Here is a 69,135-nt window from a genome sequence, read left to right as displayed (position 1 = left end):
TGTGGTTGCTGTGACATTTAGTTCAAGTGATTGGTGATTGGTGATTAACTAAAGGAAATATGCCTTGCCATGGAAATTGAAATATTAAGCTCGATTTGGTATGCAAATGCTACCGACTTTAGCCTTCAACTGTAGCATTTTTAATTTCCATTATTCAGCGTTGGAATGGAACCCATTTAAAAGATCATTTGGCAAATGCCAAAAGCTAAACTCTGATCACTGAGATCGGGCACTCTATAAGTATAAGTATAAATGGATATTTATAAAGAAGCATGGCCAATCGGCGGCCCAACACGCCTGGCAAGACATGTCATAACAAATTTATTGCTAAATAATGAACTTTATATTGTATTGGCAATGAGTTACGCGTAGCAAAAGGGAACTATATACATATATACTGTCTATATCCACAAGTGAGAGCGCAGCAGTGATTGGCAATTGTTGAAAACGGCATTCAGCAAAGAGTCTGAAACGAAATCAGAGGAAAGACATAGTCGCACTCGTCGTGGGTAATTTATGAGTTTATTTTTTTTCTCTTCAATATCTGCAGCCAACACAGAAGGTCTTTTGTGATCGAGATCGAAGTCATTCAGAGGCATTAATCAATAAATTTGTTTGCCTGCCAAGCGATGACATACCGCACAGTCAACCCTCGATGTCGGGGTCGCTCGAGCATTGTCAGCAGTTCAACAAAGGGACAATGTTTCCCTATAAACACTATAAATATTGTTGCTCAACGGCAGATATCTGTAGTTTTGGCAGATCGTGCTCATTTTAGCGCCCTCATTGTTGTGACAACATCACGGGCGAGTCAATGGAGCGGGTGTTCACTTGGATATCCTTACAGGACAGCTGCTCAAGTGTCCTTTGTTACGGATATTCCCCGATGTTAATAGGTGTTGCCGTTAGCTGTTTAGAGCATCTAAAGCAGTCAGTTACTCCCCAATTTATGCCCCATTGAACAGCATCCGAAATTGTTCATTGATTTGATAGCTAACCGCCGTGTTAATGACTGCAAATCAAGCATCATCCCATTAATATTCGGCAACACCTACTTTTAGTTTTAGATATATCATAGGAAGCAGTTTGCTTTGTAGCTTTATAAATGGTGGATGGTTATTATTTGGCATTAGAATTATAGTTTTTACATATTTTTATGAAAATATTTCATACTTTGAATTATATTTAAAATGTTTATAAATATTAAATAGTTTTAATTCTGAAAACTCTGAAAAGAAATAAGCTCTTCTTTTAAACTATTTGATTTGTTATTATTTTATTAATTTAGTTAATGTTATGATACCTTATCCCCATTAAAAATTTTAAATATATTCTTATTCTATTATTTTCTTAACTGCATTTTGTTCAAAAACATATTTTAAATGGATACAGTTTGTAGTAAATGTTTAAGAAAAGTATCCCCTAGTAACCCAGTTTATTTCGTATAAGAAAAGAGATTTATTTCCAATTTTCAATACTCCGATTTTGTTAAAATTTTTACCTGGAACCACTGGAACTACCCCTGACACCCCCGTCGGCAATCAACAATTGCTGCCTGAATCGAAACGAAGTAAACAAGAGCTAAAGAAAAACAAAGAGAAATCAAGAAAAAAAGGAAATTCCCGTGGCCATGCCGCATCCAACGCAGGCGCATGCCACGGATACCTCGGATGCCGGACAACCATGGTGCAATGAGGGGCAGTAGGGGGACCTGGACTTGGACTCCGACTCCAACTCCGACGCCGACTTCGATTCCGACTTGGACTAAGTGTGAAGCGCATGCGCAAATGCGCGATAAGAGAGTGTGGCCATGGTGGCTGCTCTTGGCCAAAGACAAAAGCCAATTGAGTGGCAGTCCAGTTCAGTTTTCAGAAATGGTAACAAACGATTACATCAATTTATGCGCGCCAACACTATAAAGTAATTTTCAGCTGAATATAGCCATGGAGCGGAGGTATTGGGGGAGGAGAGGACACCTCGACAACATATGGAGCTGCCAATGCCAGGTCGATGAGCGAGTTTTTTCCACTTGGAATAATGCTCGAGTTGTCTTTAACAAAAAAAGATGGGGAAATAAGATATAAAAAGCTATTCTAGCTTATAAAATTGTACTCTCAAGACTTAAAATTATTATTATTTACAATGTATTTCTAAGTAAGCTTCTTGACTTTTGATAGGCGGCAATGGTAATGCGGTTGCATGTATTAATTAAGTGGCCGCTTGGCTTTTGGGCAATAACTCAGCTTGTTTGGCGGTAAAATACAAAAACATGCACAGCATCGGCCACGTTCACCTTTGGCAACATGTTGCCAATATATATATTTATGTTGAAATATATATCTGTATCTGTATCCGTACGCGATGTAGCGGCTACCTGAACATGCAACTTGCTACTTGGCAACCAGCAACTGCTGCAACTTGCAACCAAATCAGATAAACAAGCTGCGCAATTGCAACAAGCGTAGTTTGCACTAATAACAACTCAATAAATAATAAAAGAAACATTCTCAATCGGCGGAAAAAAGTCGGCGGCCAGCAACAACAATAAACATGCGCATCTTTATTTTTATTTACTTTTTACGCCTTATTTGCCTGAGCAAATTTTCATTATTTCCATCTTTCCATCCAGCACAGCAGCTTCCCACAGCCGCCAGTTGTGGCATCAGGAGCTGGAAAAAGCACCGATCCCGTTTCCATTCCCACCAGCCCGCTCTGATCTACAGTGGTTTATGGTATATTATAGTGGAATATATAAGGATCAGAGAGAATTCTGTATTGAATTTGAATATTTAGTTACTATTTTTGTCAATATTTGTGGTAGAAAAATGTGGAACCATATTATAATAGTAGTCTAAATATATAAATAGATATCTAAATTGGTTTCAATATTTAATTAAATATTTATTAAGAAGTTACTTTTAGAAGGTGTTTCTTAGTAAGTCTGTCCTCATGTTAGATACATTTGAAATATAATATAATTAACTGATTGTCTTCTTTAAAGGGCTTGGCTTTAATTTGTAAGAATACTTTAAATCCCATATTTATAATGAAAATGTTTTAGTTTTAAGCTAAATTTTAGTTGTTTATTAAAGGTATTAACTGGGTAATTAAAGAGGGAACTTATATATCTTATATTTAGTTGGTTGAAACTGAAACATTCTTTATGACAACTATTTAAAATACGAAATATATCTTGACTCTTACATGCAACACTTAATTATTTATAATTTATTTAAAAGGAAATTCCTTTAACTTACCTATTAGTTATTTCATTAAATATTTTAAATCTTAACAATTAAAATTTTATCTTGTTTAGAACTAAATTCCTCTAAATATAACCAAACCCACTGTGACACCGCCTTACGAACTTCTGCCTGCCACATTTTCTGGGTTTGGGCAATCAAGGCAGCGGCAGCAACATTTGTGGCCGTGTATTGGCGGCGCAGAATTTATGCTAATATCCATTATGTCGAACATGTTATAGTTTCTTCTCTCGTTTCATATATATACATATATATATATTTACGATTCAGTGGTATTTTTTGGGCCAATGCGGGGCGTTAACTTGAAAATTGCCGGTTGCCATTCGCGCCGGCTGGCAGTAGCGCAAGTGTTGAGCTCTTAATAGAAAAAAATGGGCAACAAACTGTGGATCCCAACTCCAGTCCAACTCAGATCCACATCCAACTGCAGCTCCAGAGTAGTAACTCCATCTATCCGTAGGCGGCGGGGATCTGCATGCGATGCTGGTGTAAATCAGAAGGTGTTATCGTCTGCATAAATATTGATATTGTTGGTGCAAGTGATAGCCGGCGTTGTGCTCGAAGCAGTAATTGCACGGCTCCAGACGACCGAACAGAGTCTGGGAAAATTGGCATTGGCATTGGATCTGACTTGGCCTCGGCTTTTCCTCCTCGTCCCCGGAGTCCACTAATCCCGCCGCTTAGGTGCGCCTAATGGCTCTCCGTGTGCCTTGGCCCGAGTTTGCCTTGGGCCTTCGTCTCGGGGTGACGCCCACTTTGCTGGAATGAGTCTGTGATCGGGATTGGGTCTGGGTCTGGGTCTTGGACTGGTACTGGATCCCTTGCTCTGGGCTCTTCGGCTCGCCTTGCGCCATTCGACAATTTAGTGATTGCGATTAGGAGGTGTAAATGCGCTTCAGAAATTAATTTGTTCGCCACAAATTAAATTTTTATTATTAAAACGTCTTGCGTGTGGCTTAAAAGGCTAAAAATAGGCAATTTTTCATGTGCGGCTTTCCTTTGGTGATTGCTAAATTTTCGAATCTAAGTGGAGGCTAAGTGGGAAATATATTTGCCAGGGTTAACTGGGTTAAGGTGAATTATTATTAAAGATTATAATAAAGAAAAGGATTAGGGATAAATGGGTTGAAGTCAAGCCTATTTCAATTTCATTTACTTATCACAATCTTAGCTGCTTCACACAAAAGTAGACCAGTAGCAAATTCACCATTTTTCGAGCACTCCCTCACATCGAGGAGCCTCCAAAAAGATCTCTACTGGTTTCATTACCCCATTCGGTATGGCCATCTCAGATCCATTAGCATAAACGTAGCATAAATGAAGACATTTTTCGGTCAGCAGCGGCGAAACAAGAACAGTATCATCGCCGTCATGATCATCGGCATGACCAATAATGGGAATCAGAGCACCAGAGGCTGGCTATAGGAAAAACAATTTTCCCAGCTTTTTATTATCGCCGGACGATCTTGTCTCTGGCATTGTAATAGAGTCAGATGCAATTTTTTTTGTTTGCATTCGGCTTGCATTGAATTAAATTAAAATTCAATGACAGTGGCAGTGGCTGTGGGGGTGCCAGGGAAGGCACTTTGGGAGGGAGGAGAGGCACCTACGTTTTGGTTTTGTCGTGCAAATCAAAATGAAATCACGGACAAAAGAACATGCCAGTCCGGATCCCCGAGTCCGAGAGTCAAAGATGAAGTCAAAGTCAAGTCGCTGGTGGAAGCGCATTTCGGGGCAGTTCGTGACTTAAATGAACCGCAGAAAATCATTTGGCAAAAAAACAGCAATCTGCAGTGCTCGCAAAAAAATACAGAAGCTGCAAAAGGCTTCAAAGAGCTGGGAAGATGATGGCGCCACGGCCATGGCTGAAACAAGATCAGTTATGGTAATGTTCATGGCACATTTTCAATTCGCTCCCATCGATGCGATGCGGCGGACATGCCGGGGGCCACTTGTCATATGCCCGGATTTGCCGACATCGAATGACAAATCTTCTGGAGAGAGCCAACATTCAAAACCGATTCTAGTTGAATTGAATTTAAATTTAAAACCCAAAAGGTGCACAGTTGCACTACACAAAACTGTTTTACAGAGCACACATTAAGAATTACTTTAACTTGATATTTTCACCTGTAAATATTTATATCAATACAAAATAACCAAGTCTTAAATGCTTAAACTTTAAGGACTTCATTGCTAAGAAAATGCGGCATGAATATGCAAGAAATTTATTAAATTTATGATAAAGAAAATCGTATTGCGTTATGTATCTTCTTCCTTTATATTGCTTTAAGGACAGGGTTTTTTTTTGGAGAGAATTACTTGTTATGTTATTTATAATATTCCTCTATAGTTTCTTTAATAATACTATAAATTTTGTTCAGTGCTTAGTTCCTCACACATGGCGGCAAAAATTAAAAGCTTTTTTCTAAGGCTCACAAGGGAAAAAGTCGGCGAAAAATTATAAATTTAGGTGGAATGTCAACGTTATCGCCGCGCTCATATCTATCGAGGGGGCATCGAGGGGGCTCACATCCCGAACCTGGAGAACCAGAGATGGCATTTTGCATGGAGCTGACGATCAATGGCCAGCCATTTGGTAGGTGTTTCTTGGCTAGCCAACAAGTCACCCCAACCAAACCGAACCAAAGCAAGTCAAGACGCCGACCAACAATTGCCGTTTGTAGCAGTTGCAAGTAGCTAGTTGCAAGTTGCAAGTTGCTAGTTGCTAGTTGCTAGTTGCTGCTAGCTAGTTGGTATTGGCGTCGCCGCCGTTTGGGAGGCAAATTAAACTGTCGAAACTATTTCATGTCCAATGCGCGATTTGGCAAACAATTTGTGACATTTGAATGGCCGTTCAATGACAATTGTGGCTGCCTCTTAGCCAAGTCTTCCTTCGCTCTGTTATTGATTCCATTCCCCCAGCTTTGCTGCGTCGGCATCGCTCACAAAAAGATTCTGTTTGCTATTGGGTTGGGTCTCCCGATCTCTTCGTTTTTGGTGGGAAATGAAATCAGTGCCATAAAATTACGAGTATTTTTTCCCGGGCTATAATGTGTGAGAATGTCTTGGGATACCGTTGGCCACTGGACAGTGACTGAACAGTGGTCATTGTTAGATGATGGAGGATAATAACTAATGTTTTCTATAAAACAGAATCCTATTTTTAATTGGGGTCTTGGTCTGCGGTCTGCCTGTGCGGCCGTCTTGTAAACAAGTCGCTAATTCCCTCGCTGTTCACGTTGGCTAAGTGTGCAGGCTAAAGTGCGTGCATTTTCACAATGTGCAACATGGGTTTTGCATTTGCCAGGAAACCAGCTCAGTGCCCCTGCGATCCCCGGCCCCATGGGTGAGCTCAGCCACCATTTAAATGAGCGCAGATTAAATGCGGGTCGGCAAAATGTTGCACAAACGAAATTAGCGCACACAAAAATTGCAGAAGGCACTAACAGGAGCGGGCCTTAAAAGGGGGGCTTATAGTTAAGGTAAAATATAAAATTCTTCAATATTTTATAAAGGCTTTATACTCCTATACAATTCCACAATATCCATATTATGTCTAAGAAAGAGAAGTATCGTTTCCAGTGAAATATATATAATATAAAATTAAGATATCACCTTAAAATATATACAATAAAATTTCTTCTAATTTCTATTATATTCTAAATAAAACAAATCCTAATAAAAGTATTGCACCTCATTTAATTCCCCTTCAAAAAAAACTCTCGTAAGCTCCTGCCTAAAAAGCTGTGTGTGAGTAAAGTGAGGGGGAATCCCCACATCGCTTCGTGTGCAGTGGCAAGCAAATTATGCTGGCTGGCGAATTGACACGCCACATAGAGCAAAAGCCAGGCCAAAAGCAGAGGCATCTCCGATGCGAACGTGGCGGCCAATAAAAACGCGCATTAGAAAGGTAGCAATTGCCTTCTGGTCAAGATTAAAAACCAGAACGTGACACACTTTACACTCTGTGGGGTGTCGGGTTCGCTGGAACCAGGACCAGGCGAGGGGTTCTCCTCTTGGCATAGGGGAGCCCTCGTTTTGGCCAGCATAAAAATCTCAGCATTGAATGCGTTCAATCCGATGTAAGTGCCTATTGGCCAAGTGCTTGCATTTCTGGTTATTAGCTGAAAAACAGTTGTAATGCAATGGCTACCTAAACGTTTCGTGGTGGAACTGTTCATAAACGAGGGAATTGCAAATAAAATTAATAAGTTTTTATGAAATTAAAAGAAAGAATTTTAATAAAGCTACAAAGTTTAAAATAAATTGACTGGGTTTTCTTGGTTGTAAAGCTTTAATTATACGTTTTTTAACCTTTTTGTGGCTTTATTTATTAACTTTATTTTTAGCTTTTCTTGACCATATTCGACCATCTTCTAATACTGACCAAGACTCGTACCTATTCAGCTTTAATTTGGCCATAATCGCTTCCCATGCTGATCAAAAGCAATGGCCCAGACGATACTATATATGTGTATTATTCGCTCTTAAAGCTGGCATTAAATGTCAATATGCTTAGGCCATTTATGAGAATTGTAGCAGTCGCATTTGTGCTCCATATTAAGGATTATTATTCATTTCCCCCGAGCAGGCCAAAAGCGGCAGACAATTGGCCCTGATTATGGCCAGCCGATAGGCTAAATTGTCAATCGTTGAAGTAACCGGTAACCGGTAACCAAATTAGTGTATCAATAGTTATAAATTATAAGAATATTCCCGTCGATCATTTGACTTTGCCTTCAAATTAAGTGTATTTGATAAAATTTTTATTCAGTTGGAAATTAAAGCATCTTTTTTGTGAAAGCTTTCAAGTCGTTTAAGTACGTATGTCTTTTAAATGCCAACTTTCCAATACTCGCCGCCTGATCTGGACCAGGCTCCACAACCCGTTCCGCGCTGGAAATTCATTCTACAAATCATTAAGATTGGATTGCTGCTGACGCTATGGAGCTTCTTCACAACAGTAATTATCATATCGCCCGTCCATGAAATTGACATCTCGGTGGTGACCATTTTGCCCAATGAGACCCTGGTCCGAGGTCTAGTTTCATTGAAGGGTATCGCCAGGATCACACTGCAAGGAACTATCACTGCGGTCCAGAAGAATTTACCGGGCAGAGAGGACATCGTACCCGCGGTTAGCATGCACCTGGAGTGGCTGGACTCCATCTCAAATCAAACCACCCAGCGGACGGACATGTGGCATGTGTACCTGAATAAGGACCTTAAAAAGTTTGTTAGGATCTCCCAGCTCTTTTACAAACCGGATATGAGGGGGAATGAAGTTCGGGGGCTATTGATGCTGGAGGGCAAGGGAGACATTCCGTTGGCCCTGATCATGGAAACCGATTCCAGTCCCATGTTAACAAAATTCGGTGTTATATATTGCGTCCTCTTGCTCCTGGGCCTGTACATTATAATCTTCTTCGAGCTGACGGATCCCACGCTTGGCGTCATCCTGATGGCCACCACTGCATTGGCCACTCTGACGGCACTGGGAGAGCGTCGCAGTCTGCCATTGATTACCTCTTGGGTGGACTTTCGAGTTATTATGTTTATGCTCAGCATGATGATCATTTCGGGGATAACGTCTGAGAGCGGCATCCTCGATTGGCTGGCCATCCAAATTTATCGCATCTCGAAGGGCCAAAAGTGGTTAATACTCATTTTCCTGGCCCTAGTCACGAGCCTCCTGTCCAGTTTGATTCCCAATGTGACGCTTGTGTTCCTGATGGGTCCCATTGCCGTTATGCTATGCGAGGCGGCTCTTGTGCAAACACAGTTCGTCCTTTATGTGGTGCTTGTCTACGCAAATATCGGCGGAGCTTTTACCCTTGTAAGCGACCCACTCAATATGATAATAGCCACCAACACGGACGTGGATTGGATCGACTTCACCGTACACATGTTCCCGGGCGTGGTGTGTGCGCTAATTGTGGGATTGCCCGTCATTTATCTAACGATGCGAAAGAAATTCAGCCAATTGGAAGACACCCAGATCTTGGTTACGGAGGAACGCAGGACGACAAGTAAAGACCTAATCCGCCAGGTTGCGCAACGGGAGGCTTTGTTAAGGATGCGCGAACCCTTGAGGTCATGCATCAGACCGTCGTCCAACTACTTCAAGACCCTGGCATATCTGGAGATCCACTATGGCATCAGTGACAAGAAGCTGCTGGCGAAGTGCATGATTGTGCTGATCTTAGTCGAGATGGTTTTTGTATTGCACACACACCCCTTAGTGCCGGGTGCCTCACTGCACTCAGTGGCCCTTATGGGAGCCCTTTTATTGGTCATCCTGACCAAGCTGGACGACATGGAGACGGTGCTCCGTTACCTAGATTGGTCGGTTGTGCTCTTCTTGAGCGCCCACTTTGTGTTTATAGCGGTGGTTCATGAGCTGGGCCTTGTACCCTGGCTGGGCGATTTGGTGGTCAAGGTGATTTCCAGCGTGGAGACGCGTCACCAGAAGACGGTGGCCATTCTGTTGATCATCTGGCTAACAGCCTTCCTGGCGGCCATAGTCAATAATATAGCGGTGACCGAAATGTTGCTGGGACTGATCCAAGAATTGACGATGCATCGGAAGATCAATGTACCGCTATCGCCACTCATATGGGCCTTGGCTTATGGCGCCTCCTTTGGCGCCAATGGAACTCTCTTGGGGTCCCATTCCAATTTGATAGGAGTGGTCGTTGCCAGACGATTTGGCTATCATATTACCTTCCTGCAGTTCTTCCGGTACGGCTTTCCCGTAATGCTAGCCACCCTAAGCGTTGCCTCTGCCTACTTGCTGATCGCACACACGTTGTAAGCTTATAGTTTTTAATTTAATAACGTTTATGTAAATAGAAAAATTTGTATTTTTTAATATAATAAATGTTTTCCATTTATTAGTGGCTGTGGAGTGTACTTTATAAACACAATCAAAAAGTGTAAAACTTACCTTAATTAGACTTATACATGTCTCTGTAGACTACAAATATTAATTTACGGCCTCATTTCTAATTTAATTCACCTGGATCACCTTGTAGCACCTGGCCAAACATATAATTCTTTACAAAAATAATTAAATATATATATTTATGAGATATGACCCATCGATCTACATCCGTAACATAAACTATTGGCTCTACTGAATGTCAAAGTGGAAGCCAGGCAAAGTCAGACCCGGAGATCTTCTCTGGCAACAAAGTTAAGGTACTTTTGTGCCCGTGTTGTTGCTTTGTTTTCGTCGGTCTCTTGGTTGGTCGGTTGGTTTTTAATTAACGCTTTCGCAACAAACTTGCCATTAGCCAGATTTTACAGCTTGCGATTCTGTGTTTTTTTTCGCAACGCCCGCATTACAACTAACCAGCGGAAGGAGATGCAAACAGAGCGAGCCTCGTCTTTTGTCAGTCGACAGTCACATTTGTTGTCGGAATTTTTAGTAGTAGTAAAATTTTGTTAAATAGTCTGCGGCGGCAGAGGCTGGGATGACTTCAAAAAAAAAGTAGACAAATACAAAAACCTAATTGGAATGCTTAAAAACTTCCAAACTCGACGGTATCAAACACCTGTAAAGTTATAGTAATTATAAAACTAAAGATGGTATAAAGATCAATCGGAGGGTTTCAATTATATAATTGTTTGCATAATTTAAGGACAGAAACCTACTCTAATTTAAGGTTTATGTCTTTAGATATAATATATTATAATTCCCACTTTTTATTGAGAAAAGCATTGAGAGATACCTTTAGCAATTTACCTTCTAACAAATCTTATAATTCTTAATAATCACACATTTTGTATAAAGTAAATACTAAATAGTTTGGTAGACTTCGTCCATCAAAATATACAGGGTATTCAAACTCCACAGATTATGCTTAAAAGTGAAATCACTTTGGGTATCATTACCACTGGCTTCCTGACTCCCTCTTTTGGCTAACTAGCCAAGACACTACTCTCGCACTTTTTGCCTCCGCCTTCTTGCTATTTGACTCAACTAAATTTCCATGGATTTGGGGTCGTTTCGGGTCCGGCAATGGCATCCAATCATCCCCGGCATGGCCTAACCAGCTGATGAAGTGCCATTTTAGCTTACATTGTCGATGTGTGTGGAAAGCGGAATCTGATCTGTGGGTGAAGTGGCGTCAATATGCTTCTGCAGATGCTGTCGATGCTTCTGAACCCGGTGGGAGGAGTTGAGTTGTCCACGGATTCTGTGAGTGCCAACAGGTTTAGCATCCATCCATCCATCTAGGCACATAGCTGACCCTCTGAAAGTAGCAGTATCCGGTCATCTTGCCTGGCTTATTAGCCAGTTAGTGATTTATGCCTGGCTACCAAAGTAATTGCCAAACGTGGCTTGCATTTGGAGATACTTTCTTTAAGATCTCTAATGAGCGCCGTAAAGCGTAATCTCTATAGAAAGCACTTATTTCTTTTCATCAAGATCAAATCTCTTATTCAAGATTGTTCTGGGGCTTTAGGTATTTTTAGCACTTGGGGATTTTCTATTGGCTAAGCCAATCTGGGAGTCAACTTTGGCACAAATATTTGAAATCACAAAGCCAGCGTCGGCGGCTTCAGAGGTTGACAAAATCGTGTTCAATGGCCCAGAGTGGCACACGGTGGAGTTCCGCATTGAATTTGCGGCCTCTGGACACTCGAACTATGCTGGTTTGGTATGGGAATGGGGCTCCGGTATTGGGATTCAGACTGGGATTCGATTGGGAGACAAATGTGCAAAAACATTTTAATGAATTGAAACGGTGAAGATGGCTGAAAACAGGCAAACATAGTTTCATTTTATTAAAAGCGATTAAAGCCAAGGAGAGAGTCTTGCTATATAATTAAATAATTAAGAATTAATTGGCTTAATTGATTGATTGATTGATTAAATCAAGTTTAAGAGAAATATTTATTTCTACTCAAGAAGAGAATGATTCACCTAGAATTATAAGCAGGAAGATAATTTACAGAATTATTTTATAAGAAATGAAGAATCTATTCATATCATTAATCATTAAAACAGGTGAGGTAACTATTTCTACAGGTTTTAATAAATATAATTATAATTCCCTAATGTATGCCATATATTAATTAATTGTATAATTATAATAATTAATTGATTATTTCTTCTAGAACTTCTATCATTCAAAGTAATTGAATAATTGCTTATATACAGTTAAGACCCCCCTAAGAACCAGTAATATCCATTCCATAAAAGCCTTCAAGCAAGTTCCCAGAGAATTCCCTCCCATCAACTATTGGCCATTTGCTAATAAGCCAATCTGTAGAGCAATCAAATGTCAATACATGGGACATAAAGTTCACTGATCTGAAGATGGAACAATATAAAACCATTTATTACTCCTAATAGTCCGACTCGTACTAATCCGATGCGTTACCCTGTCCTCTCGCCATTTCACTGCCATCGACAAACGGCGATTGGTTCGATAAAATATTTGGTGCCATTCGATGGTCGATGCCCGTGGACATGAACAAAGCCACGTCGTAAACTGACTTGACTTGGCAATCCTCAGCTACACACGTTGCGGTGCGTGGACTAGAGATGATAGCGTGAGGATCAACATGGGATTCAATAATTATAAAATATATTTACAAAATCTATGTATAATACTAAGAAAATAATAAATAAAATATTAAGTATACTTAAAACACTTCGCTTCATTCCAAAAACTTTTTATGTTTAGTTCTTATATAAAGTCATTTCAAGTTCTATCTTTAATTGTCCTACAAAATACAAGCCAGCATCCCAGTCTCCTCACACTGTCATCTCCTTCATTCTGGTTAGAAAAACTCCCAGGAGGAAAGCATACAAAATACAGGAATGGATGGCTCAGCTCCTTTGCATAGCCAAAGTCTAACCATAGTGCGAAGAGCAATGCAAGGGATTCAGAAAATTCCCAGGCGTTCGATGCTGCTGCACAGCAAGATGGCCATCTAATAAATTCAGCTAATTAATGGCGAGTATGAGAGCATGAGATTGAGCCCCAACCGGTGCGGTGTGCGCTGTGGAGCAGTGCGAACCACACATTAGCAAAAATCTACATGATATTGAGATGCCACAAGGTGCCCGAAGATGAGCCCCAGAATCTTGCAGCACACCTGAATGCCAGGCCTCATTATGGAGCCAACCAAGGTGCTTGGCTGCTTTCTGGCGGCGGCAACGGCCTTAGATACAGATTTCTTATCATTAATTAAAGCCAAGCATGTTGGCTACCGTGTCCGGAGATATAAGGCGCTCCCGGTTCCATGGATCCCAATGTGGCAGCATCTTTCAACTGACCGCTGGCCACGGCCTCGGCCTGGGGGCGGCGTCCATCGATCCATCGATCCCATGGCTGCGGCACACGCCTTATCGCCGGCACGCAATCGTTGTGGTTTTTGTGTGGCATGCCCCTGGCACCATCGAGCTCCTCCTCCTCCTCCTCCTGATCTTCCTTCTGACCACTCGAAGGTGTTGGGGTTAACCAAAGAGGGTCTAAGATTGCACATCAGGAGCAACTTCATTTGCTTAAATTGAGCGCCGTTTAAGGTGTTCTCGATAAGAGGGAGATTTTTTAGATTTATTATGAGACTGAGACTGGTAAGAAGACTCTTTTTGCTGGAAATGCTTAAAACTTTAGGGAATATAATGAGTAAATTAGGGATAATATATAGTACGAGATGTATGATTAATGCTTTACTTATAATTTGCTTTTCGGCTCAAAGTAAAAAGCTAATTGTAAAGTTTTCATTCTCCCAGCATATGCTTATGCTTTAATTAATTACATAAAAAATACATTGAAAAATGATAATATTTAGCATTAATCAATATTACACATTATAATCAGATCTTTAATTATACATATTTTAGTAATATTCTCTTTTAAGAAATGCATTTTAAATTCTGAAATCCTTTTAAATAGGAATACCAATTTTATTCTCAAAAGAAAACTACTTACAAACTCCACCCACTTAAATGAAAATGGAAAATATCCCCAGGCTGCTATTAAGTTTCGCCGAATTTCCCATAGCTTCCAATGTCTTCTCTTGGCCCGTCAAAGTGCGATTGCAGTGACACCAAAGATTTTCATTCCATTTCCCGCTTCACCGCTGCCGCCTTGCCAAAAATGATTCCCCCGGGCAAAACTCTCGGCAAGCTCTCCCCATCTCATCTCATCTCGCCTGGCGTTGTCAACAATGTAATTTATCAGGCAAGCGACATAATTACCTGCCACTTATGGCAATAAAAAAAAGAGAAACAAACCCCAACGCAGACGGAGCAAGACAGGAAAGAAAACTCGGCCCAAAGACGAACCAAAAACCAAAGCCCGGTCCCGAGCAGCTCGCTGCATTCAAATGCCGTCCGCAGCGGGCAACTGAAGCTGAAGGATTTATGTTCTTACAAAACGCTCCGAGGCGCTTAACAAGTGAGGCAGCCAACCGGCGAACCGAAGACCAGGCCAATAGATTGATCGTACCTTGTGCTGGGCAGAGGGAGGTGCACTGGAAGAAAATATAAGCTATTTGTCATCGACTAAATAAGAACAATGCATTTTTAAAATGCATCAAGTTTGTCTTATGTAATAATAATATATAATAAAGTAGGACACTTTTGAAGCGTTTTCCCCGATTATTGTCATAAATTCACATTTTCTAAATATATAAAAATTACATATTGTTGGTTATTTCTATTGAAACAATATAATCAATACTTGTAATGAAATTTTAGGATGCACTTTAGGTTTATTAAAGGGCAGGAAAATTATTTATTTATATACATACTGTGTTATTAATACATGTATTTACTTAGAGACAAGGTCCGTATTTTCTATAACCATTATACAACTCTATTAACAAAGGAATAAAACAAAATATAGACCTTTTAAAGGGCTTTTGCTAAATATGTTTATAAATTATCATGTAAAATATATATAAATATTATTTATCATCCAATTTATCCGCATTTTCCATCAACACTTTCAAGAAATAAAATCTATGATCGATATAGTAATTCAGAAATCCCATTCCATTTTTCTCTGTGTATAGGAAGAGGCGTCAGGGCTGGGTGCACGGGGCGTATGGGTAATGAAAATTCCCGCCATTTGGTAGCCGCCGTTTAGCGCCTGCCTGCCTGCAACTTGCAACTGATTCCCACTGAACTGGCGGCGCATCTGCTTTGATCTCGATCCTTTTTTTGCTGCCGCTGATCGTTGTTGGCTGCTTGGCTGCTCTACCTGGTAGCCGTGAAGCAGATTCGTGCCTGCCCCGAGAGCGTTGACAAGTCACATGAGCATTGTGATCCAGCCGAGAGGACTTAACATATTGGCCAACGCCGCCGCCACTGTTGCTGCGGCTTAACTCTCGTGGTGTCCGCACCCAGGCTGCACCTGCGGGGGGTGGTGCCTGATCCTCGTCTGCCTCCACTGGCGTAAATTGGTTGACAAATAGCGGTGGCTTTGGTGGGACAGAACGTGGTTAGAGTTTGATTTGATTGCACAGGATTGATGGTAAGTGAAATGGATTGATTGCTGTCCTAATATGTTTATTTGAGGGTTTGCATTTTAAGTAAAATGTTATGATATTAAACGAAACTATGTTGGTGATTTATAGAATATAGCTAGATCAATTCAGCTTTTGATGGGGATCAAGAATATATGAGTCGGAGTCGGAAATGACTCCTTCACAGTTTTACAAGCCGCTGATTAAAGAGTGTATTATATATCTGATTATATTTGTTATTTTTCTTCTTATATTATTATTAAATTTTTACAAAAAGTAGCAAGAATTAAATTAAGACAAGAAAAATGGATACATTTCTATATGTAAAATACCTTTCAAGAAATTCCACTTAATTCATAATAATGACTACATATTCAATAATGTCAGATGGCATCTGCAAGCCCCATCTTTGGGCCACATTACCATGTCGAATTCCATATGGATTCCAAACGAATCTAACTCATTCCTGGCCATATAAGTGGCTCCTCCCAGTTCCCGCTCCCACTTCCAATCCAATCCCGGAAAGCAATCATAACAGTACAGCAGCCGGGAAAACACGACGGAACAATAACAGGGAGTGAGACTGGAACGACTTCTGTTGACCCCGGCAAGAGGTGAACCCACCTGCTCTGGGGCCTTATCAATTGCCGTTAGACGACGTCTTGGCCGCCTCACTTCCTAAAGCACCGAAATCGCTAGACAAATTCATATTTTATTGCCGCTCGGACCATGGCCCGGGGTCTAGAGGCATTAACAAACAATGGCCAACAAGCGGATCAATGGAGAAGCAAATATTTTCACTCCCATAATCCGCGAGAGCAACAGCTCCTGGTCTCCCCTTGGTCTTGTCTTGGCCATTGTTTTTGCCGTTGCTGCTGCTGTTCCTGCTCGCTGTTGTTGCCGCTTTGGCCAAATTGCATTTTGAACATAATTCTCATATGTCGCTCTGGCAGTTATAATCACGTTCACAGCTCGTTAGCCGAATGCGAATACAAATAAAATTACCAAAAAAAAAACAAAAAATTGCCAGAAAACCCGAATCCAACTGCGAATCGGAGCCACAACCCACCTGTAGCCGGGTCTGCTCCTCCGCACTGCCTGTTTGGCCATAATTGTCGGGAACCAGCATATCGTACCCGAGGATGGCTAACCCGCTGGCTAGCTGACTATCACCATATTGACCATTAGGCGGGCCGAGAGTGCGTTTTGCATTTTGTGCATCTTCATCGATTTCACCATTTGGCGCGCGGTGCATAATTGGCCGGGCCAAGACCGTCCAAGACGGGGCCAAGACCGTCATGGGGAACACGGAGAACATATAATTATTTTTACGTCCTTTCAATACTTAGCATAAATAATATTAAGTGAAAAATTCCCATTTATTACCAGGCTTTAAAATATATTTTCTACTTATCAAATAATTATACATATATTACAGAAAATATAAGTACATATTTAAATAACTTATTTTCAGTGCAATGGAAGCAAGTCGAAGTCACAGCAATGGCACGTTTTTCCTCGCTGATGATTACCGATATAGCAGGCAGTGAAAAATGCGTTGGATGCGTGGAAAAGTTTTCTGTTTTCTTCATACACCCAAAAAATCTGGCGGTGGTGGTGAAAATTCCCTCCATTCCGCTTAATTTCGTGCCAGACAAACTAAAGAAAATGGGCGGTGAACCAAGGCGTTAAAAATATTCGGGAAATTTGAAAAGGAATTCAACAGGAACGATCGTAATTAATTTTAGAGGCTTTAATAAGTTGGGGCATATTTTAAAGGAGGCTTGAAATCAAATATTATTTGAAGTCTATGCCAAATAATTTCTCTGTATAGTTGCTCAAGAAATTGTTATGGTTACTTTAAACTAAAGAACTGTAAAATTTGACTATATTTTTTAAGGGTTAAGGCGGTGCCAGTAAACAAAATTAATACTTCAAATTATTTGGCACAACGTTATTTTAAAATAATAAATATGTTTAATCATTGTTTTCAACTTGATTTCAAGAAATTAAAATTTATTGGCATACTTTATTTTGTATATAATTTTTAAAGTTTGGCGCTCATTTACTGCAGTTTTGCTTCGATCTGGCAGCAACAACGTTACCGTTAATGTTTGATGTGGCAACACCATTACTTTACAACTTGATTTACAAGACACAAATAGGGTCTTAACATATAGATAGATATATTATATATTTTGAAAGAGGAAATATATAATTATAACTTTAAATTAGGTACTCATAGATTATAATTTGAATATTTAAATTCTTAAATTTTACTTTATATTTAATTTGTATTATGTTAAAATATATAATTTAATCATTGGTTAACTCCAAACTTGCATCCCGACATCATGTGGTGTTAAATCAGCTGAGTAAAAAGCTAACTTTTTTCTAAGTCGAAGCAATAATAATATTATTATTTCAGGTACAACATTATTAAAAAGATAGATTTCTTATTTAACTAACTTGTTTTATCAAGCCAAGGCTCAAACCCCGATAAAAATGGCAGCATACTTGGCAGCTGGATTAACAGCAGCTAAAACTAACATTTTGTGAGAGCCAACAACATTATGAGAGAGCGCTTAAGGCGAGCTTTTTTGAGAGCCACGTCTATATAAGCCACCCGCTTGCCGTTATTTTTTGTAAACTTGCAACTCACCCGCGCCGCCTTTGGTTCCGTTGAGAAATAACCCCGGAAAAGTCCAACGCAAAACAACGGTATTCGACCAAATCGCCGGGATAAAATAACAAAAAATTAATATTGCTTAGTGGCTGCTGGAAACAAATAGTTAATAATACATTTTTCGGTATTTACTGCCAACGATAAAAGTTCTCTTTGTTCCCAAACGACTTTCCCACAAGCACAAAGCCGCCGCCGCAGTCGTCGCCGTCGTCGTAGTCGCCGCCGTGCAAACAATAATAATGAAAAGCGCCAGACAAAAACCGAAAAGCCAATTAGCTTTTTGGCCATTTGAATGCCGTTTGTTGAATTGAATTGAAAGAGATAAATTCGCTAAATGCTGGCACATCCGTATCCAGTCAAGTTAATTAAATAAAACATGTTTGTTGAACCAAACCGAGGAGGAGAAGCTGTCCAAAGCTAAAATCAAAATAAATTCAAAGCAAAAAAAATCCTTAGTACACACAGTAGTGTGCGTTCGTGTGTGTGTGTACGTGCGTGTGTGTCTGCTTGCGTGTGTGTGTGCGCATGCGCCAATTGGAGTTTTAAGGCATTAATTGCTTTTTTTTGTGCAGCAATAAGATCGAAAGGTGGGTGATAACCAGTTTTTTCCTTATAAATTTTTGGATTTATATCTATATTTTTTATGCATTATTTATGGGGCTTCTATTGTGATTATTTCAGGTTTTTTTTAGTATTTTTTGTCAACGAATTCAAAAGGCGCCCACTCGTAATGTATCCCCCCTGCTCAACCCCCTTCTTGGCCACCACCCGCACATTTACTACGCGCGCTCTTGGCATAAAAAGCTCTGTTTTGCTCTGCGACGGCGTAAGCTTTTTCTTTCATTCAAGTCGCCGCTTGCCGCTGTCGTCGTCGCTTTGCCGTTATGCTGCGTGAAAGTTAATTCCGTTTACTATCGGCATTCATCAACATCATCATCACCATTACTCCCACAACAACCCCCTTGTCGTGCCCGCCCCCGCCTTAACCCTATTGCGACGCCACCTTTTTGCCGGCTTTTTGTGCCGAGCATTTAAGCAGTAATTGACATGCATTCGCCGATATGTGTTGACAGATAACCATACTCGTTCGCTTGGGCAGGCCTTTTGCCCTTTTCCTTTCGCTTTTCCGAAAAAACAGAGCAGCAGGGGGAGATGCAGAAGGAGGAGGAGGAGGAGATGGAATTCATTTGAAGACGGGGGCGGATTATTATTAAGGTCGGAGGGGATTAGGGGAGACGCCACGAAGCCCAATTTTCATCATCTTGAGTGTGGCTTAAAAGATTACCAGAGGCGAAGGAGTACTATAGATATACCAAAGCATTACGCGGGGGTGGCAACGGAAACTGAAACCAAAACCGAAACAAGTTTTTGGATTTTGCATTTTATTTGCATACCTTTATTCTAGCTAAAAATGAAATTAAGTTAAGTTTTACTTTGCTTGTCTTGTCTGTAATTATTTGTCAGTTTTTCAACCACCATGTGAGAAACCTTAAAAGTCGCATTACCTCATTATGTAATAAGACACTCCGCAAGCACGTTTCCGATAAGAACTTGACATTCCCACGCATTTCCACAGACGTGTAATAAAGATAGTCAACAAATTATAAATTTATACACGACAAAATGCAATTAAATTTAGATTTTTTAAATGATTAAAGATAAGAAATTAAAAATTGTTAGAGTCTTTGTCATTTATTTTTAATTGCCAGCTACTTAAGATAGATATTAATTTGGAGAACTCATAAAAGAATATTGCTATCCTTTTTGTATTAAAAATAGATTCAAATTGTTTTAATGAAATCAAATTAACTCTACCTTTTAATCTTTTTTATCAACGTTTTTAGTACTTGAGCTTTGTAGTTAATTAATTATTATATATATAATAAATAGAAGAATTTGATGATTAACATATATCATCTACGATCTCGCTTTTTTTTTAAATCGGTTGCAATAATAATTAATACAAATACTTGTGGCTAAAGACCTATAGAGCTTACATAATCTATCTTTTAATTTCACAGTCTCTAATATATCATTCTTATTCGTTTGAACAATATCTTAAAGGGTTAGTTTAACTTTAAAATGCTTAAACCTCATTATCTCAATATTTTACCACTTACAAACTGTTCGAAATACTTAAAGCGTTGAAAGAGGATTATACCAAATTTCAAGCAAAACCCATGGCAATATTTTATTTTTCCCGAGATTATGTGTGTTTTTTTGAAGGTTATCCTAGGGAAAATGCAACCTTATTTCGCGCTCCCTCCGAGATCACTTTCGTATTCAACGTATAAATTACGTTTCTGGAAAAGTGTAATCCGCTTTTTGGCTTAGCATTTTGCTGCCAGCTTTGCCGAGAGAAAGAAACCAAATTGCGCTAACTTAATCAGAGCGACGTGCAATTACTTGCATTAGAGCATTTCCACCTCTTCCTCCGCTGCATTTTCTCCACTCTACACCTCCTCGTCAGGTTCCCCTAGGTTTTCCCTCCTAGGTTGCTTTCTTGGCCCCGTCTCTGGTTCCATTTGTGCCCGTTACCTTTTGTCATCCAACGCGCCCTTCAACAGCTCACCGAAGCGACCGAGAGGCACAGACGACGACGTCGGCGAGGAAATATCGCACTTAAATTGCACTTAATGAAGCTGCATCATCACATTTTGCATTTCATGCAACACTGGGGGAAAAAACCTTGAGCAAGTATTAAGGAATGTCAACCTATACGAAATGAAACTGGAACTTGGATGGTTTAGAACCCCTTTGAAATTTTAAGAGGATACTATCTATTGAAAAGCCTCGCTCTGATAAGGAAAGTGTACTTAGTTCCTCCTTAAAGAGAACAGAAAATCTTCTTAATTATAGCATACACATACTGTTTTCTTAGTGCACTTAAAGATGCTTGGGTCTGGATCACTGTCTGGCTCTGTTGGACGGACGAATTCACTCCATTGCCATTTCTTTGCGTACGTGAGGAGTCTCCTGGTATCCTGGCTCGGGGAACAATGGCCGAGCCACTTGCATTCAACAGACAAATGAGTGGAAATTATGCCAAGACACTGGCAATTAATAAGTGGGGGAAAAAGCAAACGTAAGCCGACTCCCTCCTCCGTTTTCCCGATGCCGCCCATTTGACTTTTGTCTCTGGCCACCTGCTGTTATCCGCCTTCAGTGATTACAGACACTCCGCACACCTTTGCACACTCACACACTCACACATACATCACACACTCAAAGGGGAAGTACCACCCCTTTCGCCAGGGGGAATCCCCTTCAAGCCGAACGTCTCATTTACATGCTTGCATTTGGGGGCGTCGAGTGTTTGCCAGCGGCAATACATAATAATCCCAGCTCCGGTGTGCACTGCTCGAAATCAGTGGGTCCTATCGCCACTTATTAGCATGCCTTGGGGCTCTGAAAAATATATAATTGGGTTGCTCAGGTATCTTGATTAGATTTTAATGGGATTTTCGTATAGCGATAGCTGGGATTGATTCTATAATTGGTTCTTGTTAGCTTGATCGTTGGCTTTGAGAAACATTAGCATTTTAAATGTTATATGATATGATAGGTTTTAATTTACTATGTTTAAATCAGAAATTAAATATTTATAAATAAAATATAATTATTTTACCTCCCACAAAAGAAGGGCCAAGCTTTGTAAAAAGTCTTTGAGTAACGAAAGAAACTTTAATTAATTTAAGGCTTCTAGTGCACAATGACTTCATAAGCTGCTTACTATCAACCTTATTGAGTTAATTTTCTGGGAAGCCCTTTTTCCAAGTGCAAAATCAATCATTTGACTAGGACCAACCACACTTGGCAATTGTTTTGGCCAGTTCGCCAATAGATGTCAAGTAATATACATAAGCAGGCACGCAAGAGGTTTTGGGATTGAAATTGGGCAAACTTCAGAACTGTGACCATAACACACACTCCATGCCACACCACACCACACACACACTCAGACTGTGCCCACTCGGTCGAGTGCCAATACTCACGCAACCCGTACAGCAGGTAAAGCCAAATCCCCTTCGAACCCACACACAGCAATCAATATAAACGCATTTTCATAATTAATCAATGCTGAATAATTTGTCAGACAGAGCCAGGTTATAATGGGAAACTCGCAGAGGGGGGGCATTGGGATTGGTGTGTTTTTCCGGCCTAGGGGGATGGTGCGTATGTGTGTGTGTGTGTGGATGGTGTTTGGGTGGTGCTAATAAGCAAATCTCAGAGGTTTGTTTTGGCTTTTATCGGTCACACAGCGGCGGCTTTGTGGTAAATACACGAAATACTCGCCTCTATCTATGCAGATTCCAAATTCCAATCCCAAATCCGATCCCGATACCAATCCCAATCCCACACACATGAGTTGGCATGGCAGCGCGTCAGAGAGTCAATCCAACTGTGAAAAACCGCTTTTACACACTCATGACAGAAATAAGCGATAGTGGTTTTGTATAAATAGAAGTGAGTCGATGGTAAAAAAATAATAATACACATATGCAAACTTTAAACTTTAGATGAAAATAGAAATTCGTTTGAATAATAAAGTTTCTTAAAAAGGTCATTAAAAGGAAATGCCACTCATTAGGACATTTACTACATTGACAGTTTTTAAAAAATGTAAAATAAATATTAAATCAGAGAGAAAATCGTGTAAACTAAATCAAAATTAAATACTGGCGGCTAGTGTATGTAGGGCACTAATAATCTCATTAGTTTATTTGACTTTCAGTCGAGTTCTCGCATTACAAAAATAGCAAATATACAAAACAATGCCCAAAATGTGATGGCTTTACCGTCTCCCCAAACCAACATGGAATCTGGAATCTCTGGTCAGGACTCGCTTCCCTTTTAATACCAACCCACAATTCGAGTGGCTGCTGCTGTGTGTGTGCGGGGGGCATGGCATGCTCTGCGTATTATGTGTATTTAAAGATCATTAGTGCGCAATTTATATGTAGATATTCCGGGATATACGAACAAGTGTGTATCGATTACCACCAGTTGAGCGGGCGGGCTGGGGAAGAAAAAAGAAGGGGGAGTTCTTAATGCCAGTTGGCCCAACGTGTGGCGCATTGTTAGGAATGATTAAGAGGCTTCGATGGCATCAGCGCCCAGGAGGTTGCCAAGGTTGAGAAGCTCGAGTGGGTTCGTTCCGTAGGTGGTTCAAAGGTGGGCGCCATTGTGGGCCATGATGGTGGTGGTGGTGGTGGTGGTGGTGGTGGTGGTGTCAAGGCCAAGCGTCAGGACATGTGGCTCCCCCATGGGGTTTCTTCTACCTTAATCGAAGCTAAGCCGGATGTGGGGGCCAAATGAGAAAAAGAAGACTAAAATGGCGGAAAAATTGGAATTTTGCTTACCACGATGAATTGGCTTAAATCAAGCCTAGGAACCATTAATAAAGGCAGTTCTCTTATGGATTTAACTTTTATTTTAAGAGCTTCTGGTGGAATTTTATATTAAAAACAAGTTATGCAATATAAGAAATGGTTTAAGGAGATTTAAATTTAGGTAGATTTAATAAACATGTTTAATTATTTTCATCGAAGTTTTAAAAATCCTTTTTCCATATGTTAAATTATAGTATACATCATTAAAGGATCCAATTTAAATAGGCTCGTTTAACACAAACAACATCCTTCTAAAAGAACTTTAATAGGTAATGCCTTAGAGTTGCTTAAAAATATACATTTTATTGACCACCCCTGTATTATTTAATTTTATTATCTGGCCCAATCTTTCAACATATTTTCCAAACATTGACAATTTCCCTGGGCCTTTTTTTAAAACATTTTCTCATCGATTTCCCTCTCGATTTCCCCAAGCGCACCAAAGTATGCTATGAAAAATGATTCGATTGGCAGTGCCACAATTTAAACGGAGAATTTTAACCTGTCCTCCTTGGCCCTCTCCTTTCACCGCCAGCCATCCATCGGCCATATATCGTTGTCAATTTCACCCGATAACAATCAAGATTCCATTAAACATATAAGAGACTTGCGGCCCATCAACTGTCGCAGCATTTTTTGCATACATTTCCATATAATAAAAATACACACGATCCCCCTGAACCTGAGCTGGTCCAGATAAAGCGAATTAAATGCAGGTCCCGGGCGGAAAAGAGGTTTACGGATTAAATTAATGTTGGGAAACACAATGTGCGAGTGGGGCGCCAGTTGTTGCCACTCGCTCTAATGAAGCAACATTTGCGCCGCACACCCACACACAGATGCTTCTCTCCCGGCTCCTCACACAGATACACCCGCACACCCGTACACACGCACACACAGCCATCTGCATAGCGAAGCAAATAGCGAAAATTCCATGGAAGCTCTTGTGCGGCAGCAAAAAAGAAACCCAGAGCCAGCCATAAATATTTTTCGAAATAAATTCTCGTTTACAAATTATGATTTTATGACTTTTTGATGGCCCGCCACAAAACCCACACTTACGCAATTCCCACACATATACAAATACATGCACACATACACACACTCACTCAGGACATACGCAGGGTAATATATTTCCGAGGAAGCGAGAGGCAGCGACTCGAAGGAAAAACGCTTTACGTATTTATAGCAATTTCGCATTGGGTTGCCGCCGCTTCAGCTACAGCTTTATATATCGATACAAAGGACCTTCCTCCATTTTTTCTCTTCTTTTTTTTTATTCTGCCCATCACACAGTTTGCATTAAAAAATTGGCACAAAAAACAAAGAGCGAAAAATGCAGACAAAAAAAAGGGGCGAAAAACCTTAAAGCGGCGCCAAAAAAAGTTATTACACAAAAGCGCGAAAAAATTTTGTTCGAGTTGAATGCAACTTCCATGTGTATGAACAGTTGAGGGAATGATAATAGCATTCAAAGAGCGTTGAGAAATTGTAAATAGTTCAATTTTTTATACGAAATATTTTTATTAGTTGTTATTTGAATAATTTAGAAATTGAAATACTTTTCTAATACAGTATTATAATTTATCGTAAATAAAATGAGGTTTATATTAACATAACAAAACATATTATATTAACATTTAAAAAGAACTTACCAGGATAAACTAATCCGTTACAAATTGAAAAGATTACAAAATAAGAATATATGATATAATAAAATTAAATGTATATATATTCTTTAAAGGTCTTTGAAATGGGTCCTTCTATTAAAATAATATTTAAAAAGCTTAGTTCCCTAACGATTTCCATATATATTTTTATTATTTTGCCATATTATGTAATCATTTTGAATTCTATGCAATTCTTATACTCCAATTTATATTAGCAGACTAGAAAAATCGTACAAACTTTAATTCATATATCACAATAACGATTTCCAGTTCAGAACGACTATTGTTTCAACCGGAAGTGTGGTCTGTGTTGCTGCAGCAGCTGCTGCCACTTCCCAGCATTTTGTGTGGCCATTTTTTTTTTGTCCGATTTTCGCGCTGCCTACTTTTGGGGCGCATAATTTATGACCGCCCGGCATTAAATTAGCCAAAGCGCAGCATGAAAAACGGCAGAAACGGCTGAAATGCTGGCGACAAGCGACGTCCGGCGCTTATTAGAAGATGACGTGGGAGGGGTAGGGGGAAGGGGAGGGGGAGGGATGGGGTGCAGGCAGGATGCGGACTCCGCAATTGCCAGGGTGTTTCAGAGGCGGGGAGTGGGCGTGACACACATCCGAACAAATAGTTGAAATCTCTTTGGGCCAAGACAGCGGGGCAGCTACTAATATTTCACACATATTTCATGGGAGTTTTTTTTCTGTTGATTCGCGGTGGGTTCGTCTTTTATTTTTATGCAACATTTTTCGCCATTTATCAAATATTTATTTGCTATTTACCTATGTACATATAGCTTGTACGCGAGGTATGCAAATAAGTTGAGCACAATGAAATACAATTGAACATTTTCGTAGCAATTTCATTTTGATTTAGCCTTGTTTCTGCAACTGCAATTCAAATGCACAATGAGGAAAATATTCTTTAATTTATGTACTTTCATAGAGGAACAACATAACTATGGGAATTATTTAGAGAATTTTATGGAATATTTTTAATATATTCTATTGTTATTGTTATAATTTCAAGTGGAATGCTTTTATATTATTTCATTTCAATAAAATATTGACTGTATTGAAATTTTTTGGATTGCTTTGTTAGGCAAAAGCTTTCGTTTGTTGAAATGATTTTTTAAATGGTTTAAACTGGTGAAATTGTTTAATATAAAATTATTTTCAATTATACTAATGCCTTCTATGTTGTAATTTGATTTCTAGAAGGACAATACATAGATTTGGTTATCTTTTTATTGCATTACCACTTAACCCCCCTGACATGCACTCACTTTCCTTATATAAAATCCATTACTTATATCCATTTCCTTAATGCATTTCTTAAACTTTCCGGGACTCTGAGGACAGCCCTCGTTATTTATCCTTGAATATATGTATGTGTGTGTTTGTGGGTGTGAGGGGGGGTGTGTGTGGTGCCTGGTGTTTGTTTGGTTGTGTTTACTTACAATTATGAGCGTGTTGATGACAACATTGCCAGCGCCAGCTCTAGAGCCTTCGTCCTCGCCATCGCCATCGCCTTCGCCTTCATCCTTCATCCCTCGTCCTTCGTCCTTCGACTCAAGCAGTCACACACTTGGAAAAGTTTTATATACATTTTTGCCAAGTCTTCGGATGGGGCCTTGAGCTGCTGCGGCATTGCAATAATAATTACAAATGTTGCACAATAAATTGCAAAGTCAACAGACTTGCTGACGGCAGAGGCAACAGTGGCAACAGCAGCAACAGCAACAGCAACAGCGGCACAAGGATCTCAAGGAGCAGGAGCAGCGGCAAAATTACTTCCTGCTGAATCGTAGCGGAAATGTACATACAAATGGCACTCACACAGACGCCAGCGCAATCACAATCCCAGAAACAGGATGTGTCTGACTGGAGCAGTCCTTTTCCGGTTGAGAGCGTGAGCACGAAATCGAATTCGATGCTCCTCCAGCCCGCTCCCTGTTCTCCCTCAAAACTGCCTAAACTCCCCGGTCTGTGGTCGTGTCACGCTGGCATCTCTGGCAGGACTCCTGGGTCCTGGGAGAGTGGCAACTTGTCAAATAGAAAATCATAGAAAAAAGTCCCGCGGCGGCGACAAGATGCGTAATTGCAGAGCTCCGGGCGGGGAACTGTTGCACTGCTGTAGCTGCCAAGGATGTGCCGGGATGTGTGCTTTGTGTGTGTGAGTGTGGAAGGATGTGGCCGGATATGGAAGGATGTGTGGCCCAAATGCCACGGCTTTTTGCATTCCCACTCCCATTGCCACATGCATGGTGGCGGTGACTCCAACTCACCCAACTCACTCCCTGCTGTCTTGTCGGAGAATGCAATAAATCCTGGACTGGCAAAACAATGACAAATGTCCTGGCTTCCGCTTTGCATATGTCTGTATGTATGTATGTGACAGTGTTTGTCCTCCGCATGCCGGACGTTTAATTTGATATCCGCTTATTGCCAACAACAACTCTTGTCATCCGCATGTCTCAGTTAAATAGATATTCGATTGAGACTCCAAGGCAAAATGTTTAAATTTCGATGCCATCTTAATGATTGCGGAAAAGTACAACTAAATTGAATTTATTCATTTAAACGAAGCTATAAATAAATATCGCTGCGCTTTGCGTATCTTTTTCCAATTAGTTTTACACAACTTCACATCCGTTTAACTGTCAAGTTCTTAATTATTGCTGGCATACAAATAAATTTATAACCAATAAATAATGCTAAGCTTAGATACCATATTTTTACATGATATTAAAGAGGAGATTGCATTTAACTGCAGTTGGTTTTAAATATATATACATATGCATATCATTATCATTAATTTGTCATTTTAAAACTACATATTATTGTCATTAAGCATCCTTTTTAAATATTAGTACAACCCATATATCTTTTATGCTTTTAGTACCCGCTGGCGGTTGACATGTAGAACCATATATCTTGGCATCCTGCAATCGAAGTGAGAGAGAGACAGGCATCATGGTGGAATCCTCGAGCCTGGGGCGGACACCGCCAGCGGCCCAGCAGCCTATTCCTCAGCAGCATTCGCCCTCGCCCTCGGGGATGCGATGCGGCAACTTGGAGACAAGGGTGCGTGGTGCCTGGTATCGTGTCCTGGTCACGCTAGAGACAGACTTTCTGGCCGTCAGCCTGGACGAGTCCTGCGAGGCGGCGCAGCAAACCAACGATGGACAATCTACGACGCTAAATGGAACCTTAGGGTGAGTCTTAATATTTAACTCTTAAATATATAATTTTCTTATAAAATGATGTCCCAGGAGCAATCACAGCGGCGGAGGTGGCGGTGGCACTGGTGGAGGCGGAGGCGGAGCTGGTGGTTCCAGCCAGAATGGCACCCTGCCCAGCTCCGCCTCCCTGCAGGGTATGAATGTTCAGGACACCGAACTGGATGGCACTGGGAGCAATGACAACAATGGGGACAACCGTGATCCCTGCCTGAATAACAACAACAATGCCGGCGACGGAGGCGGCATGGATATGTGCGACGTACCTGACCATGTGGCCAACCAGAAGCGGCACGTTCGCATTATCAAATCGGATAACAACGGCCTGGGCATCTCCATCAAGGGTGGTCGCGAGAATCGTATGCCCATCCTCATCTCGAAGATCTTCCGTGGCATGGCCGCCGACCAGGCCAAGGGCCTCTACGTGGGCGATGCCATACTCACGGTCAACGGAGAGGAGTTGCGTGATGCCACCCACGATGAGGCAGTTCGAGCTCTAAAGCGATCCGGTCGCGTTGTGGATCTGGAAGGTAAGTTCCAATGATACATTCGTTACTGGCCAAAGTGCCACCGGGATGTCAAATTGCTATTTGCGTAAAACATTTTGCGCACACAAAGTGGGGCTAGGTGGAGTGCTGTGGAACAAGTGGACGGAGGGCTTAAAAAACAGCGAGTCAAACTAACAAGTAAACTATGAGCCACATCGCGAAATAGTTGGGTACAGTGGAATGGATAGGAAAATTAGGGGAATGAAAATATATTTAAATTAGTGAGTAAAATATTAAACCTCTTAATATCTTACATTTCTCAACGAAAACATTTCTTTTATTTACATCAAATGAATAAGTTTAAGTCCAACTTCCACAAATAATAAATCACATACAAAAAGCTGAAATTTAAATCGAAAAGTTTTAATTGTAATCCCCAACTAAGAACGACGCAATATCCATCTCGGAATACAGATTCCCCCCAACGTTAGCAACCATAAAATACAAAAATGCTATCTGCCACTTGGTTTTTTGTGATAAATTGTGTCTTTGATTCCATGCTTCGTTCCTTCGCCCCCGCACCTATAACTGCATAGATAATCTTTTACAAACTTGTTCAACCGTGATTAATTGACTGACAGAGGGGATTCTTCTTCCTTTTTTTTGTCCCCTTGTTGTGGCATCCGTCCCATGGTAGAGATGTGGAGCTCCGGAGCTGTGGAGTATTGGAGTAGCGAGCTGGAAAGGCGGAACAGAGGGTTTTAGTGCAAATACATACGTGGGATTACTCAGCAAAACATGCGAGTTACTGCTACACTGATGTTGCCACTGTTGCAGCTGGGTTCCCATGTAAATCCCCACCAGCATCCAGCATCCAGCATCCAGCATCCACTACTACTGGCCAAAGCGCCACCTTCCTCAGCAACCCAACCCCAACATGTTGACTGTTAGCTGTTGACTGCCGTTAGTTGCGCTGGTTTGTTGGCTGGTTGGTTGGTTTGTTGGCTGGCTGGTTCGTTCGTTCGTTGCCTGGCTTGTTTGCCCCGGCTTGGCAATGAGTAATGAGAAAAGTTTTCTTTCCATTTGATCAAATGGCCCAAAAATACATAGTCGCCTGTTGCGGGTGGCACTGCCACTCCTGTCGAGTGGCAAAAAAGCGAAAATGTTTCAGGTTGGTATGATGGGATGATGTCAGGATGCTGAGGATGCTGGGGATGCTGGGGATGCTGGGGATGCTGCGAATGCCGGAATCGGATGCTACGCACTGCATCCTCAACTGCCTGTCTGAGTGGCTGACAAGCAGAAGCGGAAATACATAAATAAAGCAAAAAGGTTTATAGGTGATGAAGGCGGTGAGATGCAAAGAGAAAACGGAAAATAATTATCATCGTTTGCCAAACAATCTTAAGGGTTCCCTTTGGGAGAATGTCAATTAATGCTATGATGGATGATGAATAATTGATTCTTCGTTTAAAGAAGAGTTATCTAGTAGCTGAGATGATAAAGGTTAAGGAAAATTATAGGAAGAATCCTAAATATCTTAAACGTTTCATTGATATCCCCCTTTTTAAGCATTTAAAAACGCCTTTGAATTTTCCACAGACCTGATCTAATAACAACCCACAGACAAGTACATAATCACACCAGGACACATCATCATCGTAACCATAATCAGGGACACACAGGCGAACAGAGAGAGAGAGAGAGAGTGAGGAGAGGACACAGGACAATGCCTAATCAAAGTGCTCGGGCAAAGTTCGAGCATCGTTTCCGGTTCATCTCCATTCAGAGTTCAGTTCGGTTCGGTTCAGTTCCATTGCTGTTTTGCTTTTGCTCTACCATTGCCTCGCACAAAACACAATAAACAATAGTAAGCATCAATTAGGCGATGTATGGGTGTATCTCTGGGATGTCCTTGCACACACACACGCAGCAGGCACACAGAGAGTGGGAGCAGGACACACATGTGGGCTTGGTGTCTCTGTGTGTGTGTGTGTGCATCCTGTGGGCGTGACCCAATCACAAGCCAAACCATTTGGCATAAACAATGCAATGAACCGTGCACGACAATTTTGCTGAAACAACTTCCTTGGCGAGATGAAGGATATTGGAGTAAAGGGGGGAAATGGGGTGGGGATTTCCCCTCCCTCCCACCCTCTGACATAGCCAATTCCATTTCCTTGACACACACATTTCCTGGGCACCAGCTGCTGCTACTGCTGCTGCTTCTTCAGCTAAACAAACAGTTCAATTATTGCCTTTATGTTAGGTAATATCTGAAGAGTCCAGCAGTGATCTCTCTCTCAGTTGGAGTTCAAAAATTGGCTAAGCTGTTACCGTTTTGTCAACTTAAATAGGACAAGGGGAAGTAAACAATTTAACAATTTCAATTCCACAAAAGTTAAAGACTTAAGGCAGGATTTAAATTACATTGCATGTTTCTATTGTTTCAAATTTAGGACGTTGTTATTATAATTTCTTTGAGTTATTAAAGTATATTCAAACCTCTAGAGATTCCTAAAAAACCCAGAAACAGGAGAACTTTAAAATATAATAAAAGAAATCTGTTCCAAAATGTTGATTGACAGCGAAAACTTCAAATAAAAGACAGCATTATTTTCATGTCAAGTAGATACGTATATTTTGTTTCACATAATCCTGCATTTTCCAGTTTTTCAACTGTTTTTAGAAATGAATCCCCTAGATCCTTCTCAGGCGCTCGCTCCTCAGTCGTCGTCGACTTGGCTGCTCCACGGCCAAGACAAGGCGTCCAAACTGCGCTCCTCGTGCTCCCAAAGGCAAAAGGATTAGGCGACCACTGGCCAGTTGGTTGGTCAGGGCCTCCTCTGCTGCTGCCTCCTCGACCAGTTCCACCTGCGACTCCTCCAGATCCAACTCGTTCTCTGGCTCACTCAACTCGGGCACTCCATAGGTAGCAGCAGGTGGTCCGTAGGTTCCCGCCGGGGTAACGGCCTTGACCTCCGCCTCGGGAATCAACTCCTGCTCGGCCTGCAGGGCAGGGACATCAGCAACAGGCTGCTGGCCGTCAGCAGCAACAGCACCATCGGTGGCAAAGTCCTCGACAGCATCGAGCGTGGGTGGCTGAAAGTCACGGGCCGGCTCCTGGGCCACCACCACCACGGTGTCGGGCTCTAGGGGATCCTGCTCTCCGGGGGCGCCGTAAGTGTTGGCGGGCGTGCGGATGGCCACCTCCAAATCCGCTTCAGTCTCCGCTTCCGCTGCCACTTCCGTTTCCGGCTGCAGCTGCTGCTCCGTGGTGCTCAGGGGTTCGGTATTCTCCAGAGTCTCCACATCGCTGGGAATGCTCGGGGTGGTGGCCAGTGGTTCGGCCTCCAGCTTGGGCTGCACCTCGCCGGGCAGACTGAAGGGAATCCTGGGACGGAAGCCGGCGGCCGGATACGGGGTGGATGAGTACTCCACCTGGCGCTGGCTCTTCACCCGGTTTCGCTGAGGCATGGCCGAAATGGCGGATATGGCCAGCAGGCCGAGGGCCAGGACAAGGATGGTTGGTTGGTTCCGCTTCATCATATTCGAGTACCGGACGACGAGGAGTGCTAACGGTTTGTGCCCGGCTGCTGTGGGTGCTCCGCTATTTATGCCACGACAGCGGATTCCCTCGGATTCTCCGCCGATCAGAATTCAGTAACGGTCGCAAGGTTGTATTATGATAACTCGCCCCAATCCCAGATGCATGGTGCACAGTGCGAATCCGAATGTATGACTATTTTTTTGCGCATTTAAAAACGTATCGTGGCCCATCAACGCAGCCATCAAGCTCAATGTTAATGTCGCTTTAATATCAACAACCTGCCTGCCTGACTGTCCCTGTCTGCGCCCCACCTCCCAAAAACTTCAGTTCCATCTCTCGGGCTTAGCCCTCCAAGACTCACGTCATCGTTGTCAACGTGCCTCGCATGCCACGCAGCTCAGAGCTCGGTGCGAGGAGCTGTGGAGCTGCAGAGTCTCTGACTCGCATTTAATTTCGGCCCGGCACATGTCCATGTCCATGTGGGAGCTGCTTCTGCTGCTGCTGCTGCTGACGGAGCTTGATCCATTTCGCTGGCTTTTCTGGGCCAAGAAATATATTATTGGAAGCCAATTATGGTGGCTAAACTATTTTCGGGGGAATTTCTTGTCAGAGCCACGAATTTATTGTACACTGCCAGTGGTTTGTGGGAAATTATATTAAAGATTTTGAAGTAGAAATTTAAGGACTATTATTGAATAAATAAATAGCTTAAGTTGCTGACATTCTTTCAGTGTAATAAATAAATAGTTCCCTTAGATTACTTTACTTTAGAGCTCCTTAATAGTTTCTCAGACTTACAAAAGATATTTAAAGTTTAGTAAATCCAATTTAAATTTCCATTACCTACTTATCAAATCCACTTTACTACCAAATATCCTGCCATTAATCAACCACAATTGCCCATATTTTATAAAGGGCTTCTACCTCATTAGGAAAATTACGCATATTTATAAGAGCCGCATTCCTTTCTCTCTGGCAATTGCGAGTATTAACCAAGCCAAGCCAATCAATTAGCCAAGTTACTCCGCTGCGTAAGTGAGCCATCATCGTTCACTCGCTTTGTTACGTTGAGTTGAGTGAGCATTTGGATTTTCGGCTTACGGTTTTGCGGTCGTTTTCATAATTTCAACCGGTGTGTTCATTAAATTAAAGTGGCCCAGATCTATAAGCACGCAAAGTGGCGCAAATGTAATCACAATTTCAAAAGCCTTTGGCCATGAATGGGCGACGACATGCTTAACAGGGCCAGGACTCTCTCTCTCTCCCTCTCTCTCTCTCTGTCCGCCACCCCTTTTATGCCCAATGACTTCTTGGGCCAGGCTCTTGATTCGAACTTCAATTTACAAGTTGGCCAAGTTGTTTGCCAAGCACCGCTGGCCGCTGCCGTTGCCGTTGCTTCTGCTGTGCGCACAACTTTTGGCCCAAAGTATTTGCGCCCAGGCAGCCGTCTCATTGTAATTTAAATAAGCCAGGAGGCAGGGGACAGGGGGCAGGGGTAGAGAATCGGGAATGGGATTCCCGGCAACTGGATTCCAACTCCGACTGCCAAATGTCAGCGACAGATTCCGCAGATGGCGATGGAGGCGACGACAGTTGGCTTTGCTCGCCGCCTCCCAGAAGTCCATTAGCAATGGTTTTTACAGCTTGGCACACATTTGTGGACCCTCAACACTTGAAGAAAATTATAGTATTTATTTATATTAAGGCAAAAATTACCAAAGAGTTGACATAATAAATAATTTGGCACTTAAGCAAAGGCAAACCATTAGTGACAATAGACTACAGATCTTTTTTGTTAGATTTTCTCAATCAAAAAGCATTTATTTTATATTTTGTATTTTTAGTTAATAAACTTTATTATTTCCAGTGAATAGGACCACTAGCTCATTCCGCTTAGGTGGTGGAACTACCCCAGTGGCTCCTACTTAGCCAACCTGCCCACCATTTCCTCCCCAGGAGCGCGTGAGATTTTACTCGCAAAAGTTTTGTGCAAAGTTTGTTTTAACGCACGATTTGCCGAATTCCGAATGCCGCCTGCTGTTGATATCATATTCCAACCGACCAGCCACGCCCACTATACTCCGGCTTGCCCCTTTGATTTATGTTTTTTCGGTGGGGTTTGGGACGGGAGTGCGAGTAACATTGCCGGATTTGCAGGATTTCCTTTTGTCGGCAAAGGTGTAAAAAAGTTGTTTTTTTCCCTCTCTTTTTGCCCGACTGTGAATTAAGTGGGGTAATGTGGGCGGACCCAGAGCCAAATGAATGCGTTTTGAGTAATAATATTATCGTAAAGATCGCCTAGTTGGGAGGGGAGTCCAGAGTGAAATAAAATTAAATTACATTTTGTAAGGTGGCTAAAGAGCTTAGGTATAAGCGTTCATTTAACTGAGGGAAGAACTTTAAGCTTACAGTAAGTTAAGTTTAAGTTAGTTTATACTTATCTGTTAAATCTTTCAATAATTTGATTGGTTTTAATTCTATCATAAAGTTATTTCTAGTCACAGAATCTTAATCTTTATATTAAATGCCTATCATCTTTTAAACTATTTAATTTTAATCAAGAAATACTTCAACAGAATAACCCCAATTTCAGTGAACATTTCAAGGAGAGCCTTAAGAAATGTTTAAAAAGCTTCTATTAAATTGCTTTATGCACAATTTTTGTGAGCTATATTTATTTAGCCCACATGTTGTAAGCACTATGCAAATCCTTGAGTTTAATCTTCAGTGGAATGTTTGTAATACCATATTTATTTGAAAAATGCCAGAGCGCAAAATATTCATACTTAAGCAGCTAACAATTGTGGCCTGTGGTGCTTTTTAGCTAACTTTTCCATAACTTGTTTATTTTTCCAGGATTGTTTTTTAGCACACAAACATGAACAAACACACACACACCGTGAACTGGGCAACTTTATTTACACTTAAATGCAAAAATTTGCACAACTTATTACAGTTGTTATTGTTGTTTTTGCTGTTGCATCTAAACTTTTGCCGCTGCTGCCAGTTGCGTTTTCTCTCGTTTTGTCGTTTTTGGTTTTTTTGTTGTTTGCTCAACAGTCCACTCCGAAATCTACCACCGCCCACTTTATGGCTATAACCCAAAAAAGGTTGCATTTTTGATACCCTAGAAGAGGGTGTATAAGCTTTTCTCTGGGATATAATAAGTGAAAGATTTTTAATATACATATTTTGAATAGCGTCCTCCAAGACACTTCCTATAAAGTGTTGAATGCAATGCTTTAGTATTATTTCCTTAAACTAACAAAAATAAAACTAGGCACTTAACAATATATTTTACTTTAATTTATTGCTTTTAATATATTTTAATCCCATAACTCCCCAGGTATCCCTATCTTTGCAACTAAATATCCTTCTAAACTCTCTCACAAGCTTCATCAGTTTTTGCGCCTGCCGCTATGCAACAATTTTTTTTTACTTTTCCTGCTTGTTTGTCGTCGTCGGTTGCATATTTGTGAATGCAAATGTTAGCTCAGCTCCAGGAGAAACGGCGGCTTAGGCAACGCGGGAGTGGAGTTGGAGGGCCTTGGCGGCTTCCTGTGAACCCTTTAGTGTACGTAAATGCCAAGCAATTAGCAAGTGGGGGCGGGTACAGTGGCTGGGTGACATATATGTATATAACCCATACGCCGTGTGGCCGTTCGCTCTAATTAGTTGAGCTAAACACACGAATTGAGTTGGACAAACCGCCGCCAACCGTCGGCGGCCGATGGCATTAAGTGTGAAAATTGAATTTCCAAATCACTCGAATGGCAAACGATGCCGACAACAACAACAATGATAAGAGGAACAACAACGACAACTACAACGACAACAGCAAACGGAAATTGTGCAAATGTTGTGGGCGGAATTCCGAGCAGGGCCAATGGCTTGGGTCTGGGTTCTGGCTTCTGGCTTCTGGGGTTCACCACTCAGATGTACGGACTCTAAGTGGGGAGACTTCGAGAGCCTTTTCCTCCTGCCCCCTGCCACAGGCACCTGGCATCGCCATCAGCATTTGCATAGAAGTTGCACAGTGGTGAGCCAGTTCAGCCATGCTAATGTCATTATAAATGAATCGCATTGCGAATTCAGTGAGATGTTTACAAATTGATGTTAAAGAAAAAATGAATAAATAGTCAGGGGGAGATTAGATTAGCTTAGGAAATACATTAAGAGTGCTGCGACTCTTGATTTAAATTTCATTAAAAGCAAAACAAAAACAGGTTTTTAAATTTAGCCTTTAATAATTACATTGTAATGTAAAATATATAGTTAGGATTATTTAATATATGAAATGTAATTGATTTTGTATGTGTTAGGTCTTTCTATTCTCTCTTAATTAGTTTTCTAGTGGAGAACCTTGATTTATTTTATAAAATTTTTCTAAAAAGAGTTTCATACCTTATGGGTTTAACAATTTTCCTATTACCTTAGAAAGCAAACAATAACTATTTAGAATACATTATATTTACATGAAACACATACTTTCTATATATCTAGATTTGTAAATTTATATTTATATATATTATTTATAGTCTTCTAAGTTTGGTTTTAAAAAAGAAGAACTATAAATTGAACCCCCATTTTTGACAATTACTCCACTGTACCCAAGAGCTTGTCGCTAGTCTCGGGTTCTTTGGGTGTGCAAATCGAATAAAAATGGAGCGGAAACTCTAATGAATTTATGCCGCAGCCTTTGCCAAGACTGCCACAACAAGAACTCCAGACAGCCACATCGGCCATGTCGATGGAGTCTATTTTTTCCAACTCCATAGTCCGGACTCCGGACTGATTGAATACTGATGATACCCACACACACACACACACACACTCATATTCCGGACTGCATCCATATTCATGAAATGCTATACCGTTTGATTTGCATCGATGTTTATGTTTAAATCCCTTTTGGGTTTTTTTCTTTTCTTCCTCATTTTTTTCCGATGTGCAGTTAAATTCCTGCGAGAAGTGACGCCCTACTTTCGGAAGGCTAGCATCATCTCCGAGGTGGGTTGGGAGCTCCAGCGGGCTTTCCTCTGTCCACTGGGACCGGGGGTTCCCACCTCGCCGCCTGCCCCAAAGACAACACCCCGGGCGGATACGCGATATATACCGCTGCAGTTAACGCATTTGGCCAGAAATCTCAAGTACATCGACCCGGGTAAGTTTTGCACCCTCCTTAGATAAGATGTTGTGAATATAAGATCGGAAAAATAATGTATTTTCCCTCCTGTTTTCCCCAACAGAGAACCGCTGCTTCGAGCTGCATTCGCCGGACGGCGTTCACTCGTGCATCCTGCGGGCATCGGACTCGGCGGAGGCCCTCGTCTGGTTCAATGCGCTCCACTCGGCCATGGGCAGCAGCACGCAGCGGGCTCTGGCCGAGGCCAATCGGGCTCTGACCAATCTCATTGGCGAACTGAAGCACATCGGCTGGCTGAGCAAGCGGATGAGCGGTGGCGGTGGCGGCGGAGGAGGCGGCAGCTCGGGGAGCGCCGGCGGTGGAGCGGCCAGTGGGGGTAGCGGCACCTCAAACAGCGGCGTGGCCGGCGAGCTGGTAAGTGTAAGTTGACCCCAAAAATCCCAAGCAGCAATAGAAAAGCCATTAGGCAATTAGGAATTTATAGAAGCAAAAATATAATGCTTGGATTTTCCAATTTTCGCTCTATGCAGCCCAGCGGTCGTTCCAGCTCTGAGAGCTCCGATGAGAGCGACAAGTGGCTGCCCATCTTTGTGGCGGTGACGGAGCGCGAGTTTCGGATATACGAGAGTGCACCCTGGTCGGTGGAGGCCTGGAGTCGTCCGCTGGAGATCTATGCCCTGGCCACGACACGACTCGCCGGAGCCGGGAACAATTCCTCCCTAAATGTGAGTGTGGGAAACTACACCCGCACATATATAAATTCAAACTTGTTGTATCCTTTTGGCAGGGCCAGCAGACCACGGTGTTCTGCGTCCGCTGTGGCACCGCCCGCGGTGTGCTTGTCTATTGGCTGCGCTCGGAGACGCATCGGGACATGGCCGCCTGGGCACGGGCCTTGGTCCAGGGCTCCCATCAGGCGGTCAACTACCAGAGGGAGTTCTCCTTTCGCTGCCTGTTCCAGGGCCGGCAGTGTCAATTGGTTGTGCACATAAATCGTGGCTTCTTTCTCTACGATTGCGGAGGATTTGCCCCAACAACGCCAACGGCGGCGGTGGCCACCACCAAGACGCAACTCTGGCAGTTTGCATTTGACAAGCTAAAGGGGTCCGCGGATGACGGTACCAGGATGCTGTATCTGGACTTTGGCGAGGATGGAGAAATTGTGAGTCCTTAAAAGAATATATATTCTTGAATATATTATTCTTCAATAATAATTTTCAATGCAGGAACTGGACATGGAGTGCTGTCCCAAGCCGGTGGTCTTTGTTGTGCACAATTGCCTATCGGCCAAGGTTCATAATATTGCCTAGGACGAGGTTCAATTCGAGGAGACTACCCGATAATTGTATATGTTTTGCCAGTAGTGGGATCTATCTTATTATTATCTTCTGTGTATTTTTGTTGACAATGAAAAAGTATTAGTTATTATTGTTGTTGTTTTTAGCTACTAAGCTTTTTACCAGTTCTACAATACATTTTGATATGTGCAATAATTACTTAATCTTGTCAATTAGCAAAGATTTAATCCGAAAAGTCTTATGCCAAGATGCAGATATTTTTTTAATTTACTTTCCGGCTAAGCCTAAAAGCAGGCAACCGAACGTTTCGAATCATTTCATTTTACCTTTTACAAACATAATCTGAAAAAATAGTAAGATTTCTAGAGATACTTATTAGTCCTATCGAGATACGACTTAGTTTATTTAGCAAAGAGGGTTAGATAGTGGTAGATGAGTGAGCATTTCGTGCTTCCCGATGGCTATGGAAATGAATTAGTTTGGTAGGTTTAGCTGGACGGATGGGAAGCATAAAAAAACAAAATAGATTTTTGAAAAAAAGTAAGAATAATGCAAAAATAACGAAGCACAAACCAAAAAAAAAATAGGAAAAGAGAAAAAACTTTATTTATCTTGTAAGTAGACGTAAATTCCCTTTTTTACGTGTGTCTTTCGCACAGGATATATATCATATACCTTCTAATGTGAAATCGGCGGAAACGAACTCTAATTCTATGAACTCTACAACATTTGCATAAACGTTGAACAATAATTATCGTAATTGTACTTAACTAATTGTATCTTGTATCTTGTATCTAAACGAAGCACACATATCTCGGCGCCCACTCCTCAGTGGCACCGATATCGATCGTGGACTAGCCTCCCAAACTAAACTAAACTAAACTAAACTATATATAAAACCATAGAGATATCAAAAAACGAATACGAGTACATATATGTATATCCAGGCCAGTTCGCAATTTCCCCCCAACTCTTCATGTACAAGCCATCGATCATATGCAATTATTATACATTTATATCTACATATAACGTGACACATATTCATTTTATGAAATTAGAAATTTCGTTATAGAGAATAACAACAAAAAACAAATAAGAGAAACGAAATGAAACGAAGAAGAACAACATATAAGTAACAATTGAAAATGACAGAAATCAATAAGAAAATGACAAAAAATAAAGACGTACAATATTTTTAACATAAGTAGTGTTGAATCTTCGATAATAAACTTATATATAAATACAATACCATCAAAACAAGACAACTTTTTAGTTATTTATATCGGAAAATACTTGAATCAAAGGTAAGATAACAAAAACATAAGCTCTACTCTGCCAAGGAATATATCAAAATAATTCATTACCAAGAAACTCTTTAGTTTCCTCTCTGATTTAACCCTTAATCTCAAAATTAAACAACAGAAAAAATATGAGAATATTTACAGGAATCTCAGGAATGTTGTATTGACTTTGCCAGGCCCACAAGAGGCCACAGGAATTCAATTAAACCACGCACAAGTGCAATTTCCTCAAGTTGACCCTTCAACCGCCGATGTGCATTTTATGTGCCTGCAAAAATGTCTGTCTCTGGGTCAGCAGGCAGGCAATCAACGAACTTCTGCCTGGGTCACCATCAGCCTGTTGCTATTGTTGTTGCCCCCCAAGACACATATTTATTTCCTGCGAGTGTCAGTGTGTTTGTATGAATTTATTTTCAATTTTATCATTTCCCATTTAAGACGAAAACAAAGTCACCCGAAGAACGTGACCAGCATGTCCAACAGCTGGCACGGTCAAGCCACTAACTTTGCTCATCACAAAGTTAAACCGACAAAACTACACAAGATATACGCACAGTGGCATATTCCACATATATGTATATACAGTTGTGAGCATAAATATAGGTAAGCTTAAAATTAAATTTATATCATATTTTATTATATAGCTGTGACTCAGCTGTGACGTTTTCTTTTTGTTTTGATTCTGTTTTTCTTTTAAATTTGATAATTTAAATTTGAAGAGACAATATATTATTGTATACATTACAAAAGTCATAAATACTCCTAAATTAATGTAATATAAATAAGAATTCTTAACAAAATAAACTTAATCGACACTGTGTTTCATATTTAGTTTTGAAAGTCCTTCAGTCTGTAATGAAAGTAATTCAATCTTAAGCCTCAAATATTTTACTTTGGTTAATTTTTCATGATTAAATATTTAAAACTTGATACAAAATATATAACCTGAAATCCTTTCTTGAAAATGTTTGATAGATATTCTTATATGTATTCTATATATATTATAATCTTTATTCTATTCTTCAGTGACATTTATTCGTATACCCTAATAAAAACCATTGTAATTTCTTTATTTATTTCCTTAAACTCTTGTTTTTTCTGTAAAAACCAAAGTGTTACTATTATTTTAGCCCAGATCGTACCCCAAGTATGTGTGGCGGAGGTGAAGACGAAAATGTAAAGTGACTTTTTGGGGTTGCCACTCTGGCCATCGTTGCGGTCAATGGGGGCTGGCCGTGTGGGGCTTAAGGTGTAACGACCCAGGCCTTTCTGGCCGCCTTCAATGCCGCAACACACACTCACAGCCACACTCAACACCCACATACACACACACACACACAACACCCTCCCACAGACACAGGCAGGCAAACACACTGAGAGAGACAGAAAGAGAGAGAGTAACTTTGGAGGAATTACATTTCCGGTTTGGTCCGTTTGCGGAAGTTTCGCGTCAAATTAAATGCTCAGGGCTAAAATTATGACAGCTCCCGAATCGGAATGGGATAGGAATGGGAATGAGAACCGGGGGGAGAACCTACGTACCATCTACTCGTATAAATACGCCCCGTCTGGAATTGATTGCCATCAAATCGTCAGAAAATTGACCAGCGAACATGTTAAAGGGACTCGTAGTACTCGTGCTGTGCCTTTTTGCGGTCCAGGCCGCTGTTATCCGTAACGAGGGGAATCCGGTTCTAGATCCCCTGCTGCTGCCAGAAGCCACCACCGATGCGGTTATCCTGGATCAGCAGGAGGAGGGCGTCACCACCGAGGAGTCGACCACTTTGGCTGGCCCCGCTCTGAGTCGCGACGAAGAGGCCAGCATACTGATTGATCCCGCACCGGGAACCTTGCAGGAGGATGAGCCATCCACTGTCCAGAAGTCCGGGAAACTGCTGCTGCTTAGCACATCGCCTAAGAGACACCATGAAATTGAGCGGGAGCTGGAGGAGCAGGACGAGGAGGAGGACCAAGCTGGGGCTGAGCCAACCACAACTGTGCAGCCCAAGGATAATGAGCAGGAGCAACAGAAAGAGAAGGAGGACAAAGAGGAGGAGGCAACCACAGAAAGCAGCACCACTCCGGCCTCAACCAGGCTGTTTGCCATCGATGCCACGCCAGCGGAAAAGGACTCTCCGTCACCCAATGTCGCCATATCCCTTTCCCAGGACAATGCCACCATTTCGATAGCTGAGGAGCCGCAGGTGCCCAGTGACAATAATGCCGCAGTGGAGCTGGCCCTCGTAGAGCCGGAGGCAGAGTACGTCCTGCTGGATGACGGCGAGGTCCATGATGAGCTGGACCTACAGCTGGGTAGCTTCACGCACATCGACAGCGATGTCCGCTTGCAGCCGGTAGTGCACTCCGTGGAAATCGTGCCCACCAGCCTCGATGATCCTTTGATTGTCAATTACGTGCACAATTTGCGATGACTCGGCCCGGCAAGGGAGACCTAGACGTGGGCGTGGTCGGGTGAATCAATTAACCCAACGTGATTGTCCTCCGCAGACTCTGTTAAAGTTTGTTTTCAACTCTCGTTAATGTCCTTTGTTGCTTCTTGACTACGAATACTTTTGAAAGGGCTTTTAAAGGAGACCTTTTTACGAATAAAATAAATGCTGAAATATATATTTTAAACGAAATAAATTACAAGGAATTTTATTTAAATATGTAATGCTAAATTTATTACATTTATATTATTTTAAATCATTTTCCCTACACTAAATTAAGCTTAGAAATTAGGAAAACAATGAAATGGCATTTACCTATCCAATAAACTCAGCAAAAGCTTCAATTGCTTACCTTAATATTTTGTAAAATTGGTTTAGACAAGAGCAAATCGGTTCATAAATAAGGCACTTTGTATGTGCGTTTATGGATGCTGTCTCTGCCCCTCTCTGAACCCACGAAATTCTCAAATAAAATATTCAGAAATATTGCCATAAATGTCTGCCACGAGAACGAGAACAGCACTCCGCTCCCGCTCAACAAGTACTTCTCGTTGAAACGCAGGTTCAATGGTCTCCGGCGGATTCGCATCAACATCCATATCCACATCCGCCACTCCCTAACATCCTAACCTCGCCGCTGCCGACAATGAAAGCACTCGCACTCGCACTCACATACTCGTTATTCAATTTGAATCCGCCAGGATGAGAGGGTGACAGCAGAGGAGGCAGCAATGGAGACATGGCAGCTCTAGCTCCAAAGTCGCCTCACGTCTTTCCTCATGCCACGCACGTCCCACGGTTAAAACTTTGCACATCCGCACGTCAAATTTAATACGGATGCCGGGAAGTAGAACTCTCGAACTCAAGCTGGAACTCCACTCCCCGAAAGCTTCACAGTCGCAATTCGATAGAAAAGTGTTTCTTGCTCCGCCTTCTTTGAAAACAACAAGACCAACATTTAACAAAACATTCAATGACGTTAGACAAACAAAGTTTGAGACGTGCCAGAACTTCCGGTCGATGGAAATGATAAGACTGATGACGTTATAATTTGTATATCTATAAAAAACTTGTCAAGAATCTTTTCTTTTACAGGAAGAGGATTGTCCTTTATGTCAGTAAGGATGAGAGAGTTCAGGAAAGGTATATAAACTACAATTAATGTATATATTTAAGGTAAATAACAATTTATTTTCTCACATAAAAAAAGCAACTATAAATACTGAACTGTTAACAGGACTTAAAATACCAGGATTCCCTTGGAAATCCTCACCAGCGCTGCTCCACATGTGTGGTGTACACGAATCCTCTTTGCCTTGGTGCCTGCAACAGTGGCTGCGAACGCAGAGGAATGGCCACAGGAATGGAGGATGGAGCTCTGGCCACCACAACCGCAGGGCCCAGATTGGCGGTGAACACCACACTCTCCGCATCGGGTTCATCCGTGGATCCTGGCTGAGGCGTGGGCTTCAGGGGATCGGTGCTGACCCCGCACACGGGATGATCCGCATTGCTGTCAGTAGAGTTGGTTTTTAGGGAATCTGCGATCGGCTGCTGCTGCTCTGGATCCTGCTCAGTGGGCAGTCGGAAAGCTCGACTTGGACGATAGCCAGCTGGAGGATAGGGAGCCTTCTCGAAGGCACGTCCCGAACGTAACTCAAAAGCCGGTGAAGGAGTTGTGGTGGTGTCGAGGGAATCCCAGTTGGTGGTGGTGCTCAAGTCCGATTCCGTGGTGCTGGTGGAGAGATCATCTGCTGGCAGTTCCGTGGTGGTGGTTAGCTGATCGGATCCCAAGCCTGAAGCCTCTACGGGCACTTCCTGCACTTCAACTTCAACCTCTCCCGGCAGCCAGAAGGAGCGACCTTGTGGGCGGTAACCAGCGGCGGGATAGGGAGCTGACTTGACCTCTGGCGCTGTTTGGTCCTCCTGCACACTGACCGCGTAACGATTAATCCGGATCTGTCTTCCCTCGATCCGGTCGAGATTTAATGCCCAAAGGCAAAGGATAATTGGTGCGAGCCACTTCATTATGAACTCGATTCGATCTCGGTCCGTATTTAGATCCAACTGATTCCAGCTGCCAATGGAGCCGGGTTTATATACAACATTCTCGAAGAAACGAGAGTCGTCCCGGGGGGAAATATAGACATGAAGCTTCTATATCGACATCGATTAGGCGCACATTTAATGATTTATTTTGCATTGTTTTTCGTTTGCTTCTGGTCTCCGCCACGTCCGCCGGCGACTCATCCGCCACATCCCTCACATTACAGTGGCTTCCCAACCTCCCAAGTGTCCGATGTACGATGTCCGGTGTCCGGTGTCCACGTCCACGTCCGATTCGCCATGTTCTATGAAAATTAAATGCGTTTCCTACGTGAGCCGCAATCCAATATCCGACCAATTGAAAGCGAAATCGAAAACGAAGACAACAGGCGACGGCGACAAATGTTGTTGTCAATTGCATTATGCTGGGATTGTCAGCTTTGAGCGTTAGAATTTTTGATTAAACGCTTATAATCGATATTTATGCGATCAACGATTTGTCGTTGAGGTGAGCCCCAAGGTCGGAACAAGTGACTGGGCCTAAAACTCCCCCCAAACAATTGCCTCATGTCACGTCCTGTCCTCTCATTAAGTGCTGTGAACTGACGATGATATAATATCATTTATTATCAGATGACAGATGTTGGTTAGGGTAAGGAAGGTGCTAACAAGATTTATATAGTAGCTTTAAGAGTTTTTGAGGTTGAAAACTTGAAACTTTTGATTGTAACAATCGTAATACTAAGCTTAAGTAAGATGTATTTCCAGCTCTCTTGGAACAACACTCATTAATGCATATTTAAAATGAGTTATATATATTTAATTATCTTTATCTGGGTTTTTTTTTATATATAAAACACAATAAGCTACTACCTTTGGTGTGTTTTTTATGTCCATGCTGTTTGTAAATATTATAAGTACTTTCTCATATCTTCCTTCTTAATTTAATATTAATATTATTCTGAACAATTAAACCCTTTTAAAGTGCAAAATAATATAACATTTACACATTCCTGAAACGCCACCGTCGGGAGTCAAATGGATTTCCCCCAATTCCACATGGATATCCTTAAACTTCACCCAGTATTTATGGGACAGCCATTAATTCCACCTCCTCCTGCCACTTTAAGAGCATTTTAATGTTGATCGATTGGCCCGAATCGAGGTGGAACACACGCTCCGATTTTGGACTGATTAATGGCGGAACTATAAATATTGGCTCGTCCAGACCTCGGACCTCTGCATCTGCTACTTCTTTCTGGTCACGTCGTGGCCGCATAAAGACGCCGCAGACACCGCCGATCATGGAGACTATGGCCTATGGATTATAGAATATAGTTGTGTGCCGACGTCAGAGCGTAGGTCCAAAAAAGGATGCCGATGCCTATGCTGCTGGGTCCATGCGCCGCACACTAAACAGGTGGCCCCGCCAAAGTCCTACCTATAAAAGCCCACCGGGAAGTCCATCGAATCATCAGTCGGTGGTTCAGTCTATCCCAAGTGAGACACATCCCATAATGGCCAAGTTCCAAGTAGTCCTTCTGGTGGCAGCTCTCAGCCTTTTGGCTGTTTCCGAAGCCCAGCAACAGCGTCAGCGGTACTCCCAGCGTTTGAGCCGCGGTCGCTCCAGGTATTTCGCCCGCCAAGAAGCTGCTCCTGGTTCCGCAGATGGTGGTGATGTGGATGCCGTGACCCCATATCCCTCGGCGGATGAACTGAAGCCAGAAGTTCCCTTCGATGAGGCAGCTAACGCGGCTGTTGAACCCACGCCGGATGCCGTCTATGGACCCCCAGATGCTGCGCCCAATGCCGTTCCCGATGAGGTATATGGACCCCCGGATGTGACCGGAAACGATCTGCCACCCGCAGTTGATATTCCTGCAGAGCAGCAGGCCCGCCTGGTGGCTGCCAGGAGAGCGGCTAACTACAGGAGGAACGCCAAGCAAGTGGCCTATCGTCGTCCTGTCTCCGGAGCAGCTCGTCCCGCCAAGCTGACTGCTGTCCGCTCCAATGTGCGACGTTTCTAGATGAAATAAACCCTTTTGCCTGCTCTGAGGTAAGTCGTTTTGTTTTAAACAAATAATTCATCTAGGTTTAAGTTAAATTAAACCCTAATGCATATGGGTTTTTATTAAATTTAACTTGTAAATAGTTAAAAAAGTAAGAGAATTATTTTCTATTTTAGATGACTTCCTTCACCTCAGTGTATGAGCCAGCTGCCTGTACGGAATTCCCGAAACCCAGAACACAGAAACCAGAACCCCAAAACCCATGACGATCCCATTGAGCCATGATGACGACACAGATACACGCATAAACACACACCTTTCTCACACACACATGCGAAATACACCCGATTGTAAGCAGAAAATGCAAATAAATAAAATATGTTTGGGTAAACATAGCCAGAACATTCTCTTTTCTGCCAGACATTCCAATGATTCACTTCACTTTGCTGCTGTAGACTCGCCCAAAAGAGAATAACAACAAAATTGCTTTGCCAAAATGCGATCATTAAGGGTTAAGATATACTTATGCTTTGTGGTGGAATGGGTTAATTGGAGGAGTGGTGGCGGAATGGAGGCGGGACAACCGGTTTTGAGGAAGACGCACGCGTCACAATGCGATGACGAACCTCGCTTCGCGGCGAAAAATAATTGCAGCAGCTCTGGGATTGCCCCAACCGCAATGAAAAACAAGAAAGCACCAAATTTCCAAGAGATCAACGAATGTGAATTACCCTCGAATGCGTGAGATATTATTGAATATGGTTTACATTATCTTCATATTTATTTGTATTTAATTAAATTTAATTTAATCAGGTTCATTAAGTTATGAAGGCTTGATGTTACATCCCCTTTGCGGTTTATAGTTTAAAGTTTTTCCCAAGATTGATAATTAATCATGTCAAATCAATCTTTATTGAATAATATAATTTATTACTTTATTAGAATTTCTGAAGCCTTAGAGGGCATTTTTTTATATGCTTCATATGGCTTTCAATTTAAATTAAATATAAATAACTGTAGAACCTATAAATCTTTAAAAAAGTAACCTTTTTTTATTTAAGATATTTGGGTGACAGATCAAATACTTTGAATGTTAATTAATACTTAATCTAAATAAATTTAAATTTTAAACCTAATGGTGTTATCTGAAGTATTTAAGTTCAAGTTAAACTTCTTCTTAACTTTAACTTCAAGAAGTTTTTAAGCAGCTTAAAAATATATTCAATCTCTCCTTAAGCCAAAATTATACTACCTTCAATAAGGGCAACCAAACCACTTAACAAATTCATTTGAACTATACCGAATAAGTAAATATTAACACTAATTAGTAAGCAATAAAGAAGCAATAGTGGAAAGTGACAAGGAAAACAGATGGACTTAAGCGACATTATTGGAAGAGCTAATACCCTTAAATAAGTGTTTAATTATCCCACAAAATAATACCAAAACAGTTGTCTTTAAGCGACATTCTTGTAAGAGCTAATACCTTTATAATTATCCCACAAAACAATAGCATTTCTGAGTGAGTAAGAACAAATAAGGAAATTGAAACAATACTTAGTACCATGACTCTACAGATTTCTGACAAAAACACAGAGAGAAGGTGAAAGGAGAGTGAGTGAGTGAGTCTATATTATAGGGAGATCCCAATCGTTTGATAAGCCGCAGCTCAAGACTCACTTGGACTTGTTTTGGTAGCCGGAGTTACTCTCTAAACTGACTCAACTCAAAGTGAGGCTGCGAGAGCCGATGCTTATTTAAATAATCTTGCCAGCCGTCTCCGCTCAGTTGACGGAGCAGAGGAGACCAGTTAACATCGCCATTCAAGATCGCGAGGGAGATTTGTGTTTACTCAAAAGTGAAATTCACATCGCTAACATGCTGAAACTTCTCTGTGCCGTGGCTATCATCGCGATGACTCTGTTGGAAAGGGTCCAGGCTCAACGACCCTCCTTTGCAGGAGTGAGACCTCCAGGCGGACTCAATCAGAAGGACAAGTATCATGCTACCCAGAATACAGCGGTGGAGAATATTACCGGAGTGGACATTGCCACCAGATTCGGAGAGCCTTCTAGTTCACAGCAGCCAGCCCTGGTCAATCTGCCGTTCGGAGCAGCTCAGCGACCACCCATGGGAGTACCTCTGGTATTGCCCACCAGTGGCTTCGAATCAAACCCTAGCCAGGCAGCTCCCTCAGCCACACCCGATGTGGCCAACCGTTTTGGAGCACCAGAATCCAGTTCGATTGTGCCATCAGCGATACCGGCAACTAGTCCCACCTTTACTGCCAACATTCCCGCTGCCAGTTCCCCATCAGTTCCAGTCAGCACAACTGGGAGTCCCCAGATTCCCAGCAGACTGCCCGTCGATGCCCACGGAGATCAGGAATGGGTGAATCATCTAAGTTCCCTGCCCGTGGAGAATCAGCCCTTCTGGTTCGTCAACTACCAGGCCATCGAGGCTCATCGGAATAGCTCCAGACCCAATGTGGGCGCCTTGGAGACGCGGGGATCTTTCTTTCGCGGCTAAGAACTTGAATGGGAATTCTCGGAAATCCCCACGCTGAGGCGAATCTCTAGACCTATGTATGTCTCAACCCTAATGTACAGCTTTAATTTATTTAAATACTTTATTTTTGGAAACGAGCGGTGTGTTTTTCATGGTCTGAGATAACCTTTGTCTCGGGGAAATCCACTCAAAATTGATAAGCCTGAATAATCTGCTTATGTTTCTCTTGGTGCTTTAAGTGAGAACGTGATTAACGATTCCCAACAGAGACTTCGAGCGCAACCAATTAAGCTGTCCATTTCAGTTAGTTAATTGAGAGAGAATTTATTGAAAGCTTCGTGATTATTGTTATGAAAATAAGCTAAATTCGCCATTTGAATTGCAAAGTGGTGGCCATAAATTTACCTAATTATATTCGATTCTTTTTTTTTAAGGGTAATAAAGCTAGAAGGGGAATAGTTGGCACCTTTTAACATACGAACTGGGCACTTATGGAGAACTGTCGGAGCATTCAACAGCTTAGCAAAACATTTAAAAGAGAGAGAGCCCTTTCAATAGCCACTTGGGCTTAAAATAAAATAAAGCATTAAAAATGCATTGGAAAAAGGGAAACAAAGTTGCACAAAAGACCATAAAATGCCGGGCAAAATGTGCACTAAGACGAGGCGAACAAGAAGCCCTTCAAACGCTGCCAGAGCCATTTACATGCGACAAGGGACAAGGATACTATGCATACGAGCGGCAAGGGATCCGGAGTAGGGAGTTGGCGGCTCCACAAAAGGGTCCTGTGCTAAGCTATTGTTAAAGGCCAATGATTCGCAATAAGTTGGTGGTGAATGGAAAACTCTTGGCCTCTTGGGAAAACGATGAAAACACCACAAGTTGTGGAACATTGTGGCAAATTGATTTCAATGCATTTTTAAGCGAGAGAAATAACTATTATTCTACTAAATTTGTCATTTTACTTTTTATATACAAATATTTCGGTAATTAAATGCTTTCAAGTTCAACCCTCTAATTATCAACAAATTTAAGATAAATACAAGTGTTTCCATCAACAAATATATATATATTTCATACAAGAAAAACAAGTTCTAGACGATCAGTGTAACAATTGGCATATTTTGGCTATAGTTTACCAGCCCAACTGCTGGGGAGCTGCGGTGTAGGCAAGGTAATAGGGCTGCTGACCAGCACCCACGTAGTAGAACTGTGGAACTGCAGCTGGAACGGCAGCCACAGGAGAAACTGGTGCAACTGCAGCCACAGGAGCCACTGGAGCCACTGCCTCATCCACGGGCAGCTCCTCCAGACGAGCGATGCGCTGACGCTGACGTTTGGGCTTGGCCAGCTGCAACTTGGCCAGTCTCTGGCGGCTGCGCAGGCGGGCAAGGGTGGAGCCGGGCGTGGTCACTTCCAGGGAGCTCTCCTCGGTGTCCACCTCCTCGGCCTCGGGACTGGGCTCAAAGTTGTCCACTGGTGGCTCCTGCTCCGCAGGCAATGCTGCCTGAACATCCACATCGGAGTCCTCAGGGGGTCCATACACGAGAGCGGGCTCCTCAGCCGCCGGCTTCAGTTCCGCCGCCGAGGGATAGGGCGTCGGTGCCACCTGCTGCCGGGCAAAGGTCACCGGACGCAGACGCAGGCGTCCAAGATGCACATTCCTTCGGAGTGGTGCCTCAGCCGTACAACTAACGGCCCAGATGGCCAGCAGAAGAGACAGGGATGCGAGGAGCTGATGACGTGCCATGATCGTGTGACTTGTAGTGCTGCTTTGTTGTCTGTCGTATATGGAGCTTTAACTTTTATACCCGCCGCCACTGGTGGTGGCCCTGCTGATCGGATAACGCGGTGGTCAGCGATTCTAGACCGAGACCCAGTGACGCCTTGCATTTTAAGCAGAGCGCCATCGCCAGCGATTTGAAAGCCAGCTATGCGTATGTCAAGCAGGCGCCGCACAGTGGAGTGGAATTTAAAGTGCTATCAAAACTCTAGCATTTGTTGGTCGTTCAAGTGCGTATTTGGGTGGACCTTAAATCTATTTGCTACCTATCAAGCCTAAGGTGGCAAATTAATTTGAATTTTGATGTTTAACTATATAGTGTAAAAATATTACTCATACGCAGTGGGGCCTTGGCTTATTTATTTCTTTTGCAGTAATCTTCAAATGTGTTAAAAACCTAAGAAATTGACAGCTGCTGGACTTCCTGCTCATGATATCTAAAACCCAATTCCTTGAGAAAGCTACAAGGGTATACATGGCGTATGAGTAATATTTTTACATTATTTTTTAATTTAACGTTTTTGTACATCTTTTTGCATTACTTAAATGGGATATGATAAGAGTTTAAAGATTTACAATTAAAATATTGTTAGAATTTACCAAATTTCATCCCCATAAAACCTAATGCTGGTCCACCCCATTGCTCATACGCCGTGGGGCCAAGTTAAGTGTCAAAGTTAAGTACCCGTGGCTTATAATTAACGACCAATGGTTATGGCTTAGACATGGGCCCTTGACTAAATATTGTCACGTCGCCGAAAAGGGTGTCCCTCGATGTGCCAAATATGAGTGGCCAAAAAATTCGGTGTATATAAGCCCGGTGGCTGCCAGTGATTGACAACATTCTAAGACAACTCAACATTAGCTCAACATGGCCTACAAGTTCACCTGCTCTGTGCTCCTGATCGCTGCCTTCGCCGGCGTTTCCCTTGCTGAACCAGCCCGATTCCGCAGTCGATCCTCCCGCTTCCAGTTTGCCCGTCAGGAGCAAGCTCCTGTGGATGCAGCTGCTCCGGCCGATCCTGCCGTGGACATAGCTCCCACTCCGGCCTCGGCTCCATACCCCCCAGCAGGAGTTACACCTGAGGTGCCCTTCGACCTGCCCACGGAGACGGAGGCTCAGCCAGACCTGACCTACGGACCTCCAGCGGAGCCAGACAATACCTATGGACCACCTGCCGAGCCGGATAACACCTATGGCCCACCGGCTGATTCTGTTGCAGTGGACCAGGCTCCCGTTGAAGACAACCCCGCCGCGGAGCCCATTCCGGCCAGTCTGATCCAGCCACGTAATGGACGCCTGCGCAGTCGTCGCCCCGTTCCGGAGAAGCTCCGTTCTGCCCAGATTATTCGCTCCAGACCTGTGTTGGTTTATACCATTTAAGATGGGTTTATTTTAAGGCTATTAGGAGTTGCTTATGATGCGAATTGATTCGAGCCCTTAAGATACTTCAATTTTCTTGTTGCTAAATAAATAACATCTTTATTGTTGAATATTTTAAATCAAAGATTCAAATTATGTAGTTTTATTTTACTTAATATTTTAGAATTCCTTCACACAGCTATTCGATATCAAATATGTCATGATGAAGTTCATTGTCGTTCGAAATGTAAATAGGACTTAATTCTTATATTAACATACATATATCACTCGTTTAGAAGGATTTTTCTCAAAAAGAAAGCCCTTCTTATACCCATGAAGGCTATTTTAGTCAGAAGCTTTTTATTTGCATAAAAAGCCGAGTCGATATAGCCATGCCGTAAATTTTGATGCTATGTGAATGAAACTTTGCAGTTAGGAATGTTAGGAACAGAACGGATCAAACAACTATATCATAATGTTGCAATAGACCGATGGACAAATATATATTATATTTATTCTAAGCCACTTTAAATTATTTTATAATTTCAGTTTAAATTGTATTAAAATCGAACGAATTTATATATAGCTGCAATAGAAACGATCGTTAAATGTATACAAAAATTCACAATTATGAGTGTAAAACTATAAATTTAATTTGAACCGGTTAATATAATTTAATTACTTCGTAATTTTCTAATATAAATATATATAAATATGTATTATGTGTATATATCATATTTATATGTATATTGAATTAATTATTACTGATCGAATTGCAATTTTGGCTCGCCTCAATAATAATAATTGTAATGGCAGTGAGTAGCTTCCTCCCTCTCCCTTTCTCTGTCTCTCTTTCTCTCTCTCTCTCCCTCTTGGTATGCTTTCACTCCATCTCTGCTGCCTATCTCTACAGATAGCTCTTACTCTCTCGCTCTCGCTTTCTCTGCTCTCTGCTCGGGGAGTATAAATAGAGGCGCTGCTTTCGCCCCGGCCTCAGTCTGTCCGTGGGGTACGTGGTGTTAACATCTGCAGTGAAAGTGATAGTGAGTGCCCTTCGACCTTCGAAGTATACCTGAACAATGATGTACATCCGCATAACTAGGAAGAGGCTCACTTCGATGATATGATCCAAGGCCTAATTGAAGTCACTAAGAATATAGCTCTACACTGGAAGGAATAAAGCAAAGATGGGAAAGGATAGCCGGTAAGTCGTAACCATGATTATTATAATATGTATATTGATGCTATAGAGGGATCAGGCATAGGTCTACTTATCCATTTATTTTCCAACTAATTTTTTTATTGCCTTGAAGCCCATTGCTTAATTAATAGTGATTATAATATATAAATTATATATATATATATTATATTATAATATATAAATATAAATATAAATAATAGTGATTATAATATAACTTAACTATAAATTATTCACGAATATTGATTTCTTAGCCTTCCGATAGTTTTTAAACGGAACCTGACTTTGCTACTTTAATCAGCCCCATATATCATATATATTATTGATCAGCATGAACAGCGGAATCAATCTAGTTATGCCCGGGAAAAAATTAATTTTCGAAATTTTGTTCCAATTTCAAAATTTTATAAGGGGTTACATCGTTAAAATTGTCGAAATTTGACAAAATTTAAATGTTGTAAAAACTGAGTATGCAGTTTTGTTAACGCTATAAAAAAAATAGAACAGAAAAGCTATCCGAGTTAAAATTAATGAAGTTTTGGCCAACATATGCAATTTTAAAAACTTTGAATTACTGAAAAAAAGCTTTCCAAATTTAGATCAATTTTACATTCAGAACCATGACCAAATTGGCTACTGCAAGGGATCCTAGAAGTTAGCTTCCTTTTTTGTTTAGAATATAGTCTGACATAAAAAAAAAAGACAAAATAAAATTAAAGTTCACTTATTAACCTAGGAATTATTGAAAATATAATTCAAGCCATTGACATATTAATATTTCAGTGGACCTTGTGACAAACTACTTGTATGAATATGTATGCCCATGACTGGGGACTGGCACTGAGTCGTGCCCATTAGCCGTCATTCTCAGTGGACATTTGCTTCGTCTATTTCGCTTCTCATGAATTCAAAATTCATCAAACGACAAAATTATGAACAGCCAAGAACCCGAAATCAAAAGCCCAATAATACAAACAAAATCAAATGTGCAGAGCGACCCCAGAGACCGAAGCGTTAAGAGTGTTAATGAATGGATCCCATGGGGGTCTCCGAGAAAAGGGAAGGGGAAGCTTATGCGAACTGATAGCATTGGCATTATAATTTCGAAAAAGGGTCACGTATCGGGTATTAAGCTGAAGCAGCGCATCGCCGCCGATCGGCGCAACATAATCAAAGTTTTACCGGGAACGGGAGCTTGAAAACTGAAAGTGACGAGCATAAATTATATCAGAACTCGATCCGGCAGCTGGGCACTATAAAAAAGCCGGGTCGCATGGCGAAATCAGAACAGAAGCTCTTCAGCCGTTAAAATGATTAAAACCAGCTCTGCAACAGCTTTAATTCTTGTCCTGAGCCTGGCGGCCCTAAGCACAGCGGAGCCACTGCGCCGCAGATTCCTAGCCCGCCAGGTGGAAGCCCCAGCCAGTCCAGCACCCACGGGTTACCCAGAGGCAGGAGTCACGCCCAGCGTTCCCTTCGATCTGCCCAGCTCTACGGCTAAGCCTGAGAATACTTATCTGCCGCCAGATAACACCTACGGACCCCCGGATAACACCTATGGACCCCCAGACAATACCTATGGCCCACCGGACAACACCTATGGACCACCAGAGGCCGATTTTGTGCCTGTTCCAGAGCCAGAGCCTGAGGCACAGCCCGAGAATCCCATCGAGACCGATGATATCCCAGCCGCTGAGGATGAACCCGTAGATGGTGTGACTAAGCTGCAGCCCTCGGACGAGGACGCAGAGCTGGATGAGCCGCAGCTGGAGGTGACTGAGGATGGCACTGTTATTGTTTTGGCCACTAGTCTTGACCGGCCACAGCCCCCGGTTGAACAATCTGCCCGGTTTTACCAGCGATTCCCCCAAGGTCGTCGTCGCCAGCTGCCCGTTCCCCAGCGACTGATCCTTCGTCGCAGTTGGTAGACTTAAATAAATCTTTTTAATTAGTATGTAATGGGTACATAAAGAAGGCCTTCAAATTAAATTCATAATTCAAATTAAATGCAGCTCAAGAACTCTGCTGAAAGTTAAAAAGACACTTCCGGTTATCCCTGATTGCAGCCATTAAAACTTTTAAAAATGTCCCAATTTATTAACAAATATTTGGTGTTTATAAAATTTGTGCCACCGAAGTATACAAACCTTTTTATAACATCTATGAGTTACACCTGTTTTAGTCATCACAGCAATGGGCACGTAACTTTCGGGCCTGCCGTATAAGTCATCGGCCTCGGCGGTACTTTGGGCCCATTGATTGGGCAGTTCCCAAGGCCACCTTCAGTGGGTATTTATAGGCGCCACTGGGCCACGACATGCAGCAGTTCACTCTGGGACAGCAAAATGTTTGGGTATCTAACTGGTTCTCTGGTCACCGTCGCCCTTTGCGGGATTATTTGCCTGAATGGAAGTGAAGGCGCACAACTACGATTCCCGGGACCAGCCAGGGGTAGATCCTTGCCGTTAATTCTGCAGCGACAGGAGCAGGCGCCGTATCCACCAGCTGGCCTGGTGCCCGACCCACCATTCGAGCTGCCTACAGAGGAGGCCGCGGAGTTTCCGCAACCAGAGGAGACATATGGTCCTCCAGCGGATACCTATGGACCTCCACCAGTCGTAGAGGAGCCCGCTGATGTCTATGGACCTCCAGATCAGGTTTATGGACCTCCTGATCAGACCTATGGTCCACCAGATCAGACATACGGGCCCCCCGATCAGCCTGCCAACGATGACAATGCCAACAGCCAGCCCCAAAGCGCAGCTATCTTTGATTTGGCCAGTCTGCCGCTGCCTCCGCAGGCTCAGTATGTTTTACCACTGCTTAGTCGCTTCACTGCCTTCCGGCCGCAGCGTCCAGCTCTCTTGACACCCCCGCGCCGTCCCGCCAAGCTCACTGCTCGTCCTCAGCCCAAACCAGCCAAGATTGTGAACGCAATTAACAAGGGTAATGCTGTCTTCCAAGCGACGTCGCTGGGCTTGCCCTTTGTGGAGCGGCGCATTCCCTTCCGCCCGCAGCCATCTCGTTTGGTAGTGAATGCTCCTCTGCGTAGGCGCCCTGCCAGGCACTAGACCACATATCATTCACCACTCTGACACGGAGCAGAGTGACCCAATGTTACACATATACTGTAAATAAAGTTGTTGTTTATGTCTAATTTGCGAACAGAAATAAGTAGATAGGGAAAATTCAGAAAGCCAGCCGCTTCATCAGCAGGTACATGTGCTGATCGACCTCGAACCCGTGCAGGTTATTGGCATCTCCTTGGAGTCGCATCAGCAGGCCACCGAAGGAGACGTAGGCAGAAAGCCGGGATGCCTCGTTGTGCGCCTCGTCGCCCTCGATTCGGTAGATCTTGCCGTACATTACATACTCGAAGCTGTCCGCCCGCGTGCCTTCGTGCTCCATGGGATTGTACTCGCCACTGTCTGGACAGCCGTCCTCGCGAAGCGTCGTGGCCAGCACTAGGCGGAACTTGTCGCCGAGCTCCATGGGATACAGCCACGAGTTGATGTCTAGGATGAGGTCCATTTTGAAAGACTCGGATTCACAGTGAAGGCGGGAAACTCGGTCGAACTTCTTGCCCTCCGGATCCATGTCCTTTACATTGAATATATCCTCGAAGAGTACGCCAGCCATGGTTAGCTACATCAAGTAATATTTGATGGTTACAATTCAGCGGAGCGCCCGGTTTTCCTTACTTACCTTGTGTCGGGTTTGGGCTTAATATGTACAAAGTCTTGTGTATGCTGAGGTAGCGCGGTTTTTCGTGAAACACCAAACTTATTAATAAGTTGTTTTAAAGCGTAAAATATTGACAAATTCGTCGTTAACTTGTGTTTTCCATTTGTTTAATTTCACTTGCGCGTGTTTTTAATGCAGTGTTGCCGTATCTCGCCAGCGGCTTTCGGGGCTGCCACATTTTTACAAAGGCAGTGTTGAAAAATGGTCGCTCTTAGCTAAAGTCGTGATTTACAATATTGTGTCATTTAAAATTATTTAGAAAATATACATTAAAATTATTTAATTGGCGACATACAAATTTGTAATATCACCTCGTATTATGACTTTTGTCTTATTAGATTACCATTTCTACAAAAATTTATTCAATCACGTTCTCACCTCATTTCGTGCCAAAAAAGAACTTGCGATGTGACCGTGCTGCAGTGCTCGCACATCTCTAAGATTAAGAACAACAACGAAAAAACTTATTTATGTTGCTTGATAAAATATAAACATTTGTCGAAACAGTAGAGCAACGTGATTTTCAGGATACTTCTCCGAAGACCCCGCAGGATGGAAAAACCATGGAAAACCTGGACGAACTGTTAGCTGGTAGAGTGCAAAAAGTATGTACATACAGCGAGGGGGCGTAGAAATTATAAACAAATGAGCCAAATACATTGCTGGGCGCAGAATGTGAGCAGCCAATTCAAGGTGTGTCCGATGCGGGGGTGACGAGTCTAATACCTGCGGATCGAAGGTCATAGCGTGTCCTGCGATGGCTGCGAGGGTAAGTCCGTGGACAATTGGTTGTTTTTCGGTGATGGGTACGGCGGAGGAGGAGCTCCTGCCGAGTGCAAGTAGTATTTGCATCTGTTTGTATGTATAGATCGATGTTGATTAATTCGGTAGCGGTGCTGGTTTTAATTACTAACAAATCCCCTCAGCGGCGGTGGTGGTGTGACCCTCAAAACTGTAGACTCGTCAAGTTTTGTATGCGAAATACAAAAGACTTCAACGGCAGCAATCCCCCTGAACCCTTCAGCGAACCTCCACCCCGTGCAACCCATTACCTCCCCCCGCTTCTATTTAGCATTACAAAACTGCTGTTATGTATTCACTTCTTTATTTTCGCTTTTAGTGTGCGATTTTCGCTGTCGTTCGTGCTTTTTTCCCCGTTCTCTTTCAGTTTCAATTTCCAGCTCTGGATTCTAGCTTTAATTCGCTTTTTCAACAGTTTGGTTGGGCCGAGCCGAGGGTTTTGTGTGTTGTTTTCAAGTGAGCTGAGTTTCGGTTTTCCGCTTCTGCGGGTGCGGGTGCGGCTCTAATGAACCATTAACCCTGCGACAGGCCAGGGAGGGGGGTGGGCAACGCCGATCCGGAGGGTTCCCAATCTGTTTGCCAGATGTTCATCGCCGTCGCCGTCGTCGTCGTCGTCCAGGGTCATCGTCTCGCCGCCTTCTAGCTGCATTTTCATTTCCTTTGTGTGCTCGCTCGCTTTCATTGGAAACTCCGATTCCAGCGGGAACAGACCACTTCGTTGCCCGGCTAAATATATCGTATCTATAGCTTCTAGTCTCCGGTATCTCTACCCGAGTGTTTGTGCGGTGTGTTTCTTATCGTACAGTCTGTCTGCTTATCAGTTATTGCCTTCCGTGGGATCTTATCAGCTGCTAGTTCCGTCCCACTCCAGCACAAACGAAAGATTGAGAAAACAAACTGGAAAAACGCAGTCAGCTTGCGTTCACTGGAAATGCCAAATGATAGCGTGATCAAATTCTAAGCAAAATCCAACAAGTTAGCCTCCTACACTGCAATTAAAATTGATCATGAAATAGATAAATAAATACTTTTAATTTCCATAAAAAGTTCTGTGAAATCCTTGATAAAATTTAAAATTAAATAGTTATTATTCAAGTGTTGACAATATTAATCATTATAAATGTATGTATAACCCCACCTTCGATATAACAAAAGTCTATATTTAAATAATAGACCATTTTGGGGTATATTTTCTCCGTGCATATGTAGTCTCTTATCACTGTTGACACAGCTGGAGGCTCTGTTCTGTTTTCAACTTTTTCTTCTGCGTCTGTTTCGGCTTCACCTACTGTCACTACACATTTCTGTCTGTGTTTTTGATTGTCTCTCTGTGCGTCCGCTCCGCTCCGGAACGTGGCGGAGCATTGCGAGCGGAGTAAAATAACAGTTCTTAACTTTTTTGCAGCCCATCTAAACTAATCCAAACCAAAGGTGAATGGGAACTATCCTTTAAGTGTAGAAAAGCATGAACCAAAAACAAAATTACGTAGAACATTAACCCTAAAAGTAAAGAACCAGCTGGTGCCGGTGTCCCCCAAGGAGAGGTCCCCAAAAAATAACAAAAACAATTACATCAAGTAATAAAAAATAAAAAACGAAAACGAAATGGTACGCAGTCGTCGCAGCTTGTCCAAGGAGGATGCCGTATCCCTGCTCACGGACAGTGGCATCTCGCTATCCTCACCTCCAGCGGCCAGGGATTCCTCACCTACGCCTATCACACCCACAGGCATAAAGAGGCGGAAGAGCAGCTTGGCCAGTCTGCGAGATGTGTGCACCGAGGATGATGAAGATGCTGCTGATCAGGATTCTAAGGACGCCGACTATGTGCAGCCACCACCGAAAAAGTCCCCACGCAAAGTCGAAACCGGAAAGCGAAAGCACCACATTTGCAGCCACTGCTCCAAAGAGTTTGGCGGCAAGACAGACTTGCAGCGCCACATACTCATCCATTCGGATGAACGGCCACACAAGTGCAAGGACTGCGGGAAAAGTTATCGCCAGGCGGTGAACCTTAAAAACCACATCACCACCGCCCACGAGCACCGAAAGCAATTCTCCTGCTCACAGTGTCCCAAGTCGTTTGCCCTTAAGGAGCGCCTGCGCTTGCACATGCGACTCCACTCCGGCGAGAAGCCGTATCCGTGCGCCCTGTGCGACAAGAAATTCGCCAGAGGAGGTCAGGTGAGTGAAGGCTTTTAAATGAAAACTTACAAATAATTTATACACAATCTAATATATTATCATTTTCTTAACAGCTCCAGCAGCACATGGTGTCGCATCACAAGACCAGCATTCAGCAATTCAATTGTACCAAGTGCTCGGCCAGCTTTTCGACAAACGCCAACCTTCGGGTTCACATGCAACGCCACGAACAGGGCATGGAACACCGATGCAAAATCTGTGAGAGCCAGTTTGCCAACGAACTTGCTCTCCGAGCACATATCAACCAGGAGCACCACAAACTGACGCAGGTCGAGTGCGAAATCTGTCACAAAACCATAGAGCCGGACGAAGATCTGGCCACGCACATGCAAAAGCATGCCGCAGTGAAGACGCATGTCTGCGAGGTGTGCAACTCGTACTTTACCCAGAAGAGTCAGTACAATGTCCACATGCGTATGCATACGGGCGAGCGGCCCTACCAGTGTCGGGTGAGTTGAAAAGGCAGTTATCCTATTCCTCAGAATATTTATAGAGTTTATATATTTCTCGGACAGATCTGTCATCAGACCTTTGCCCATTCCAGTGTACTGAAGCTGCACATTCGCAAGCATACGGGCGAGAAACCCTTCCGCTGCCAGCTGTGCGAGGATGAGGTGGCCTTCTCCCAACTGGCGCATCTAAAGAACCACATGAAGAAGATACACAAGCAGCAGAAGCCGTACATGTGCGAGGGATGCCACGAGTTCTTCAAGGTCAAGGTGGAGCTGCAGGCGCATTCGGAGCAGTGTGCCAAGTGTCCCGCGGGCGGAGACGAGGCTACTGATAGCCAATCCGTGGATGCGGTGATCCTCTCCACGATGCGTTTCAATATCGCTGTGGTGCTAAAGAAGATTAGCTCTGCGCAGAAGCTACGCCAGTTGGGCTACGAGAAACGTCTCATAGACAATGTTATCATTGCATCTTTAAAGCTGGCCCAACGGCCCACGCATGATGACGTCAAACTGACGCCACTTGCCAGGCTCCGTTTAAATGTGGAGGAGTTCCTCAAGTGGATTGTGCCGGCACCCACGATGAATAAATTTAGCGAGGAGCTGCTGTCCATCGACACCATTCTCGACAAGATTGCCACCATGTATATGAAACAGAAGTAGAAGTCAGAAAGTTGCTAGCCAACGGAAAATGCAATTGTGCCATAGAAGGAGGATTTGTAGAACTAGTTCTTGCCATTTAGCTTAGTTTTTAGTTCAACCCAAAATGTCGTAGAACGAAAACCGACCAAATAATTTATCCCAAAGATATTTACCTTGTAGTACTGATTCAAACTTAGTTCCAATTTCGCTGCTACCAAAAAGAAAGTTATTTTGAAAAATATATTTCTATTTAGTTTTTAAGGAGTATATAGATTTAAGCCCCTCTTTCGATGCAATAATTTATGTAATAATTATCTTAAAATCTGATCGTACTGATCCCTCATATATTTTATACATATAAGTTTTATTTTAGTCTTGCCAGAGCAGAAGATAACAGCTCAAGTACAATTCAATATTTTGTGGCCATGCAAATAACGAGTAAGCTTAATGCATTTAGTTCGCTTCGCTATTTGTCCTTCCCAACCTTTTAGGTTAACTTTAAAAAGTGTACAAGCAAATATATAAAGAATGCAAATCCAAAGTGTACAACCGAATAAATGAAATGCAAATCAAAATCAAAGCAAGTCAACTAAGTGAATAAATTAACAGTTGTTTTATAAGTATCGAAATCTAATTAAACCTTTTGATGATGCAAGCAAACTTTTGATATTTATTTATGTTTTTGCAATGAATTTTATCAATCAATTGGTGGCATTCGTTTCGAGCTCTTTGAGTCTCTGACCCTGAAGGCGGAAGGCTGTGCAGAAGAATCTCATGCGATGTCCGACTTGGACACTGCATTCCATATTTGAATCCAACCTAACAAAGGCTCATCGTGCCACACACACACACGATCACACACCCAGACACACCCAAGCGGGATGGCATCTAACCACATAAACAGTTAGGTACAAGTGTGCCCCATGGGTCCCTGCCCGATGGCCATAAATGGTCTGGGTTTGTGCACAAATTTATAAGCCACTTACATTAAGGCGGCAAATATTTTTTATGGCAAACAGCGAGCGCAGCGCATGCGCAGCTTTGGCATCCGCAGGCACCTGCCCGCTGCCACTGCCACCACCCGCCCCAGAGCAATTAATGAAATTTCCGCGGCGAATTTATTGACGCGACCGTTAGTGTCAACTCAGGCGACTCGAATGCTATGGGGGAGAATGGAAGGAGGCAATTTGTTTCACCTGAAGATGTATGTAAATTTTTATGCATCAAATATAGTTATGATTTTACGATAGGCACGTCTCTGGCTCTGGCCATTGCGTGTCACCTGAAGCCGCGGCTGCAATCTTCCCATACTCCATTCCCCGCGATCTTGATCCCAATCCCTTGGCCTGGGCAGCAGCGGCAGCAGCAGCTTAATGTCTACATTTGTTCTGGCCATTGCGTGTTCAGTGGCTGCCCTTTCTGCAATCTCAGCCAACTTCCCCGGCCACTGCCACGCTGCAACGCTGCAACGCTGCCACTTCCTCATCCTCATCCTCCGCTGCATGTGCAACTGCAAGTCAGACACTCCAGCTGCAGCTCCTTGAGCTCCGGCTTTGGCCACAGCATCTCCAGCAGCTGCTGCTGCCACGGCGCATTAGAACAAATTGCTCTTGTTACGATAGGAAGGATGGACATGCCTTTTGCCTTGTTTGGACCGATGGACAGAATGCCACTGCTGGTTAGAGCTCGAGCACACTACGGAGGAGTGGATATAAATGAAATGGTATTTAGGTTGGGGGTTATAAAAATATAAATTAAAAATAAAAGCAGCACAAATGAACCATAAATGTGATGTTTTTTAGGACCCCAAAACTTTTGATCTTTGTTTATATATTTACTTACTTATTAAAATGTAACTTTTAAAGAGTACCTGCTCTTCATCTAGCCCTTGATGGAGACCATCTCCTTGTTTATTTTCCAAGTAAAATGCGCTGCGAATTCGTGAAACAAATAGTCAGAGACGTAAGTACGCATGTTTCGGCTGTTGGCCAGGGCTTGTTGGGGGCTTAGCCTCATCTGCATACGCGGATTTGGCCAGGGACAATGTTAATGATGAGAAAACAGAGGGGCTCCAAGCTCCTCCTCCGAGGATCGCATAGCATTTCCGTCTTCCCTTCGGGCCTCGGACTAGACTGGAACAAATTGATTTGACTTTGGCAGTGGCTCGGTTGGTCTCTCTGCCCATTTGCGTTAGCTTGTTTGGCATTATATAATGCATATATAATTCTTTTGTTGTCTGCTGCTAATTTGAAAATTTACGCTGGCATTGGGGTAATGTCAAGCAACTACTCCAACACACAACCCCAAACCTCAGACCAAGTTCAAGTTGAGTTGTCCGCCGACATCTAATTTGTGGTGCCCAACGAAGACGAAATTGCAGTAGCCCACGCCATCTAGCCAAGTGGTTTCAGGTCTAGAAATCCATAATTGCCTGGGAATGGCCAAGTGGTACCAATTCTGCAGAGCATTAGAAATAAATAGATTAAGAAAGGGAATTGTTTGCATACACTGATGAGGGGTGAAGAGCTTAATAAGTTCTAAGCTTTGATTGCAGTCAAAAAGAAATACAAACTGAAAGAGTTTGAACTCATATTTATAATAAGTACATATCTCGAACCTTTTTTTGTAATATATATTTCTTTTAGATGGCATCCCAGTGACCTTTAACTGTGCAGCCTTGACCGTGGCTTTTTTTCGGATCCAAGCCATTGGGGTCATTCAACTTTGAGGCGGTTGGGGCGTTTTAGGAGGCAAAGTCAAAGTCAAGTCAAAAGTCATAAAAGATATGCAAGCCTGTGCAGTCTGACTGCCTCAACAAATGTATGGTGTACAGATGGTTTTGTGTATAGCAGCAGCTCATGCTCTGGGTTTGGGAATGCCTTTAACTTTTGCTTTGGCTTTGGGTTTGGGTTCGGGTATGGTTTTATGGGCATGGGGATGTGCGTTGCCTTGGTAATCCTTGGCCATGTCTGCGCTGCCCTTTTTGCAACAGCAACACAGCAAAAGGAAACAGCCAAACAGCAAACAGGAACAACAATTACAAATGAACGACTTCTTTGTTCTGTCAGCGAGGCCAGCAGCAGCTTAGCTCCAGCACCAGTTGTTGGCAATAGCACCAGGCTGGTGATCTCAGGGCACAGGCCCAGCTCCAACTGCGGCCTGGGTTTTGCGGTAGCAGCCCAAAAGAGGGGGCGTCGTCGGAGTCGTCTCCATCTCTCCATCTGTGATGCCAGCAGCTGCTACGCATAAAGCATACCCTAAGCAGTGAGAGAAATATAAAGGAGAAAGGATATTTGCACAACTTTTTTCACTTTTCTAATCTTTATAGATTTTCTATGAATATAAATGCAGCTTGGGTATATGAATCTAAGCTGAATAAACTGGGCTAAAGGATATCCTGCTTCTTGAACTTTTCCTTACCAATTTCTATACCATCTTTCAATATATTTCTCTTAGTGCACCTGCGGATGCTGATCTTTTCGGGGCGTTGTTGCTGGCCCAAAACAAATATGAAAAGCTGCAGTCCAGGCTGCGTCCCTGTCTCTGTTTCTGTCTAGGAGTCTCAGTCTCAGTCTCAGTCTCAGTCTCAGTCTGAGTCTGAGGAGTCAGAAATGTGCAACGTTATCATAACTAAGTGCATGTGGATGCGTGTGCTTGTGATTCCCCCGAAACGAAACGAAACCAAATGAAACCAAAAGAAACGAAACCGTCTGCATATGCATAATTCATGCTATTGAACCTTCTGCGGTTATGACTGGACATGGACATGGGGCCCTGGACTTGAACCTAGCCGAGGATGCAGGAGAGGATCCGAGGGGGCAGCAGCCGGAGCATGGGGCAAGGGGGGAAATGGAGACCGCAGCAAGGCAACTAGAAAAATTATAATTTCACAAGTCATAATAGGATTTGCAATTCAAATGCGAAAAGGCAACGCAGACACTGAACGCGGACTCAAGTCGACTCGAGTTGGGTTTCTTTTCAGATTGTTCTCGTTGTTGTTGTTATTGTTGTTGCCGTTTCCTTTTTGTGAAAATTTCTGTGGAAGGAGCGAACAACAATAAGAGGCTTCTCGGCCAGGGCCCCAGACTTATGGCCAAGGCTCTGGCCCCGGCCAATATGTCAAAAATATTAAGAGACATGGCCAATGGGCTAGGGAACAGCATCGGATTGGGAATCGGCAAAGGAATCGCGGGTTCGGGGCCTGGGCTGTGGCTGTGGCTATCGGTTGGGGATCATGCATAAATATGCAAACGATAAGAGCTCTCCTCTATAAAGTTGTAAAATTGACAAGCGCTGCAATGCCAAACTCTCAAATAAAGCAATAAAATGGGTCTTAAACATCGCCGGTGAGGGACCGAGAGGCTGGATGCTGGACACTGGGCTCACTCGGTAGCCGTGGACCAAATGCAAAAATTAGAAATGAAAGCCAGCGGGTTGCTGCATCAGCTCCACCTCCACCTCCACCTCTACCTCAACCACCACCATGCTTGTCCAGAATTTATGCCATTCTGGTTGGGACTAGGTAGATCCGATGGAGAGATGAGCACGGAAGCATCATCGTTTGTCACTGGCGCATGCAAAGGCTCAATTCATGAGTCCGCATCGACAGCGAGGAGGAAGTGCGCCTGGAGTGACAGCAGGCAGCGCATAAAGATAACAAATGGCATTGCAGTGGGTTGCATCGTAATCATGTCAAGATGCGGCCCAGAAGAGGTGGAAGCCGATGGTAGCCAGGCACAACTTACGACTCACTTAGGGCTTCCTGCGTTTTGTGCGAAATCGGACCCAAGGCCTCTCTCTGTGTTCCCAGGAAGTCGGACGGTAGATAAGCCCCATATAAATTAGGAGAATTTCTGGAATTTGGGTTGCTAAAAACAAAAGACTTAGGCAACGAACTTGACAGTTTTTCTAGCTAAGCACGCAAGTGGAGCGGCCAGATTTGATTAGGGCCTAAGCTCAGGCCATACTCAGCAGCGGCGTCATAAATACTTAATGATATTGTCAGCTCCGCGGCCAGCGACCATACATACAGGCCCCCTGATCTTGGCTTTGGCCGGGCTTATTCCCCGGCTGTGGCTTCAATTTAAATCAAATGTGCGCAACGATGCCGTCGTCGCCACGAGGCTTGCTTTTGGTTTTGGCTTTGGCTTTGGCCCGGACTGGCCCTGGCCCTGTCCCTGGCCTTTTTATTTTTAGCATAAGCATATGATCAACACTCGCGGGGACGAGAGTGTGTAGTGTGTAGTGTGTGTATGCGCTATTTTTAGTGGTGCATTTAAGTGGCGACCGCATTCGGTCGGCTCAGTTCGGTTTGGTTTGGTTCGGTTCGGTTCGGGCCATGGCCTGAACTCTCTAGCCAAATGTGTCCCGCTGTGAATTATGTGTCTACATAAATTACCCGGCCAGGAATTAATCATTTTTTATGCAGGACTGCGGCGGAGCCTGGCTAGAATCTGGCCGTGGTTACTTCACTCTTTTTTTGTTTCGCTGCCTGCCCATTAGGTTTAGGCTTTCTGGTCGTCCGGACCGATGTGGATGTGGATCTGGCTCTGAGTGCCTTAAGGGGCACTTGGAGTCGCTCTGAATGTTTGTCTCTGTCCCGGGGATTGGAGTTGAAATAGCACAGGATGCTCTTTTGGCGCCTGGCCCACAACAGCACAATATGGCCAAGGTAATTGGAAGCGGCAGTCAAATGTCCAAAGTTCTAAAAGAGATTACATTTGACTTTGGAACCGGAGAGTGTGGGTTTTGCGTTAAGGAATAGCTTTGCTTCTAATATCATTATGCCTTATGGCAATTTATGCAGTTTTTAAATCACTTTTTGTAAACTATTTTACCCTATAACAGCTCTACTAGGAGATCTACAAAATGTATACTTATTTCATTAACAGTTTATAATCAAACCTGAAATTCATAAAGTTATAAAAATAGATCTCTGGGAACTTCCATCTAATGTCTATTCTCTCCGCCCAAGCTACTCGGAAATTGAAATTTATTCCAAAAGATCTCCTCGAATGACTAAACTGCAATGTCCACACCACAAATGCCCCCAAAACTTTAATCGCCTTTGAAGCTTTAGTGTCGTTGTTCATAGCGATATGGTTGTAGTTGCTGATGCTCCTGCTGATGCAGATGCAGATGCTGAAGCTGATGCTGATGCTGGTCCTGGAGCTGGAGCTGGTGCTGGTGCTTGGTGTAGTTATTGTTGTTAGCATGTAGGCAACCATAATTGATACGTGCTGCACTTGCGCGCAAAGACAAAATCTGCCCGCGGGCTGTTTGCTTTGGCCCAGCGTGTGGGAATGGGCATGGGGATGGACCAGGGACACGGTACACGGCAGATGGGAGGCGGAGTGCTCATCCTGGTCGGTGCTGCAACACGAGTGGGGCGTGGCAGCAGCAGGAGAGGATGCCAGAGGAGGCTGGGTCGCCGCCCCTTTTGGCGTCTGCAGTTGGATTGCATTAAATGTCAAGGAAATCGCATGTCCACCCTCGTCTGGCGGCTGTCCTTTTGTCTGGACTTGTGCCATTTTATGGCAGTCTGGGCACTTGGAACTGCTAGCTGGGAACTGGGAACTGCGAATTGAGAACTGGGACTTATGGAATGGAAGGATATTCCCGGGATACCGCCCCACTTGTAAGGCATTTTATAATTTAATTTTCATATATGTCTGTGGCAGCATTCGCTTCCACTTCCCACTCCAAGTGGGTGTTGCTATCGATTATTATCGATTATTCTGCTGGCCCCGGCAGCCATAAATCAGGGCACTCCACTCCCCCTGACCATTCCCCCTGCTGGGCTTTCATCAGCTCATTTATCACCTGGCCAAACAGCATAGGGCATTGCTGCGGGCGGAAAAAAAGGGAAAATATATGGTAAAAACAAAAGACTCAGGCAACGAACTAAGTGCTGTCGCCCTCTAATGTCAGCGCTGGGATTTCCTACTCATCCCCGGACGAAGGAGTCACAGCTACCCGCAACAAAAGTGATAATTAATGTGTAAACCGAGCTCCCCGATCCTCGGTCCCCTGCGGAATTGTCAACGGTCGAGGAGCCGAGGAGTCGAGGAGTCGAGCAGTCAAGGCGGTCGGGGAGATGCAACTCCACATGCTAACCAAGGTGCTGACACTAAGCACTTGTCACCCAGCCCGCAGCCGGAGCCAGGAGCCCGATGCTGCATCTGCATGCCAGTGATGTCAGATCCAGGCGAAAAAGGAATCATGTGATTTTATGGTTGGAAAACACCGGCTAAAATCCATTAAATAATGCTGTAAACTATATCCTACAGTTTGTTTTCATCTACCAAAATCCATAAACTTAAAACTATAAAACTAATAAGGCATTAGGATTAATGGTAGCCTTTCTCGCCTCCAGTGGCAGTGGCATTAAGTATTTTTTTATGAGACAGTAT

The 69,135-nt window shown here is 42.8% G+C and overlaps 13 protein-coding genes across 17 annotated transcripts; 9 read left to right on the top strand and 4 right to left on the bottom strand.

The window, feature by feature from the left end:
* Positions 1-8,103: 8,103 nt before the first annotated feature.
* On the top strand, positions 8,104-10,080 carry LOC110177487 (P protein-like). The gene has a single exon (XM_020944239.2). The coding sequence runs from the start codon at positions 8,104-8,106 to the stop codon at positions 10,078-10,080; it is 1,977 nt and encodes a 658-aa protein (XP_020799898.2).
* Positions 10,081-18,403: 8,323 nt separating this feature from the next.
* On the top strand, positions 18,404-40,481 carry Syn1 (Syntrophin-like 1). Of its 2 annotated transcripts, none has more exons than XM_020944275.2 (8): positions 18,404-19,031; positions 28,403-28,718; positions 28,776-29,272; positions 37,735-37,944; positions 38,030-38,340; positions 38,457-38,651; positions 38,714-39,088; positions 39,153-40,481. In XM_020944275.2, exons 2-8 carry the CDS (start codon positions 28,477-28,479, stop codon positions 39,234-39,236), a joined length of 1,914 nt encoding a protein of 637 aa, XP_020799934.1. In that variant the 5' UTR covers positions 18,404-19,031; positions 28,403-28,476; the 3' UTR covers positions 39,237-40,481. The 2 variants fall into 2 exon arrangements, with proteins under 2 accessions (XP_020799934.1, XP_020799933.1); XM_020944274.2 differs by having other exon boundaries at positions 38,030-38,346.
* LOC110177519 (uncharacterized) lies at positions 29,884-35,333 on the bottom strand. The gene has a single exon (XM_086834426.1). It carries the CDS (start codon positions 32,777-32,779, stop codon positions 31,931-31,933), a length of 849 nt encoding a protein of 282 aa, XP_086690552.1. The 5' UTR covers positions 32,780-35,333; the 3' UTR covers positions 29,884-31,930.
* Positions 40,482-42,104: 1,623 nt separating the features above from the next.
* LOC110177536 (uncharacterized) lies at positions 42,105-43,171 on the top strand. Its single transcript, XM_020944304.2, has one exon. The coding sequence runs from the start codon at positions 42,139-42,141 to the stop codon at positions 42,955-42,957; it is 819 nt and encodes a 272-aa protein (XP_020799963.2). The 5' UTR covers positions 42,105-42,138; the 3' UTR covers positions 42,958-43,171.
* A 970-nt stretch (positions 43,172-44,141) lies between these two features.
* On the bottom strand, positions 44,142-45,047 carry LOC110177537 (uncharacterized). The gene has a single exon (XM_020944305.2). It carries the CDS (start codon positions 45,001-45,003, stop codon positions 44,245-44,247), a length of 759 nt encoding a protein of 252 aa, XP_020799964.2. The 5' UTR covers positions 45,004-45,047; the 3' UTR covers positions 44,142-44,244.
* Positions 45,048-46,538: 1,491 nt separating this feature from the next.
* Positions 46,539-47,048, top strand: LOC110177533 (uncharacterized). Its single transcript, XM_020944302.2, has one exon. It carries the CDS (start codon positions 46,539-46,541, stop codon positions 47,046-47,048), a length of 510 nt encoding a protein of 169 aa, XP_020799961.2.
* A 1,670-nt stretch (positions 47,049-48,718) lies between these two features.
* LOC110177514 (uncharacterized) lies at positions 48,719-49,672 on the top strand. The gene has a single exon (XM_020944270.2). It carries the CDS (start codon positions 48,909-48,911, stop codon positions 49,557-49,559), a length of 651 nt encoding a protein of 216 aa, XP_020799929.2. The 5' UTR covers positions 48,719-48,908; the 3' UTR covers positions 49,560-49,672.
* On the bottom strand, positions 48,817-51,539 carry LOC110177534 (uncharacterized). The gene has a single exon (XM_086834425.1). It carries the CDS (start codon positions 51,286-51,288, stop codon positions 50,674-50,676), a length of 615 nt encoding a protein of 204 aa, XP_086690551.1. The 5' UTR covers positions 51,289-51,539; the 3' UTR covers positions 48,817-50,673.
* Positions 51,540-51,815: 276 nt separating this feature from the next.
* LOC110177538 (uncharacterized) lies at positions 51,816-52,837 on the top strand. Its single transcript, XM_020944306.2, has one exon. It carries the CDS (start codon positions 52,193-52,195, stop codon positions 52,703-52,705), a length of 513 nt encoding a protein of 170 aa, XP_020799965.1. The 5' UTR covers positions 51,816-52,192; the 3' UTR covers positions 52,706-52,837.
* A 2,253-nt stretch (positions 52,838-55,090) lies between these two features.
* LOC110177506 (uncharacterized) lies at positions 55,091-56,043 on the top strand. The gene has a single exon (XM_020944260.2). The coding sequence runs from the start codon at positions 55,193-55,195 to the stop codon at positions 55,808-55,810; it is 618 nt and encodes a 205-aa protein (XP_020799919.2). The 5' UTR covers positions 55,091-55,192; the 3' UTR covers positions 55,811-56,043.
* On the top strand, positions 55,962-57,070 carry LOC110177505 (uncharacterized). The gene has a single exon (XM_020944258.2). It carries the CDS (start codon positions 56,228-56,230, stop codon positions 56,951-56,953), a length of 726 nt encoding a protein of 241 aa, XP_020799917.2. The 5' UTR covers positions 55,962-56,227; the 3' UTR covers positions 56,954-57,070.
* Positions 57,012-57,939, bottom strand: Polr2H (DNA-directed RNA polymerases I, II, and III subunit Rpb8). Its single transcript, XM_020944261.2, has 2 exons — positions 57,588-57,939; positions 57,012-57,527 (listed from the first exon to the last, which is right to left on the bottom strand). The coding sequence occupies exon 2, from the start codon at positions 57,519-57,521 to the stop codon at positions 57,072-57,074; it is 450 nt and encodes a 149-aa protein (XP_020799920.1). The 5' UTR covers positions 57,522-57,527; positions 57,588-57,939; the 3' UTR covers positions 57,012-57,071.
* Positions 57,940-58,018: 79 nt separating this feature from the next.
* Positions 58,019-62,383, top strand: LOC110177525 (uncharacterized). Of its 4 annotated transcripts, none has more exons than XM_086834424.1 (5): positions 58,042-58,231; positions 58,299-58,395; positions 60,044-60,611; positions 60,686-61,081; positions 61,148-62,383. In XM_086834424.1, exons 3-5 carry the CDS (start codon positions 60,540-60,542, stop codon positions 61,742-61,744), a joined length of 1,065 nt encoding a protein of 354 aa, XP_086690550.1. In that variant the 5' UTR covers positions 58,042-58,231; positions 58,299-58,395; positions 60,044-60,539; the 3' UTR covers positions 61,745-62,383. The 4 variants fall into 4 exon arrangements, with proteins under 4 accessions (XP_020799943.1, XP_086690549.1, XP_086690550.1 ...); XM_020944283.2 differs by having other exon boundaries at positions 58,048-58,231; positions 59,833-60,611; XM_020944284.2 differs by lacking the exon at positions 58,299-58,395 and having other exon boundaries at positions 58,019-58,231; positions 59,833-60,611.
* The last annotated feature ends 6,752 nt before the right edge of the window (positions 62,384-69,135 follow it).

Source organism: Drosophila serrata, unplaced genomic scaffold (genome assembly GCF_035046125.1).
Source record: "Drosophila serrata isolate PLE 108 unplaced genomic scaffold, ASM3504612v1 contig_272, whole genome shotgun sequence".
Classification (NCBI taxonomy): domain Eukaryota; kingdom Metazoa; phylum Arthropoda; class Insecta; order Diptera; family Drosophilidae; genus Drosophila; species Drosophila serrata.
This window is presented reverse-complemented; position numbering and strand designations above follow the sequence as displayed.

What these genes read in the sequence shown, in the direction of transcription:
- LOC110177534 (XM_086834425.1), bottom strand. Translation starts at nt 51,288, where the DNA reads ATGGCACGTCATCAGCTCCTCGCATCCCTGTCTCTTCTGCTGGCCATC.
- LOC110177538 (XM_020944306.2), top strand. Translation starts at nt 52,193, where the DNA reads ATGGCCTACAAGTTCACCTGCTCTGTGCTCCTGATCGCTGCCTTCGCC.
- LOC110177487 (XM_020944239.2), top strand. Translation starts at nt 8,104, where the DNA reads ATGCCAACTTTCCAATACTCGCCGCCTGATCTGGACCAGGCTCCACAA.
- LOC110177506 (XM_020944260.2), top strand. Translation starts at nt 55,193, where the DNA reads ATGATTAAAACCAGCTCTGCAACAGCTTTAATTCTTGTCCTGAGCCTG.
- Polr2H (XM_020944261.2), bottom strand. Translation starts at nt 57,521, where the DNA reads ATGGCTGGCGTACTCTTCGAGGATATATTCAATGTAAAGGACATGGAT.
- LOC110177533 (XM_020944302.2), top strand. Translation starts at nt 46,539, where the DNA reads ATGGCCAAGTTCCAAGTAGTCCTTCTGGTGGCAGCTCTCAGCCTTTTG.
- LOC110177525 (XM_020944284.2), top strand. Translation starts at nt 60,033, where the DNA reads ATGGTACGCAGTCGTCGCAGCTTGTCCAAGGAGGATGCCGTATCCCTG. An exon ending in AATTCGCCAGAGGAGGTCAG is followed by an intron (nt 60,612 to 60,685) that starts GTGAGTGAAGGC and finishes TTTTCTTAACAG; the next exon opens with CTCCAGCAGCACATGGTGTC. An exon ending in AGCGGCCCTACCAGTGTCGG is followed by an intron (nt 61,082 to 61,147) that starts GTGAGTTGAAAA and finishes TTTCTCGGACAG; the next exon opens with ATCTGTCATCAGACCTTTGC.
- LOC110177536 (XM_020944304.2), top strand. Translation starts at nt 42,139, where the DNA reads ATGTTAAAGGGACTCGTAGTACTCGTGCTGTGCCTTTTTGCGGTCCAG.
- Syn1 (XM_020944274.2), top strand. Translation starts at nt 28,477, where the DNA reads ATGGTGGAATCCTCGAGCCTGGGGCGGACACCGCCAGCGGCCCAGCAG. An exon ending in ACGCTAAATGGAACCTTAGG is followed by an intron (nt 28,719 to 28,775) that starts GTGAGTCTTAAT and finishes ATGATGTCCCAG; the next exon opens with GAGCAATCACAGCGGCGGAG. An exon ending in TTGGCGAGGATGGAGAAATT is followed by an intron (nt 39,089 to 39,152) that starts GTGAGTCCTTAA and finishes TTTTCAATGCAG; the next exon opens with GAACTGGACATGGAGTGCTG.
- LOC110177537 (XM_020944305.2), bottom strand. Translation starts at nt 45,003, where the DNA reads ATGAAGTGGCTCGCACCAATTATCCTTTGCCTTTGGGCATTAAATCTC.
- LOC110177519 (XM_086834426.1), bottom strand. Translation starts at nt 32,779, where the DNA reads ATGATGAAGCGGAACCAACCAACCATCCTTGTCCTGGCCCTCGGCCTG.
- LOC110177505 (XM_020944258.2), top strand. Translation starts at nt 56,228, where the DNA reads ATGTTTGGGTATCTAACTGGTTCTCTGGTCACCGTCGCCCTTTGCGGG.
- LOC110177514 (XM_020944270.2), top strand. Translation starts at nt 48,909, where the DNA reads ATGCTGAAACTTCTCTGTGCCGTGGCTATCATCGCGATGACTCTGTTG.